Below are 72,089 nucleotides of genomic sequence, written 5' to 3' on the forward strand. Positions count from 1 at the left end.
AACATTTATCTATTTTTTTCCTCGGTTGCTTTTGCTTTTGATGTCATATCTAAGAAACTGTTGACTTATCCAATGTTACGAAGATTTATGCCTATGTTTTCTTCTATGAGTTTTATAGTTTTGGATCTTAAATTTACGGCCTTGATCCATTTTGACTTAGTTGTTATATATGGTATGAGATAGGGGACCAAATTCATTCTTTTACACTGGATATGAAGTTGTTCCATAGTTATACGTTGAAAAGACTATTCTTTCCTCATTGAACGGCATAGTGGGTTGAATGGTGACCCCTCCCCCCCCCAAAGATGTGTCCATGTCCTAAGCCCCAGAACCTGTGAATGTTACCTTATTTCCAAAAAAGATCTTTGCATATGCTTTTGAGGATTTTGAGATGAAATTATCTCGGATTATCCAGCTTGATCTTATATTCAAAGACAAGTAAGTGTCTTTATAAGAAACAGAAGAAAAGATACAGACACACAGAAAAGACAAATGTGAAGATAATGGCAGAGATTGGATGATATGGCCACAAGCCAAAGAAACCAGCAACCAGGAGAAAGTGGATGAGTCAAAGAACAGATTCTCCCTTGGAACCTCCAGAGAGAGTGAGGCCCTGCTGACAACTTGACTCCAGACTTCTGGCCTCCAGACTTCTAGCCACGAACTGTGAGAATAAATTTCTGTTGTTTGAAGCTTCCCATTTGTGCGAACTTGTTACAGCAGCCACAGGAAAGTAATACAAATGGTCTTTGTACCCTTGTCAAAAATCCATTGACCATAGGTGGCTTTATTTCTGGATTCTCAATTCTAATTCTCTGATCTATAAGTTTTTTACAATCTCAGAGTCTATTACTTTTAATTTACACAACTATCTTCATTATTAGATTAGGATATCATTGAAGGCAGAAGTAATTTTTTGTGTCCCAGTTTCAAACTCAGCCCCTGGCAGGTAAGTTCTCAGAAGCTGATTGTGAATGGAACTGAAAGACTGATATATATACAGTCTGGCATAGTCTTCGATTTTTTTTGTTTTTAGACATTTCATATTGCATTTGAAAACATTATCAGAGCTAGTGTCTTCTAGTGGTGGCATTACTAAAGGAGTATATATATGTTTTTAAATTTTTTCCCCTCAGACACCTCATATTCCTTTTTGACAACACAGCTTTCCCCAGGCAGACATTTTTTCTTCATGGCAAGATGACAAAGTAACAAAATGTAATGCAGCTTAGCTAGAATCCAAAACAATGATAAAAGGGGTTTGTAAAGAAGAAATACGACAAGAAAGTATTTTATCGATTATTTTATTACCAGAATAATCAATTAAAATGTCCATTTCCTAAGAGTTTACTTGGTAATAAATAAGTCCTGATTTTTTTTTCCTCCAGAAAGATCATGTAGGTGTCATTTGTTGCTGAGTAACTATGAAGCAAGGGAACAGTTTACTTAATTATAGGAAAGATATATTGCACATTTGTATATCACGCCTGGATGAAAAGATTTAGAGGGAACGTTATCTTCTTGCAAAATCCCTTGATAATCGCCTTAGAGTCTCATTTGAAAACTTGAAGTGTGGAAAAGTAGATGTGCTAAACCTGTTCATATTCTCTTAGTGACAAGCGAATGCTTTTTATAGCTTGTACTTGCTGTGGGCTTCATTTGGAGGTTCAACTGTTCCTGATAACCAGTTTTGAATAACAATGGAAACATCAAGCCAGATTCTGCCTGTACTGGGGGATCTGTGTAAGAGTTTGCTTGCCTCTAAGCAGGCTTCAGAGCTTGGGGATGTATGATGTGGAGTCTTCCCCATTTTATATTAATTCACATGTCATTATACTTTAAGTGTATTTACACAGCGTCATTTTGCTTTTACACATTTAATCAATTAGAGCCATGATTTCATTTAAATACTTGGATGCCTCGTAAATTCAGCTTTACTCAAACCAAAGAAAAATCTTAGAGATTGTATTGGTGTTCTAATGGAGTTAGCATCTAAGTGTTTTTATTTTTAAGTAAACACTTGGTGGCTGCTTGGCAAACATGTATATCATTATAATTCTATTGTCTGATACATATATGCATGTGTGTATGTATGGATATGGATATGTATGTGTGAATTACCAAGTCATTTCCAACCTGGTTTTTATTAGCAAATGGATTGTTCTGTGTGTGCTCATTTCTCTGGTGTCCGCCACGCCTCTTGCTGAACACCACTCCGGGTTGTCTGTAGTCATCTAACTCGATGGCGCCTGTGCTGCTGTCTAGTTGACCAGGCCCTGTCCTGGTGCTGTTTTCCATGCCTTGCTGCTCCCTTGGTAGCCCCTGCAAATGAGTACCCTTCTTATCCTCCCTGTCTTTATGAAGCTTCTGTTTCCTGTGGGATCCACTGAGTCACCAATTTCCTTGCCTTCCAGAAGAAAATTAAGTAATCCACTAAAGTATTTACATAAAACTTTAGGGATAGGTGGATCCTTGAAGTCCATCTAGACCAAGTTCCATTTTTGGGACAAGGAAGTTGAGGCCCAGGAAGTGAGAGCAGCTTCACAAGAGGACCTCAAAGTCAGGGCTACCTCACCCCAGTCTATCTCTACTTGCAGGAAGCCGCAGTTCAGGTCTTCTTTGTGTCCACAGTTTTGGGATAATGTCTACATAAACATGAACTCTCTCCTCCAATTTAGTAGAATTCACCTCACTTACAGTTTTCTAGGAACAACAGGTTAACTTCCATTAAAAACTCTAATGGTCCCTATGGCAAACTGGAAAGGCTGGTATTTTTGGAATTGATAAGGGATGTTTTCCACCCCTGAAATTGTATTAGAGGAAGGTGCCTATTTTTCTTACCCTTGATACTTTCCTACAGTTTCCCCTTAGGAAAAGCCCTCTGCTCTGTTAGGCAGCAATGTTCCCAACTACAGATTGACCTTTCCCAGTCCCTATGGGAAGACAGGGCGATGAAATGTAAGAGGAAGTCACTGGGTGGAATTTTTGGGGAAACTCTTGCACAGTCTTACTTGACTTTACGGGAATGTTCTTCTTTCCTCCATTTGTTCTAACCCCAACTGGCCATTCTGCAATCATGTTGCGACCTTGAGAATGTGCTAGAGGTAATGTAATGAAAAGATGAAAGAGCCCTGGGGCATCAATGACAATGTGGAGCCACCTGGACTACCCACCTTTGTACTTTGTGTTGTGTGAGTAAAAAATAAGGCTTCATCTTGTTGAAACCCTGTTGTCTCATATCTGATATGTGCAGCTGAAGGCAATTCTTGATACATGTTTAAGAGATATACTTATTTTTCCCTCACTCGTTTTCTCAGCGTCTTCCACCTTCTCTATTCCTGTAATCCTTAAGAATGTTCACATCTCTATCATTCAAAAAACAAAAGTAAATCCCTCTTTTATACTAAGTCTGGTTCTAGGAATCTTCTAATCCCTCATAGCTCTTCATAGCCACTTTCCTCAAAAGAAAATTGCATATTCTTGTCTGCTAAATTCTGTCCACTACCCCACCTCTCATTCATTTGTAAACATCCATCTCTTCAGCAAGTTAGCTATAAAGTAAAACAACATTTTTAATAGATAATACATATATTTGATATAAAATTCAAAAAGTAAAAAAGTGATTACAGTCAGAAAGTAGACTTTCCCCAGCCATATCTCCCCACCCAGTTTCCTTCTAGGGAGCCAACTAAATTATAAGTTATTTTCTTGAATATCTTCTTTCAGAGATATTATGTGCAAATGGAAACTTATACATATATGTAATCCTTTTAAAATACCTTTACATGCATGATAGCATACTATACAAATTGTTCCAAGTTTACATTTTTCATTTACATATCTTGGATATTGTCTCAGAATTGACTCAATTTTTTTTGACAACTGGAGAACATTGTATTATCTGAAGTTACCAGAATTTAATGAATCTCATATAGACATTTAGATTGTTTCAATTTTCTTATTACTAACAATGTTACAAAAAATATTCCCATAAAAACTTTTATAACATGCTTACGTATATCTGTGTGATAAATTCCTAAAAGTGAAAGCTTAGGGTCAAAGGGGTACACATTTTTATTTTGTTAGCTATTGTTTAAATGCCACAAAGTTTTTACCAAGATGTGAAATTAAAGTTTAAATCTTAGCTCAGGCTGCTGTAGCAAAATACCATAAACTGGCTGGCTTATCAACGATAGAAATTTATTTCTTACGGTTCTGGAGGCTGTGAGTCCAAGATCAGGGTGCCAGCATGGTCAAGTTCTAGTAAGGGCTCTCTTCCAGGTTGCATATGGCCAACTTCTCGTGATGTCCTCGCATGATGGAAAGCAGAAAGCCTGAGCAAGGTCTTGTGTCTCTTCTTGTAAGGGCACTAACCCCATTCATGAGAGTTCCACCACCATGATCCAATCACCTCCCAAAGGCCCCCCTCCTAGTATCATCACATTAGGGGTTAGGATTTCAACATATGAATTCGGGGGGCTTGGGCAGAAACATTCAGTCTATAACATAGTCTGCTTAATTCCTCACTTCTGTACAAGTTACTTATTGACTTTCTGTTTTGAGAAATGACAAAATTCTTGCCACTCCCTCCCCTTTTTATCTGCATCATTTGATTTTAGTTGGTTATATTTCTTCTTAATTTTATACCTTTAAATACACCTATATCTTTATTTGGCTTATAAACTCTTAATGACGTGCATTTGAGCTCAACTCTGAAAAATATGGACGTCTGAATGCTTTATTAACTCTTCTCTCACCTTTCTTTTACCAGCTTTTGCTGAGGTTAGCACATTTACAGTGTGTCCTGCAACCATAATCCTGACATTTATTCTAATTTTAGTCTAACACTTAAAAGGAATCAACACCGATAGCCAGTTCATTCACAAGAGGTTTTCTACTCCCTGGTTAAATAAAATTTTTCTTTTATTTTCAAGAAGAGCTCATGGGAATTATATTTTTAATGGCATTTATTCCCAAATGAGAAGAAGTTAGAATATTTATTGGATCAATTTTTTTTTTTCCACCTGAGGACTCATTGGGCATTTTTCCATTGTTTTCTGGCATAGAATATTGCTATGAAGTCTGAGGTAAGCCTCGTTTCTTTACCTTAAAGGCAGCTTGATCTTTTTGTCAAAGTGCCTACTTTCCTTGTTTTCTAATTCCTATAACTTTACTAGGATATGTCATGGTTTCGATCCCTCTGTGTCAGTCTTTTTGGGAAATTATGTCCTTTCATGTCTACTGATTCAAGCTTTTTTTTCTGCAAAGGTTTCTTGAATTATATCTATATAAATATTTTTATGATCCGTTTCAACTCTATTTTGAGATACTCACTGTGCATATATTAGATGTCCTTATATGACTTTTATGTCTGTAATTTTTTTCTACATAATTTTTAACTTTAAAAAAATTTCCTTTTCATTTTACTTGCTTTTTCCTGACCTGTACTTCATGATTTTCACAGGGTCTAGTTTCCTTTTTGGTCTATTATTGAGGTACCAATTTTTTGTTAACATAACTGACAAGGTTTTATTTTTCTCTCTGAAAGTTAATGTTGTATCTTCTGTCACAGCTTTCCTGAGCCTTTGTAGCCCTGCTTGAAACTACTGCCTCTTACCATCTGTGTGAACTTGTAGTTTTCCAGCGCCAGCAATTCTTTATCTTAGAGTTGGGATGATAATCATTCTACTTGATAGGGATATAGTGAGGATTAAATGAGTTAATTTATTTAGAGTGCTTAGAATACTGCCTTACTCATGGTAAGTACCTCATAAGTCTTGTTATTATATTTGTGGGTTTACTTTATAGAGGTTGCTCCTTCTTCTAAGTTTTTATTTTTTAAATTCATACAGATATCTGGTCCTGATTTTCATCTGCTTTGTGGCAATATTTTTCTAGTGTTTTTTGTTTTCTAATGTAACAGCTGGCTCTTTGGAAGCATACTTACTCACATGCAGTTAGGTAGATAAATCATCAAGTGGCCTAATCAAGGAAAAATGTGAGCAAAAGTTAAAATGGAATACTGGGAAATAGTCAGAAATATAAAAGAAACTGAAGGTTCATAAAAGTATATTCTGAAGAATTATATACAAACACATTTGAAAGAATCTATGGAATGGAGAATTATCTGTGAAAATATTTCTTATCTAAATGAAGGCAGGAAGAGAGGGAACACCCAAATAGATGAATAATAGTGGAAGAGATTGATAAAATCAAGCCCCAAATGATTTCACAGTAAATAATGTTTAACCCTCAAGGAGCAGGTTACTCCATTACGCTTCTACTTTTTTTATTGGCTTAGAAGAAAGGCCTCATGTCTTGTTCAAAATAGGAAGAAATCAGTATCACTTCGGTATATAAACCTGAAAATAATACATTCTCACTCACAAACACATACATCAGTTACAGTACCAACTGCATTGACCACTGCCACAAAAAATCTTTAAAACTAGAGAATAATCTTTTTTTAATTGAGATTTAATTGACGTATAACCTTGTATTAGTTTCAGTTGTACACATAATGATTTGATATGTTGTATATATGTGTATTTGTTGTGAAATGATTATCACAATAAGTTAACATCTATCATGACACATAATTCCATATCACTTTTTCTAGTGATGAGAACTTTTAACATTTACTCTCTAGCAACTTTCAAATATGCAATACAGTATTAACTACAGTCTCCAGGACGTATCATATAACTGGGAGTTTTTACCTTTGGACTACTTTCACCCATCTCCTCTCCCACTCCTTGACCCCACCTCTGGCAACCACCAATCTGTTCTCCATACCCATTAATTCATTTTTCTTTTTATTCTACGTATAAGTGCGATCACATGGTATTTGTCTTTCTCTGTCTCACTTATCTCATTTGGCATAATGCCCTCAAGGTCCATCCATGTTGTTGCAAATAGAATTTCCTTTTTTATGGCTGAATAATATTCCATCGCATATATACAACATTCTCTTTATCCACTCATCCACCAGTGGACACTTAGGTTGTTTCCATGTCTTTGCTATTGTAACTAGTGCTGCAATGAACATGGGGGTGTGGACAGCTCTTTGAGATAGTGATCTCATTTCCTTTGGGTATATACTCAGACGTAGGATTGCTGGATCTTATGGTAGTTCTATTTTTAATTTTTTAAGGAAGCTCTATTCTCTTTTCCATAGTGGCTGCACTATGAAATCTTAAGCATAAAATTCATTATACTCTAAAGGAATAAAACAACACCAAAAAATGGGGTTTATGCCAGGAGTCCAACTATGTTTTACTATTAGAAGCTATGCTGATATAATTTGCCATATTAATCAGGTAAAAATCATATAATCATGCTAACAAGCATTTGATGGAACAATTTCTATCCTGCCTAAAACTGCATATTTAGATATTTATTATTTTTTCTCTCTTACCTACTTTGATGTATGTCATGGTCATTTCTTTTAAAAGTAATGCTCCTTCTAACACTGATTTAGATTGCCTCAGTAATAAACTGAATGTATGTCTTCTTATCACTTCAATAAAGCATTAACGTTTTCTACAGCACTGAGAGTGAGGTGAGCAGAAAGGAGAACTGGACTGACTGGAAGCTGGGGCTCCAGCTTCACCTCTGAAATGTGGGCAGACAGCTTCAATGGTCCGAGGCTTTGAATTTGGCTCCTACTCTGCAACAAAGGTGTACTGACCAATTCTGCTACGTATGACAGTTCATATAGAAAGGCATTGGTCAGGAGACTCTGGAACAGTGATAGAAAATGAAAATACAGATGTACATACTTATTTTCACTTCTAAAATTTCTAAACTATTTAAAAAATTTCCTTCTCCTTGGGAGTTATCTCTATAAATAAGAGAATACTTACTCAGAAAAGTCTCTTATTTTTGTTTTGGGGATGGTTTCACTCTTTAAATTAAGCTCATATACACATGTTAAATTTTATACAAAATTTCATAATGCACTCATGTTAACTTTCTCACTAATTATGTAATAAAATTGCAGGAATAATTATCCAACTCATATTTTATTAATGCTTAGTTAAAGATATAGCTTAAGTAATTGTGGCGTATTGCAGTGCTAGTGAACCAGAAAGTTATAATAAACAATAAGCAATGACAGAAAATTACTAGGTGGTTTAGTTTTATGAGTCTTTTAGCAGAATTCATAAATGGATTACATCATTTTTGGGTGTTTTTTTGGCCTCATATTAACCTTTCTAAATGAATTTCTGCCATGGGTGTAGTATATTCATAAAGGTGGCTTTCATCAATGGCCTAAAACAGGTATCAACATGCCCTTTGGGTTTTTTCATAAATTCAATTTTTGGATCTGATGTCAATAGTGGTTTAGAAATAGAGAGAAAGATTGACAAAAAGTCATAAATTGAGTAACCACAGGGACTTCGGTTTAGGAGCCTCAAGAGGTGTTGTGACATATTGAATTATAACCTTAAGCAGAATTAAACAGTTTCTTCTTTTGTATTTTCCTGCCAGTGTGACAGGAAACACGTGACTCTGTAGTCCACACAGCAGCCCTGAGTGAAATGGTTGTCCTTGCTTCCAATATGGTTCTTCCCTGATCCTTTAAACCAACGTTGGGCCCACGCCCTGTGTGGTAACAAAAAAGTTTAAAACATTAAGCTGACTATGTAGACAATAGTGACAAAAGCTTATTGTTCCAGGTTTATCCAGGTCATTGCCTTATTTATTTTTACTACAAATTGCATAAACAAAGAATCTGAAAAGTAAATGGATCAAGTAATGAGCAGAAAAGAAAATCAAATAGTTTAAAGAATTACAATTAGGCCTTACTAAATTCTTTTTCACAAAGAAAACCATTATTTTTAAAGTTGTCACTGACCTGGAATGTCAGGGGCTAGAACAGCTTCCTTTGGGCTGCAGTTCAACATAGAAACTTCACGAAGGACCAAATCTTATCTGCCTAATTCCATTCCTGAAGTGGGAGTGTTGTCTCCTCCTGAAACCTTCCAGGAATGAGGGAGAAATGAATTCATAGAAGAGGTAGCTGACTCTGAGCTCTTTGGTGTGTGTTCTGCATTCTCCTCCAGTTGATGAGGCATGAGGAAGGCATGCAGAAGGAACAGGGAGGAGTCCCAGAATGGAAAATATTTAGAAAAATAAGGTACTTATGTGTCACTCTGCAACTCTATGCATGGATGATTTTCAGTATTAATTTTGATTTATATGAGGTATGACTTATGTACCTGCAAATAAAAGATGATGAGTGTTTTACAGTGTTAGTAGACATTGAACAAGCTGCCTATGGCTGGCTCGAGATCCACAGTATCATCTCAGTAAGGACTTATTGGCAACTCTTTCACCTAATTAGCACAGCACGCCACAGTTTTATTCATGGCTGTGAGGTTCACTGTAAACTTTCTTCATTATCCTTTCATCCCCCTGGCTTTTTTTCCTCAAGGAGTAAATTATATTTACTGAAATTCCTAGGATTTGGAAGAAGATGATACACAGTCAATAAAGCCTTGCAGTCCTCAGGAGCCAGGATTGGTCTATATGTTGAAAGTAGAAGAGCAAATACAGATGGTGAAAAGAAAACAAGTTTCTCAGAGTTGACTGGACCTTTCTAGAAATTTTTGTGAAGAGATAGCTTGAGAGGCCACCAAGACCTGAACCTAGAAGGAAGACGGGTATTTCCCGGGTATCTCAGGAACTAGTCTGACCATCTAGAGATTCTCTTAAGAGTCACAAACTGAAGTACAGGGTTACTGCTGTGTTTTATTTGGTCCTTGTGTGGTGTTTTTTGTCTTTTTTTTTTTAAATTCACACTTTTATGAAAATTATTGTAGACTTATGAGAAGTTGTAAAATATAATACAGAGATCCCATGATTGTTTTACAGGTTCTCCCCAATGGTGACGTTTTATAAAACTATAGAGTAGTATCACAACCAGGCAACTGGAGTTGATATAACCCACTGCTCTTATTCATATTCCTGCAGGTTAGCTTGTACTCGTGTGTGTATAGTGCTGTACCATTTGATCATGTGTAGATTAATGTATCCACCACCATAATCAGGATAATAAACAGTTCCATCACCGCAAGGATCCCTACACCCACCTCCCTCAAAACTCCCTCCCCCACAAACTCTTGGCAACCACTAAGCTGTTCAATCATTTCTAAAATTGTGTTGTTTTAAAAACGTTGTAGACACACCTCAGAGATATTGAGGGTTTGGTTCCAGACCTTTGAAATAAAGTGAGTATCGCAATAAAGTGAGTCACGTGCACTTTTTGGTTTCTCAGTGCATATAAAAGTTACGTTTACACCATGGTCTAGCATATTAAGTGTGCAATAGCATTATGTCTAAACAATGTACATACCTTAATTAAAAAATACTTTATTATTAGAAAATGCTAACCATTATCTGAGCCTTCAGTGCGTTGTAATCTTTTTGCTGGTGGAGGGTCTTGCCTTCATGTTAATGGCTGCTGACTGATCAGGGTGGTGGTTGCTGAAGGTTAGGGTGGCTGTGGCAATTTTAAAAAATAAGACAACAATGGCGTTTGCCACATTGATTAAGTCTTCTTTTCACGAGCAATTTCTCTGTAGCATGCGATGCTGTCTGATAGCACTTTACCCACAATAGAAGTTTTTGAAATTGAAGTCAGTCTTCTCAAACCCTGCCACTGCCTTACCAACTAAGCGTACGTCATATGCCAAATCCTTTGTTTGTCATTTCAGCATTCTTCACAGCATCTTCACCAGGAGGAGATTCCATCTCAAACCACTGTCTTTGCTCATCTATAAGAAACAAGTCCTCATCTGTTGAAGTTCTATGAGATGGCAGCAATTCAGTCACATCTTCAGGATCCACTTCTAATTCTAGTCTTCTTGCAATTTTCCACCACATCTGCAGTTACTTCTCTACTGAAGTCATGAATCCCTCAAAGTCATCCATGAGGGTTGGAATCAACTTCTTCCAAACTTCTGTTAATGTTGATATTTTGACCTCTTCCCATGAATCATGAATATTCAAAATGGCATCTAGAATGGTGAATTCTTTTCAGGAGGTTTTCAATTTACTGTGCCCAGATCCGTCAGAGGAATCAGTATCTACGGCAGCTATAGCCTTGTGAAATGAATTTCTTAAATAAGACTTGAAAGTCAAAATTACTCCTTGATACATGGACTGCAGAATGGATGTTGTACTGGTAGGCATGAAAACAACATTAATCTTGCACATCTCATCAGAGCTCTTGGGTGACTGGGTGCATTGTCAACGAGCAGCAATATTTTAAAAGGAATCTTTTTTGCTGAGCAGTAGATCTCAACATTAGGCATAAAATATTCAGTAAACCATGTTGTAAACAGATGTGCTGTCATCTAGGCTTTGTTGTTCTGTTTATAGACTCCAGGCAGAGTAGGTTCAACATCATTATTAAGGGCCCTGGGATTTTCGGAACCATAAGCATTGGCTTCAACTTAGAGTCACCAGCTGCATTAGCCCCTAACAAAAGAGTCAGCCTATCCTTTGAAGGTTTGAAGCCAGGCATTGACTTCTCTTTAGCTATGAAGGCCCTAAATGGCATCTTCTTCCAATATAAGGGTGTTTCAACTACACTGAAAATCTATTGTTTAGTGTAGCCCACTTCATTAATGATCTTAGCTAGAGCTTCTGGATAACTTGCCGCAGCTTCTACATCAGCACTTATTCCTTCATCTTGTACTTTTATGTTATGGAGATGGCTTCTTTTCTTAAACCTTATGAACCAGCCTCTGCTATCTTCAAATTTTTCTTCAACTTCCTCACCTCTCTCAGCCTTCATAGAATTGAAGAGAGTTAGGGTCTTGCTCTGGGTTAGGCTTTGGCTTCAAGGAATGTTGTGGCTGGTTTGATCTTCTATCCAGACAACTAAAACTTTCTCCATATCAGCAATAAGGCTGTTTCACTTTCTGATCATTTCTGTATTCACTGGAGTGGCACTTTTTTTTTTTTTTTTTTGCTCAGGAAGATTCACCTTGAGCTAACATCTGCTGCTAATCTTCCTCTTTGTTTTTTTTTTTTTTTTTGTATGTTTGCCACTGCACAGCATGGCCACTGAAAGACAAGTGGTGTAGTCCATGCCCAGGAAGCAAACCTGAGCCACCAAAGTGGGTCATGCCAAACTTAACCACCAGGCCACTGGGATGGCCCTGGAGTAGCACTTTTAATTTGCTCAAGAACTTTTCCTTTGTATTCACAACTTGGTTGTTTGATACAAGACACCTATCTTGGCTTTCAGCATGCCTTCCTCACTAAGCTTAATCATTTCTAGCTTTTGATTTAAAGTGAGAGATGTGCAACTCTTTCTTTGACTTGAAGACTTATAGGCCACTGTAGGGTTATTAACTGACCTGGTTTCAATATTATTTTGTCTCAGAGAATAGGGAGGCTTGAGGAGAGGGAGAGAGACAGGGGAATAGCCAGTCAGTGGAGCAGTCAGAACATTTATTGATTTATTGGTTAAGTTTGTCTTATATGGGTGTGATTCATGGCGCCCCAAAACAATTACAGCAGTAACATCAAAGATCACTATCACTGACCACAGATCATGACAACAAGTGTAATAATAATGAAAAAGTTTGAAATATTGTGAGAATTACTGAAATGTGACAGAGACATGAAGTAATCAAATGCTATTGGAAAAAATGGTGCCAAGAGACTTGCTCGATGCAGGGTTGCCACAAACATTCAATTTGTAAAACAAATAAAAAAGCAATATCTGCAAAGCACAGTAAAGAAAAGCACAATAAAATGAGGTATGCCTGTATATAAATAGAACCATACAGTATGTTCCTTTTGGAGACTGGCTTTTATTCCTCCATTCATTAGACTTCCCTGGAGATTCAACCAACTTATTGCCCTGGCCACTAATTGTTAGAAAGGCTCCGCTGGATCCTTGATGTGGGCTTGCCTTGTGTTTTCCATGGTGCTTCCAACGGGTCCAGGAGAAGAATGAGCCTTCCTGGGCTGCCTTCTGATGCTAGAATGGGGGTCAGAAGTCCCCAGTCTGGGTGGCCTTCTTCTGTTGGGAAGGGGAAATTACACCCCTGACTGCTGCGTTGTTCCTCCAATCGTGGGGTCCTAGACCAATTTGAGTTCTACTTGCCAGATTTCAGACATTTCTTTTGGTTTCCTTTTGCGTTATTTCTAGGTTTTATAGTTGCACTGTGTGGAGAGGAGCAGGGAGAAATGGGTCACATCATCTTGTCCAGAGCAGAAGTCCTCATGGTGGTTCGCATTTTCCTGTTTATCTACTCACCTCCTGCCTCCCCTGCCTTGAATACACATTCTCCGTCTTGTTTTATGAGTTCATGTATTTACCTCATGTGTTGGTAGCTTTCGAAAGAAACTTTGGATCCATCCTGGTCACTCTCAGGCCTCTATTGGAACTTGAATTCGAGGTTTAGGATGTGTTTACCTGTAAATACAGAATATGCACCTAAAATTGACTTAAACAAGAGGGAAAATACAAAAAGAATGGAGGGTAGGGGGTTACAGATTGGGCTAATTCAGTGAGACTCCAGCTCAGAACCTCAGAAATTCTGATTTTTGTTCATGGTGGCAAGATGACTGTTGCAGCCTTAAGCATTGTATCATCTATGACAACTTCCAAAGTTAGGGAGCCACTGGTCCCTGGTTTGTATCCTTGAAGGGGTCCTTTCCTTGAAGCTTCCAACAGATTCTTTTATGTCTTATTGGAGACAGATGTGTCACATGCAAGCTTGCTGCCAGTGGAAATAGAATTACTATAAATATCTAGGAGTAATTAATATTCACTTACTTTGTGGTTTGAGAAGGATTCCATAAAGCACATGGGTATCTAATTTCTGAACAATATCACAGTTTCGTTGGGAAGGAAGTGAGTAGTAGTGGCTGTGGTTAGACCATACTAGACTAATTTAGTGTGTTACTTATTTTAATCATACAGCCTGATAGATCTTTGAAATATAAACTGATAGAGATAGGATAGGAATTGGGACTAAGCAGGATGGGATGTTGAGGTAAACTGATTCAGCTACAGTGTTGGTCCCTAAGCTGTAAACTTCCGTTTGTAAGAAAGGAGTTGGGTTTTAGGCCTGATGGTCAATGTTTCAAGTCAGGTTTTCAGTCACAGGTGATAACTGAGTTGCCAGGGTACTCAGCCTAGGAAAGTGGAATCAATGACCCAGCGGTCAAATAGGAAACCAGATGTCATCCAAGTGATGTTAGGTCACAGGTGGTTAGGAGAGGCTGCTGATAGATTGCGTTCATCTAACATGGACTGGTTTGAGAACCAGACGGGTCTGAGCCTATAGTCACAGGACATCAGTGACACTTGTGGGAAGGAAAAGGCTGGGGCTCCCATTCCAAAGTCTGGTCATCAAGGATTATTTACTATCATAAACTTAGGTAACTCAGCAAAGCAGTTTTCAATTCTAGAAGATTTATGTCATTCAGAAATATTTCAAGTCTTTATTTTAGTTTTCTTAGAACACACTGATTCAATTCAATGGCAGAGAATTATTGAAAACTAGGTTCATTTAGCAAAGGACTATTTGATATTTAGAAAATAATCCAGGATTTGGATTAGGGCACTGACACTGGGATAGAAAATAAAATTAATTGGTTGAGTTATTAAATATTTATTAATGCTTGCATTAATTAAAAAAATATTATGTGCCAGATTCTATTATAAGTACTGATGGTACAAGTCTCTATTCCTGAGAGAGCATACATTCGATTGAAAATTTACTAATTAGATGCTAGGCTCTAATCAAACCTGAGGACACAAAGAAGGATAAGATATGTTCTCTAACTTCAAGCAGCTTAGTCTAGAAGCCAAAATAAGACATACTTCTTACCTATCCTGCTTATAATGGAATTCCAAGGAACCAGCAGACACCCTGGCACATAAGTGGTGATCAAAATCCTTTTTTTCGTAAATGAATATGTAAACAATTAACTACAATATTGCATGATAATGCTATACTAAAGGTGTGAAGGGAGTATTAGCCTAGTGAGGATGCTTGAAAGGTTAATTATGCTCTTTGGAAATGCTGGGCGGGTAAGAGGAAGGAACGACATTTAAACTGAAACTTGAAGGATGAGCAGGAATTTGGTAAGTGGAAAGGTGGAGAAACGGAATGCACAAAGGTGTGGACTTACATTGGAGTCTTGGGAAATGGTGAGAAATATGCATGTAACAGGAACCTACGGTGGATAAGGAGTGGATGATGGTTGGGGTGACTTTGAAAATGTAGGATGGAGTAATTTTGTGAAGACTTGAATATACCCTCTTAAGAGGTTTGCACTTTACTTTGTAGGTAATGGGAAAACGTCAGTTGCATTTAAGTATATAAACTGCATGATCAAGTATAATTCACAGAAAGGACACTCTGGCAGCGTGGTGGAGAATGGAGACACCCATGAGCCAGGGATTAAGTCAATAGGCATTTGCAGTAATTGAAATGAGAAATGCAGAGAGCCAGGGTTAGGGTACTGACCTTGGAAATGACAAGGCATTTTATGGGCATCGAGAGATGTTTTAGAAGTAGAATTAATGAGACGATGATTGATTGGGTATTCATGGTGACAAAGGAGACAGGGAATCAATTTTTACTCGGTGGTTTTGGTTTGGGGAATTGAGTGGATAGTTATCGTGGTTGGCTAATCAAAGGAAAGTGTTCTTGGGGAGAGGATTGAAGTAAGCTCTCTCAGTGGAAATACTGTGGCACAGGCAGAACAACTCTGACATATAAGACAAACGTTAATAGGGCATTAATCACTTGGGGTAAATTTTTTAAAATATATTTTTAGTGAAGTGTAACATTCACAGGTCATAAGGGCTCAGAGCAATGAATTCTTGCAAAAAGACACACCTATATAAACCATCACCCAGGTTAAGGAATCGAACACGATTAACACCTGCAAATGTTATGACAGTTTGGTCATCAACGTATTTCAGTCTTGAAATGAAGAGGTATAATCTTTACCCAAGAAAGAGAACTTTGGGTCTGTTTGTTATCTTATGACATGAAACAGCTAGATTTTTTCCCTCAATATTTGAGAGCTATGTTTGATCTGATTTGACTTAAAATGTAGACTCTATGATACACAACCTGGGAGGCAACTCGAAGAGGGAGTTAACATCCAGAGTAGCTGAATCTGAGATATTAGAGGCCCACGTGACTACGAGTAGGAAAGAATACCATATGTATCAAGTTGCTGAGGACAGAGAGAACAAATAGGATTTTCAGATAAATTAAATAGTGCTTTTCAAATAAATTGAAAGTCATTAGCACAGAAGCTCTGTATTATAGGCATCGATTTTCTGCTTCTCACTTGGGCAATAACTATAGCTAATATTTATTGACCTCTTACTATATGCTGGGGACAGTTCTATGTTCTTTATAGGTATTAAATAATTTAAACCTTGCTATTATTATCACCAGATGAGGTGCCTGAAGCAGAAAGCTGCTGTGTAATTTGCCTGAAGTCACAGCTAGGAAGTTGTGGAGCTGGGTTTTGAACACGGGCACCTGGATACAGAACCATTGCTGAGTGTTTTCTATGCTGATGCTAAACTCTCTGGAGTAAGCCATAGGGTGAGAAGCTGCAGCAACTTGTTTAATAAATAATCGGTGATGGATAATAATGCTCCCAAGCAATTGCTAATTCTTATAGCCTAAGTGGCAAGGGTTCTGAAGGAATAATTTAATCAAGAGGCAGTATAATGGTATGTAAACATATGAAGAATATTTAACCTCTATTCATTTTATATTCATTTATCCATCACTTAGTACAAGTCAGATAATGTGCTTGCTCAGAATTCTGCCTTTTAGAAGCCTTGGCAGAGCAAGCATATCAGCAAATGATTATAATGTGATAAAGGATCTTACAACAGGGTTGATGGCAGCTTGGAATAGGAAGTGTAGCTTCCTGTCTGGAAGTTGAGCAGCTCCCTACGGAGAAAATGTTTGAATTACCTCTTAAGGGGTAAGCAGACATTTGCCAGATAAGGTAGGGGAAGATGTTCTTAGAGTACATCAAAGGCACAGGGGTAAAAAAACCTGGCTGGAGGGGCAAAAGAAAAGGCTGGGAAGGCAGGCAAGAGTCAGATGAAATATGGTTTGTAAATCAAGCTAAAACTTGGTTTTCACCTTGTTCAGTCGATTTCAAACTTTTCTAACCCTGACGGTAAGAAATTCTAAACAAACTGTAATTAAACAATTGTTTAACTGTAGTTAAAACAAGTTTTCTGGACCAGGTCTTCTCCATTAATAAAGTATTGTCTTTCATTTTTCTTCTTCCTTTGTTCCCCTTCCCTTTTCTTTTTCTATCTTCTAGGCTTTTCTATACTTCATTGAAAAAATTTTGACCAAGATTCACTAAATTGTCTTATTGGCCCAGCAGGACATCACTGCCTGTAGTGAAAAAAAGAATATTTGAAATGACTATCATACCTATGATTTAGAAAAATCACTCTTGGCTTCTGAGTAAGGATTAGAGCAAGATGACCCTAGTGGACAGACTTGAGATCAAGAGCCAGTGAGGAATTATGCAAAAAATCTAGGCAGGAAATGGTGAGTATTTAGACTGAGAAATTAGACTAGAGAGAAGAATTGCCATTATAATTATAACAAGAGAAACAGTCTCAGACTCAGAGATAGTATAGATATGGGGTTTGAGAGACAGGAAGGAATCCAGAACGAGACATGGGAGATTATAATCTGTATACTAAAGTAATAAAGTTTGTGAAGACTCAATACATTCCTTTTTAGCTTCAGAGTACTCCTTCCTGAAAAATATCCAAACGACCCATCCTTTAAACCTCAGATTTTCTTCTATCTAGGATGCTGATTAAATGATCCCATTCAAAGGAATTTTCTTTACTGCTTTTATGACCTAATGACAGCCTTTTAATTTTTCCTCAAGTGCTTCAAGGTATTTCCTATCTAGTCAGTTATGTAAAAAATCCCATTGAGGAATAATTTGAAAAGAATAAAATCTTTGACCTCTATAAAATTTTACATGGAAAGAAATGAGAAAATAAGTCTCTGGCCTTAATGTACTCTAAAGCTGAAAAACTGTTTAGATGATTTAGGGAAGAAGTGGGTTTGCTCTTTAATGAGGATAGATTAAAGGATATATCACTGTTTGGGAGCAGTCACTGTTGTGGTAGTATGATGGGTTAGTCTCCATAAAATCAGATTGTATGGCACTGCTGGTCCTCACTTACTAGATTGGTGACTGCTCCAGCCAACAGGGCAGCCCCTTTGCAGGAGAGGAACAAATAGTAGAGTCCTTTCCTTCAGTGCTGTTTCATTCCCTTATCCCTTACAGCATCCCATCATCTTTAATTGTCTTTTAAGAAAAATTTCAGAGAAAACTCAAATAACATCAAATTCACATTTTTACCTATTTTAAAGTGTTCAATTCAGTGGTTTTTAGTATATTCAATGTTGTGCAACCATCACCACTAATTCCAGAATGTTTTCATCACCCCAAAAGGAAGCCCCATACCCCTGAAGCAGTCATGCCACATTCCCTGCCCCCTCCAGCCCTGACAACCAGTAATCTATTTTCTGTCTCTCTGAATTTGCCTATTTAGGACACTTCATATACATTGAATCATACAATATGTGGCCTCTTGTACTGGCTTCTTTCACTTAACAGAGTGTTTTCAAGATTTTCCCATGTTGTAGAATCTATCAATACTTCATTCCTTTTTATGGCTGAATAATCCATTGTATGGATATACCACATTTTGTTTATACTTTTATCCACTGATGGGTACTTGGGTTGTTTCTATTTTTTAACTATTATGAATAATGCTGCTTTGGACATTTCTGTGTAAGCATTTGTGTGGACATGTGTTTTTAATTCTCTTGGGTTTACACCCAGGAGTGGAACTGCTAGGATCAAATGGAAATTCTACGTTAAACTCTTTCAGGAAACTCCAAACTCTTTTCCACAGTGGCTGGCTCTTTTTCCATTCTTATCAGCTATGTATGAAGGTTTCCAATTCTCCATATCTTTGTCAACACCTACCTATAAATTTTTGAAAAATCGAAAATATTGCTTTTAGTAATTTATAATTTTCAATCCCATATTCACATTATAGTCTCTTATACTGTGATCTCACTTTTCTTCATTCATCAGAGTGAGCGAAAGAAAGAACAAGATGGAAGTTACAGTCTCTTTGAATCTAATCTTGGAAGTAACATCTCAAATCACTTTTGTTGCATTCCGTTCATAAGAAGTGAGTCACTTGGTTCAGCCCATCCTCAAGGGGAGGAGATTTTATAAGGGCATGAATACAAGGAGGTAGGGATCCTTTTGGGCCATCTCAGAGGCTGCCTATCACAATTTTTTTAGGGAAGGGACCAAGGCTTTGAGGACAAACATATTCTCTCATATTTTTACAAATGTAAGTACTTCAACATAAAAATTTTGAGTGCTTATTTAAATATCACTAAAATATTTATTAAAGAACAAGAAATATTTTCAAGCCTTTTGATCAGTTGGCAATGCAGGAAAAATTGGCAGAGACAGAAAAATAAATTTGGAGTGAATCAGGAGACCTGAGTGCTACCTCAAGGCCTAACGTTAACAGAAATTCATGATCTGCCGTGTAAAGGCTGTAAACTTTGTGCTTCAGTTTCATTATCTATAATATCAAAGAGTACTTTCCATCAGGGGCTTTCAAGGTTTTTTGACTGCAACCCACCTGCAAAATTCATTTTACATGGGGACCAGCCTGGTACACACATATACAGAACCAGGTCACAGATAATTGAAACAAAAGTTTCTAGAAATAATATTTACTCTCACTAAATATAAAGCTCTCTGGTATTTTTCTTCTATTCTATTCTATTTTATTGAAATACTTTATTATATTTAATAAAAAATTATGAGTTGACCCAGCTAAATTTTTTATTACCTTCTAATGAGTTCCAATCCTCAGTTTGAAAGCATTATGATTTCTACAGCTACTTCTAAAACTGCAAGACTAATCTAAGGTTATTTGTTATATCTGTGAAGAGGGTGAAAAGGATAGAAAGAGATGTGTATGCTTCTCCTACTCTTTAAGCACCAAGTTGCCATGTTAAGAGTTTATTGGCAAGGCTATCTGTCGCTCTGCTATCACCAACATATGCGTACATCATTTTGGTAAGGAGGTCATGAGTAGCTATTTCAGAAAGCTAATGACTGTATGGGACAAATAGCCCCTGGCTTTACCTCAGGCTATCAACTCTCCCCAAAATTCTTAATCCCCCCCCAACGACCTTCCTTCTCTAGCTTACTGGGTTCAAGGAGTTATTGATTCCGTCACATATGTGTTATGCTTTGTTCTCTGTTGCATTATCGTTTATTCACTCATCCCTGTGGATGTATTATAGTTGGTGTGGTGTTCAATGCTAAGTTCAGGAGGAATTTCCACTAAAAAAGGAATTTTACCTAGATAAGGAAATTTTATCTTTCCTACTATTGAGCATCTATTATGTGCCTGGCAATGCGCAAGGCAAACATACATTGCTTCAAAAAATTGTCACCAAAGTATACCTCGTGAGAGAGCAGCATGAAATTTGTGGCAGCTGGCTGAAAGTCAAATTTCTTTGAAGTTTTCTGTTTTAGCTTAGAAGTTCATGCGGATTTTGAACTCTATGATATGTGCTTGTTTTAATATCTAATCAATGTTTTACATTATTTATGAGGCAAATTACTTTAACTTTCCTCACTCCTCATTCTTGGAATACGATTTATGTTCCAGGAGGCTGCACCATGATTTTCCCTGGCTCAGACCAAAGTACTCGGAGGAATTTCAAGAAGCACAAGACACTTTTTTTTCATATAATCCTCATAATCACCCTATGAAATAGGTTTTATTGTCCTGATTTAACAGATGAGGCATCAGAAGATTCAGGCATTTATGTAATTGGTAAATAATAGCATTAGAACTTAAAACCAGTTTGTCTCCATAGCCCTTGTTTGTCTTACCATGTCATAATACCTTTAAGGCTTTATGAAATGAGAGAGTGCAGATAATTCTGAGGTATTCACCGCAGGTATTTCAAGAGTTCTGTACATTTCCACTGTAAGTACTTTGTATCCTGGAGGAGATGTGGTAAGTGGAAATTAAAACACATGTTCCTTCAAGAGGAATTAGTGCATCTGAAGTTCTGTTTTCTAAAGTAAGATTCAGGAGAAGTCTGGAAGACCATTATATTGATGACACATCTAGGTTCAGAGGATATTAATCATGTTTAGGAACTGGATAGAATGACGGGCTTGTTGGGAACAAGGGTGGGGTTCTGATGTTACAGCCAGGGATTCTGGATTTCTACTTTGCCAATTTTGTCTACTCAAGCTGAATTTTCCCTCATAATCTAATTGTTTGTGGAACCAGAATGCATAAGAATGCTTATAAAATAAGAGAGAGAGAAAGAGATCACATCAAAAGAAACTGTGACTTGATTTACCCTTTCAGCTGCATGCTGCCTTCTCAATGGTTATAGGGAAGTATAAGTCCACCCACTACCTGAAGAAACAAAGCTGGAAATTAAAGTGAGAAAAATAATTACTGGTCCTAGTTTCCTTATAACCAAATAATTATTTCCATCTTTGTCCTAACACTCTCATAAAGAACCAAGATATTTTATTTTCATATAAAGTTTCCCTTTCATACCCCTTTCTAAACACCTCCCTCCAAAGGAGGAGGATGCAAGTATCTCATCTTGTGTCTTCCTCCTCCACTGTCTTCAGTGTGCGACTTGTGTCGTCATGGTTGCAAGATGACTGCTGCAATGCCAGGCATCAGTTGAAACAGACTCGACTGCTGTTTTTTTTCATCATTTTGCTGCCTAGATTTTGGACGTGATGCCTGGCAAAGTAGCAGCTGTATGCTATCTTGAAGATAAAAGCCTTGCAGAGGACAGCAGAGCAGGAAGAAACAAGGAGCCTTGTCCTTGATGATGGCTTGGAGCCTCTGTGCCAGTCCTTACTGCTAACCCAAGGTTTCTTGTTGTATATGATGAGCCACTGTTAGTTATATTTTCTGTCATGTACAGATGAATACAAACTCTAACTGATATAAACTTAGTTTTCTAAATGTCTTCCAAATGACACGTTATCAAGACTTAGAAAATCTTGTATTCTTTCTCATTTATGTCTGTTTTGAGTAGGTGTTCTAATAACAGAGGTGAATGCTGCTATTACCATGGTAGAAATATATTAAGCACAACTCTATCAATACCTCAATTATTGAGTTAAAAACCACCTTTTTGTGCCCTTCACTAGTCACATTCCTCTCCCTTCTGTCTAGAGATGCTATGGACTGAATATTTGTCTTCCTCAAATTCATACATTGAAGACTAATCCCCGGTGTGATGATATTTGGAGGTGGGGACGTTGGGAAGTAATTAGGTCATGAGGGTGGAACCCTGTGAATGGAATTAGTGCCCTTAGAAGAAGGGACAGGATAGAGATGATCTCTCCTGGCCATGTGAAGGTACAGGGAGAAGGTGGTTGTCTACAAGCCAGGAAGCAGGCTTTCACCAGAAGTGATGTCTGTTGGCATCTTGGTCTAGGATTTCTCAGCTTCTAGAACTGCAAGAAGTAAATATTTGTTGTGCAAGCCACCAGTCTATGGTGTTTTTGTTATAGAAGCCTAAACTAAGACAAGAGATAACCATTATCCTGATTTGGGATAACCATTCCCATGTTTTAGACTCCATGTACATATCTTTAAAACATATATAGTTCAGTTTTGTTCTTTTGGTTTGAATTCATAAATTAGAATACTTATTTTTCTGTGACTTCCTTTTTTTTTCTCAACATTGTTTGTGACATTGATATATGTGAACAAATATAGCATTCCACATAAATATAGCATGCAGCTGGAGTTTATTTTTCAATACTGTATAGTATTCCATGAAGCACGTAGCTTTCAATTATCTCTATTTCTATACCGCATTTCCTGTAGCATGTAGCAGTAGTTTATTTGCTCACATTTCTATACAGTATTTCACATAATGTGAAAGAGTACTGTAGTTCACTTGTTTTCCTTGCTCCAGATATTCCATATGTGGGCTTTCAACAATGTTTTCTACTTTCAAGGGACATTTTGTCTGTTGGCAGTTTAGAACTGTTATGAGTGATGTTCCTAAGAACACTGTTGTATGTATTTCCTGGGGCTCAGTGTATAAGGGTTTCTCCAGGACATATACCTGGAAATGGAATTAGGTCACAGGAATACATATTCCTTTTACTAGAAAATGCCAAAGTGTTTTCCCAAGTGGCTATTGGTTTACCCTTCCACCCATTTTATATGAGAATTCACATCATCTCACATTATTTTCTTTTATTCTTCCATATTTAATTTTTTTTTACAGTGAGTATGTATTGTATTTACTGTCAGAAAAGGGTTTTATCTTATTAATTTAAAAAACATCTATTCTTACAGAGGGAATAAACATCATTATACTGTCATTTAAGTATATAGATAGAATGAGTTTTTAATCCTTTGAAACTGATGTGATTGATCTTGTTGATGGTTGACTGTGACTTTAAAATATATTTATAGCTGTTAGCAAAACAAATGGAAAACAAGTGATTTCCCCATTCCCAAGTTAAATGATCACTTTGTGTACCTGATATGATTCTCTCATGAAGTACAGAGCATTTACCAGGAAGTCTCAGACAAATAACTAAGACAAGGAGAAAGATGTGAATTCCACTATCTGATTTGGGAATAGTAAAGAAATTTACTTCCCATTTTTTTTCTGTAATAAAACTGCTATGTGGCAACTGTGGAGAATTCTTGAATTATAAGATAAATGGCTGTGATTTTTACAGAGTGTTGGTATTTAAACAGAAGCATGAACTATCACAAGGCTGGAGAAAATAAAGGTCTTGTTCTCTCCTGAGATCACTATCTCATTTTGGGAAATGATCTCTTTCTGGAATGCATACTGCTTTCCTGGTGCTCTGGAGTGCACCATGAGACCAGGGAGGTCCCGGCAACCTGTACAGCAGCAAAACCAATTTACATCAAACAGGCACGAGACAATTAGAAGGAACAATATTTTTCCTGGGAAAATATCTCCTTACCTTGTGATCTAATCCATATAACAAATACATTAATTTAGATGTGCTCACTTATAGTATGAAATAGAACTTTCCTTTAAATGTTCTCTAACTGCATTTAAAATGTGTAAAACTTGTTTTGAACACATCTATCATGTAGACCCGTCAACTACATTTTAAAAATTATATATCCTAATAGGTAAGTTTTTATAGCAAACTCTCAATAGATATGTACATATACGTATATACTCATACATTATTTATCCATGCTATTAAACTAATATAATTAAATAATGTAAAACATACATTAAAGAGAAATTTCAAAAGATGCAAAAAAGCTGAACTGAACATTAAGCTTAAAAATATTTTCTTAAAACTTTAAAATACTATTGTACCCACAAATTTACTAAAACTAGAGCAATGTAACTGAACATGCATTTTCTTTTTTTAAAATCTCCACTTAGCACTCCAGGATACAGCAAGTTAAGCTCTGGTTCTAGGTGAAGTTTACTTTGATACTAGATTTTAAGGCTATAACAACTGAAAAACTTGTTTTGCAAACGTGGATCTAAATTACCATATTTTACCAATTAACATATTTTCAATCTCTTTTTGAATTTTCCAAAGCATTTGTTGGAAATACAGTAATAAATGTCCATTTTTCCTAATATTAAATCCAGTAGGTGCTACTTTGTAATATTTTTAACTAGTAGATTAGTACTCTTTTGAGATTCTTTATTTGGAACCGCATAAAACAGATCAGAAAGGCCCATTTTCAAGTTTTTCAGTTGTGCAAATGTGAAAGTTTTTCTGAGTGGCTTATTTGTATCATTTTCAATGACAGAAATCTTATAAAAATGGAAATATTTTTAAACATCAATTTCCAAAATGCTCTTTCCCATAGCACGAATTTCTGAAAAACAGGTATTTTGTGACATTGTTAAAATATCATCTTTAGTTTAAAAGTACAGGAGAAGTATGTTTATTTTTTTTCCATAAACATTTTCAGGGTAATAATGCTGATGACTGCTTTTCAACAGATTAAAGGTCAGCAAAGTTGACACTCGTGTCTTTTGTAAAACAAAAATATACAACTCGTCCTTTAATTGGTAATCTTTTAAGTACTTTGTTGTGAGAGAGAGCCAGTGAGTCTCTAGATGCTTCAAAAGATTTATGTATGTTCACTCCCCATGCCATTCAATATTGTAAATTTTCCTGGGTGTTTTAAAAAGTCCCCTTTGGTGACGTGAAGCTGGGGCTACAACCTAAAGCAGGGGCCCCTCTGTTGCCCAGCTCTAAGGTATATATCATACATACTATATTATATGTGATTGAAGTTGTGCAATAGGAGCACTGATTGACATCTTGAGCAGCTTATTCACTTTATTTCCTTCAGGTTTCAATTCTTTGCTGTAACAGCTTGCTCTGAATGGTGTAGTGAATGAGTTTCACAACCAGGCCTATCTCTGAGTTCTTGATGCAGACGCCCTTCTCGAATCCAATCACGGGCAACTATCTTTGGTGACTCGCACCAAAGAGTAGTTCTTTGTATATTTCATTACTGAAACAGGACGTAGCAAATACCATTAGCTGAGACAGACCATAATGCATAGTTTCATCCAAAAGAACAAATCTTCCACAATGGGTGATTTGTGACTTGTTCCTCTAGTCTTTGGCAATATCTTCTACCTCCCAGCAGTATTTGCTGAAAAAGAAATAGTTTTAGGTTGTGTCTCTGTTTTCAGTGCATCATTGCAGTCCAGTTTACTGTGGTAGGAAGGAGAATTTCCTCATTGGTACATGGCACTTGGTTTTCACAATGTAGCGAAAGAACCTCAGGAGACTTTTAAACACTTACCATAAGGTTTAATAGAAAAATTTGATAAAATACTGTACTGCATATGACATGACTTAAACACTTCTTAAAATTGTCATGTTCCATTTTTATATCTTGGATGTTCATTTTTTATAAGTTGCTAATGTGATGGCTTTAAACTACCATTAACATCTTAAGGTATGGAATGCACTGAGATTAATTTATTAGCAAATATGTATATACACGCACATCTTCTAAATACTCTTCTTGATTATTTTGAATTATCAGGCCGTTATTGCCTATAAAGTGTAATGTGGTTAATGAAGATCTGGTATAAGGAGTGGGAGATGTCAGTTCTGCCACTTAATTATTTTCTTGAGCTTGGATGATTAATATTAGTTGTAATCTGCAGTTTCTTTGCAAGAATCTTTTAAAGCCACCTGTCCATTTTGTGACAGTTACCTTCCTTTAGTTTCATTAATTCATAATTATGAATCTACTTAAATGTGCCTAAGCAAACTGCAAGTAGTCATAATACAGTCAAAGAGAAGAAATGATGAAAATACTACTGTTAACCCTCTAGGTCTAAAAATTCTCTACCTTTTCTTTGTTTTGTCCTTAATGATTGTGTGTATCTAATACACAGTCTAGCATGTAATTCACTTGCAGTAGGAAAAGGAAAGTTACTCATTTACCTGGTCTGTAAATTATTTTCACAGTCTTGAAGGTGTAATATTATTCTCCTAGTAAGTTTTTTTAACTTGGGATTTTTTTCTAAAGAATTTAAAGACAAAGCACTTCTAATCTTAGAATTTTATGGTTGATTATTATTTATGGTTGTACATCTATTTCTCTATTTTTAAGGTATTTGTCCTGATTATATAGTTAATGCCTGTTCATTATAGAAAAATTTGAAGACTAAAGAAAAGTATGAAGAAAGAAACTTAAAAGGTTCATAATCTTACCACACGGAGAGAATTTCTGATGATTTTTGTGAATAAATTCTAGATCTAAAGCTATACAATACACATGTATCATTATATACTTATATATATTTATAATAACTATATAACATGTGAGAATTGTACTGTGCATATTTTTTATAACTGTATTTCCATTTCTTAAAACATTGTACACATCTAGTGATAAGATTTTCTGTAAGATATTCTTTTTCCCTATAAGTCTGTCCCACTTACATAATTTTTTTTTTCTTGCTGAGGAAGTTTCAGCCTGAGATAACATCTGCCACCCATCTTCCTCTTTTTGCTTGAGGAAGATTCCCTCTGAGCTAACATGTGTGCCAATCTTCCTCTATTTTCTATGTGGGTCACCGCCACAGCATGGCCACTGATGAGGGGTGTAGGTCTGCACCTAGGAACTGAGCCTGGGTCACCAAAGTGGAGCATACTGAACTTAACCACTAGGCCACGAGGCCAGCCCCTCACTTACATAATTTTTAAGTGACTGTCTTCAGTCTTGCTATCTTGTGTGTGTGCAAGTCAAGTCACTAGACTCCACAAGAATCTAGCTTAATTTTGTGGCCAGGCCATAACTTACAGAAAGGTACACAGAAGGCATGTCATGATGAGTTAACTAAAGTTTCTTTTATTAAGAACACAAACAGCTTATTAAGATTGGGGCTACCCATTCATGATTATGAAAAATCTTGGAACTCAGTAAAATATATATTTTTAATTTGGATAATTTGGGTGAAATTAGGTTGGTATTTTAAGGCAATCAAGCTGTGGCTTCTTCCTCACTCAACTCCCTCAGAGAGAAGTTTTGGAGTTATTTTCTAAAGTCATTGCACAGAAGAAGTCTTAGGATGACATGAGACAAAGCTCTAGATAGATGCCTAAGTAAATGACAAGAACTAGTAGGAATCTGAAGGAAAAGTGTTTACTGACGTGTAATAACAAGAAATGAACTAATTGTAATAGCCCTGGAGCAGTTATAGTGATTGATAAATTCATGTCAGCTGTCCGAAAGATTTGATTTTTAGATTGAGAAATTTACCTCCATTATACATGTAAAATATTTATTTCCAAATCCAACTCATTTCTAAAAGGATTAGAGACGTGTGGTAAACTGAGGATCAGTCTTGCTATGGAAACCGAGTTACATGAGGGTAGAATTAGGAAACAGCAGTAAAAGGAAAATCCTCTATGACTGAGGAACTTGACCTTTTTTATAATCACTTGCCTTATTAAAGTGTTTTTCTACCTGCAAATTGGAAGGTCTAATATTTCCCAATTGCAAACATAAACAAGAACTAAAAATTTAATGACTTTAGAATATCTTGTAAATACAGAGTCCCTTTAGTTGCCAATGATGTGCTTTATGTTTTGAATATGTAATTCTTGATGGAGCGGCGTGAAACAACTCTATTCTCCTCTTTATTTAAGAATAGAATTAAAGAAGAATAACAGGCCTCATTTAGCTTTTTGGAGCATTTGAATAGACTAGGTTTGCATTACCTTATAGTGTGAATCAGCATGCCAAGAAACCCATAACAATTTGGGAAAACCCAATTCTTCTCAATTTTGGTGAAATTTCCCGCTATCGTAAACTGGTCACTCAAAACCCTCCGCCCTTGAATGGTTAGCTAACATTGAGGCACTGATGGCAAAGTGTCATAAAACTGTTACTTTAAGTATTTGTTTCCAAGGTCAAATTCCTAACTCTCATAAAACATAAAAACAGTCAATGACCATTTATAGCAATAACTGCCTTTGCTTTACTGACATTGCCAGAAAGCTAGAAAAATGAAGATGTTTGAACCTGAGAAGGATGTGAAATTTGATGAGATGATGAAGGGAAAAATACTATTTTTTAAATCCTTCCCAGAGGGAAATTCTAAGTAAAACATAGCTCTTCTGCTTCCTCCTTTCATCCATTTCTTAAACTCAGAGTGAGGAATGATATCCCCATCTCCTACCCCACCAAAAGTTTGGGACCAGAGTGATGGTCCCTAATGAACTTCCCCAACCTGGAAAACCTCCCACTGACAGTGGCAGCTCTAACGCATTTCCTGAAATTCTCTTTTATAATAGCAGTAAGCCTGTCATAGCAAGAAGATGTATTCAATATTGAATTCAGAAGGGATGTTCTGACAAAGTCACCTCCTCTGCCTCTCTGTTAAATGCTTTACATGAGCAATTACCTCACAAAAGTGAGTCAAAACATTGCCCATGTTGGTGGGGTTCACGCGCTTGAAAATGCATACGTGATAAAGATACAGAACATTTCATTTACCAGATTCCTGACGGTGAGAGTCCGTATGTGACTGGAAGGAGTATTTTGATGAGCAGCTTGCACCAAGTGGATGATTAAATAATAACAGAAGGTTACTAAACTGTCTTCTTCAGGGGTAGTCACTGCTAACACTAGGTTTTCATGCAAGTTTGGGGCAATGCTTAATTGCTTGTGACAATCTTGGAAAGACTGAGCACTGGATCTGGAAAGAGCATAAAAATATACACCTGTAGATAGCAAAAGCAGGGATATCTTGGTGAAGAGTCATGTTGAGTGAAGAAATTGGGTTCTATTAGTTAAATGATGTAAAACCCACCTAGTTTTGCTCAACTTAACCTTAGGGAACTGTCTGCATTGCCCCCAACTATTTTTGGTGTTAAGTGATAATTTCTGGGGTTTCTGAAGAACTGCAAAGCCCTGTGTGTTGTTGGGCAAGGAGAAACGAAGCCGAAACAACATGTGGAGAAAAAGCCCATAGAATATAGGATGCAAGAAGTATCACAGAAATAATACTAGGGAGTCTGGGTGGGTGGGGGGAACGGGGAATGAACTTGGAACATGCAACAGTAGGAGACCCTTCTGGTTTCTTTTTCCTGGACCTCTGCAGACCATTGTACTTCTTTTCTGTCCTCCATCTGCTGACATTTTGGAAACCAAAGCCAAAAGCAGTAGATTACATCAGCAGCTCCAGGCATAAGGCTGTTTCAAACCCAAATTGATTTTCTAAAATCTTTAATCAAGTAGGAATGGCATGTTATGAATATTTCTAGGGAGTCAATTTACCAGTGCTTTAAGATTAGCTCAGGCTAGGTATTTTGTGGAAGTTTGGTTTCATTTTGATCATTGATCAAAACAAAATAAAACAGTACTGTAGGTAATTTATAACCAAAATGAAGCATAGAGCAGAGCAGACTTTCATTATAAGTTCTTTTATTAAAATTCCTAACGTTTGGTCCAGATTTGTAATCCGATCCTACATGAGGAGTTTGCCATTACATTGAAGAAAAAGTAAAAGCTTTGAAAGGCAAACAAATGAAAAAACAAGGAGGGAAAAGTAAGACGTCATGATTTTCCTTCTATAAAAAAGCTGTAGGATGATGGAACTGATTTTTGGATGAAAACTAAAAGAGGAGGTTCCTTGGATTGCTCCACGTGTCATCTTGAGTCTCAGCCTCCCCATTATGCAGAAGGTGGTAATCCCCCTAGATCCACGGCTCTCTCCTACATCACCAGTGGTGACCTCTCTTTGGGCATTTTCTAGCAGTTAATGACCAGCTAGTTTAAGGGCCCTGGGCTTTGCCTCAGGCTCTTCACCAGCATCTTGTTAACAGGCAGGAAATGTGTTTCCTTTCAGTTGCTTACTCTTATATATTCTTAATAGAACAGAAAGTACCTTGGCTGAGATAGATGACATTATATGTTCAGCGTCTCATTTGTAAATAACCCCGTTATGAGTAATAGGAAGTGATCCAGCTGGTTGTAAAAAAGACACACGTTTAATGGGCAACTCCTGGTGGACTAATGGTTTTGCTTGAAAAAACATCGCACCTGCAGGACACATTGCTCCAGTTTTTGTTCTGAACATAATGAGCTTGCATTCAAGCAGAGATGCACATGAATCTCTCTGGGAGTTATAAACCTTGAAATATACAAGAGAAAAAAATTTAAAAAACAAATCCAGCTCACTTTTCTCCCTAGAGACTAAAATTATACTATGTGAGCATCATTCTTTCCTAAGGTTCAGTAATTTCCAGGCACAAAGTACAGCCACTTTTATATGCAACGTAATGCCCCTTTAAAATTTTGCACCCGCTCCATGCTACTCATGACTAGACTGTGGGAATAGGGCCACTGTTGCCTTCGTTGGCCATTACTGCTCTGCCTTTTTTGACGCTGGAATAATATATCTAATATAGCAGTTTATTGCATTTACTTCATCAGAATTTGATTGCCATTTAACTTGGTGGCCTAATATTTTATGCTTATTTATGGGAGTCGAACAAACTTTTCTGGGGCACTCACTACAGTGCTAGGTTTATTCCATTTACATCTAATACCTGCTGAAGCCAGGTGCCATATCAGCCTTACCATTTTGTCCCTGAACATAGCTTGGGGTTTGGCTTTGGTTACTACAGCACAGTAGCTAAGGTTGCACATTATGATGTCAGAATGGCAGAATCTCCAGTTCAGTGATTTGGACAAGCTACTTAACCATTCTGTGCCTCTGTTTCCTCATTTGTAAATTTTGAAAAGTAGCAGTATCCCCCTCAAGATAGTATGAGTCTCAAATGAAATAACCCATGTTAAGTACCTCATGTATTTCCCGGCTTCTTGTTAGCATCAAAAATACATTAAGCATACCTAGGAATAAACCAAAGAGGTGAAAGATCTGTACACCGAAAACTATAAAACATTCTTGAAAGAAATCGAAGAAGACACAAAGAAATGGAAAGATATTCTGTGCTCTTGCATTGGAAGAATTAGCATCGTTAAAATGTCCATACTTCCTAAAGCAATCTATAGATTCAACGCAATCCCTATCAAAGTTCCAACAACATTTTTCATAGAAGTAGAACAAAGAATCCTAAAATTTATATGGAACAACAAAAGACCCAGAATAGCCAAAGGATTCCTGAGAATAAAGAACAAAGCTGGAGATATCACACTCCCTGATTTTAAAATATACTACAAAGCCATAGTAACCAAAACAGCATGGTACTGGCACAAAAACAGACACACAGATCAATGGAACGAAATTGAGAGCCCAGAAGTAAACCCACACGTTTATGGACAGCTAATATTCAACAAGGGAGCCAAGAGCATACGATGGAGAAAGGAGAGTCTCTTCAATAAATGGTGTTGGGAAAACTGGACAGCCACATGCAAAAGAATGAAAGTAGACCATTCCCTTACACCATGCACAAAAATCAACTCAAAATGCATTAAAGACTTGAATGTAAGACCCGAAACTATGAGTCTTCTAGAAGAAAACATAGGCAGTACACTCTATGACATTGGTCTGAGCAGCATATTTTCAAGTCCCATGTCTGACCGGGCAAGGGAAGCAAAAGAAAAAATGAACAAATGGGACTACATCAAACTGAAAATCTGCACAGCAAAGGAAACCGTCAACAAAACGAAAAGACAACTTAACAATTGAGAGAAGATATTTGCAAACCATATAGCAGATAAGGGGTTAATATCCAAAATATACAAAGAACTCATACAGCTCAACAACAAAAAAACCAACAATCCAATTAGAAAATGGGCAAAAGATCTGAACAGAGATTTCTCCAAAGAAGATAGACAGATGGCCAACAGGCATATGAAAAGATGCTCAACATCATTAGCTATCAGGGAAATGCAAATCAAAACTACAATGAGGTATCACCTCACTCTAATTAACAAGACAGGAAATGACAAATGTTGGAGAGGGTGTGGAGAGAAGGGAACCCTTGTTCACTGCTGGTGGCAGTGCAAACTGGTGCAGCCACTATGGAAAGCAGTTTGGAGTATCCTCAGAAAATTAAAGATAGATCTCCCATATGATCCAGCTATTTCACTGCTGGGTATTTATCCAAAGAACTTGAAAACACAAAGACATAAAGATACTTGCACCCCTATGTTCAATGCGGCATTATACACAATAGCCAAGACATGGAAGCAACCTAGGTGCCCATCAAGGGACGAATGGATAAAGAAGATGTGGTATTTATACATGATGGACTACTACTCAGCCATAAGAAATGACAAAATCTGGCCATGTGTGACAACCTGGATGGACCTTGAGGGTATTATGCTGAGTGAAATAAGTCAGAGGGAGAAAGTCAAATACTATATGATCTCACTCATAAGTAGAAGAGAAAAACGACAAAAAAAAAACCCAAAACACATAGCATTGGAGATTGGACTGGTGGTTACCTTTGGGGAAGGGGGGAGGGGGGAGGGCAAAAGGGGTGATTAGGCTCACATGTGAGGGGATGCACTATAATTAGTGTTCGGGTGGTGAACATGATGTAATGTATACAGAATTCAAAACATGACATACATCCTAAAAAAATAAAAAAAAACCCCAACATTAAGCACCTACTTAATGTATTAGAGTTCTACAGAGAAACAGAACAATCAGAACGTGTAGATATACAGAGAGAGATTTATTTTAAGGAATTGGCTCACCGTGATTGTGGAGGCCTGGCTGGTCCAAAATCTGATGGGGTAGGCCAACAGGCTGGAGAGTCAGAGAAGAGTTGCAGTTGGAGTCCAAAGGCAGTCAGCTGACAGAATTCCTCATTGCTTGGGGAGGTCAGTCTTTGTTCTGCTAAGGCCTTCAATTAATTGGTTGAGGCCACCCACATTATAGAGGATAATCTGCTTTCCTCAAAGTCCACCAATTTAAATGTTAATCTCATCCCCAAAAAACATGGTCATAGAAACATCCAGAGTGTTTGACTAAATATCTGGGCACTGTGGCCCAGCCACGTTGACATAAAATTAACTATCATACTCAATAAATAATCGGTTGAATGAAATTAATGAGCTCCTCAGATGGTGTCACAGGATGCCGAGCCTCCTAGGACATTTCCCTTCTCCAAGTACTGCTGGGAATATTAGAAACACGGATCTCTTTCGACTGGGTCAACACTTCTGCAAGGTTCTATGCCTCTAAATCCCAATCTTTTGACTTGCGTCCTCTCAGCTCCTGTGACTGAGGATGTGTTCTTGTTGGGCATCCCCCTTGGCCTTTGTTTCAGGCCTTTCTCTGCAGCTAGCCAGCTCTCTCAGCCTTCCCTGAGGCTCAGTTGTAGTTATTACCTCTGCCTTTTCTAGAGCCGCAGGTGGATGTGTATTCTCAGGGGGAATGCGTTAGTGTGATTGATGCTACATGTTAATCTGAAAACAGTGACGTACACACTCACCGCCCTGGTCAGGCCACTATAAACGGCTGTGAAATTGGGAAAGCTGTTCATAAGAGTACCTAGTCAAGGGGGCATTTGGGGCTGAAATACAGCTCGTGCAGCTTAGCCCTGGAAAGCTTAGTGCCCATCATGGAGGAGGGGCTGCTATTTTACTTTGCCTGAGCTCTACAGCTGCAGAGCTGTGTCTTCCCAGGGTGGGGTTAAAATCTTTCTGTTTTTCCCAAAGGTATCATAAAGACTAGCTTTAGTGGAATAGGAGGCAAAATTACATGAAATCAAGCTCATAAGTGAAGTTATTTTTTATGGACATAAGCACCTTCCTTCAACAATTTGGGTTTGTGATGGAATAATGTGACTGTCCATCTCCCTTCCTGTGTTCAGAACCCTTTCCTTTCCCATGCCTCGTCCTCTGTCACCTAACAACACTGGCCCTCGGTGAAAGGAGTCATGACTTCACCCATTAGCTTACACGTTCCTTCCTCTTTGTACACCACCGTATACGTTATCTTATTTATTCCTTTCATCTGTATTGTGAGGTCTTTCCTTTCTACAGATGTTAACACTAAAATTCATAATTATTTAAGCCTCTGACTTGACTAAATCATAGTAAGTGACAAAGACAGGCCTGGCCTTCTGACATTTTATTCCAGGGTTTCTCAACTTCAACACTATGACATCTTGGGCCAGATAATTCTTGTCTTGAGGGGGCTGTCCTGTGCATTGAAGAATATTTAGCGGCATCCTTGGCCTTTACCCACTAAATTCCGGTAGCACGCTCCCACCAAGTTGCGGCAACCAAAAATGTTTTAGATAGTACCAAATGTTTGGAAAGGAAAATCACCCCAGGTTCAGAGCTACTGTTTTATTTGGTGCTTGTTCCAATACACCATAGATGTATGTACTTGTATTACTTTGCTGCTGTAACACAGTGGCACAGACTGGTGACTTAAATGACAGAAATTTATTATTTCACAGTTCTGGAGTCTAGAAGTCCAAAATCAAGGCGTTGGCAGAGTTGGTTCCTTCTGAGGCTGTGAGGGAAAGATTTGTCGCAGGTCTTTCTCCTTAGCTTATAGATGTCTGTCTTCTCTTGATGTCTTTTCACATTGTCTTCCCTCTCTGTGTATCTCTGTGTCCAGATTTCCCTGTTTCATGAGGATACCAATCATGCTGGATTAAAGCCCATCCTAAAGATCTCATTTTAACTTGACCATCTCTGGCCAAGATCCTATCTCCAAATTAGGTCACATTTTGAGGCACTGGGGGTTAAGACTTTAACATTTGAATGGAAGGAGGCACAATTCAACCCACAACACTTCTAAAAATGTTTTTCTATTTAAAAAAATTCTTTATTAATTTACTTACCAGCTTAACCCCTATCTGCTTCCAAAGAGATACTAAGTGGCTGGAATAAGTTGGTGTCATACTTGACATGTAAAGAACTCAACAGTACATTTGAATGAATGTACAAAGCAAACAATTTCTTAAAAAATAATGAAAGTGAAATAACTAAAAGTCAAATAATATAAAGCAAGTGTATATGAGGGCCGTTAAGAATGATAAGTAGGGAGGATAATTATACTAAAAGTTTCAGGTACAATTACCTTTGAAGGAGATTATAGATATGCCCATATTCAGAGTAGTGCTAAAAGTATAATCACAATTCTATTTCTAATTCAGTTGGCCATTTTGAAATGAAATGGTAATGGGTAAACATTTCATGTGGTCATGCATTCCACAATTTTTTGTAGACTTTAAAGAACTTTTATACCTAAGCAGAAGTCACTGACGTGAAAGGTTGCCTGGAGTTTCACATCATGGAAAAGGTTGGAATTAAGCCAAAGAACATTCTACCAAGACTGGGTAGGTGTTTAGGGTGAAGTACAGAACAAAAAGGGGGTGGGTAGATGTTGCAAGAGGACTAATCAGTGATTACATGAGGCAAGAAATGGATGTCATGACTCTACTAGAGATCCCTTGAAAATCAGCTTAGGTTCTAAAGAGATAGTGTCCATATCACACGTAGTACACAAGTTTATACTGTGGTTTTACACTGTTTATATGAGCATGTTGCTTCATTGATTTATAATACCATACTGAGATTACGATGACACTGGGGGAATATCATACACACGGCTCACTTTGATTTAGCCCTGCGTTAATGGCCTCCTCGAGAAAATACACTGAACGATATGGGACTTGGGGGAGTCTTCATTTTGTTTTCTTGGAAAGATGTGGCTATTGTTTCACTTAATCATCATTCAAGGATGAATTTTCTACTCCTGGTCCCACCTTCACCCTTTTGCCAAAAATGTTTTTCTTTTTGTCTTTAAAGTGTCATTCAATTGCAAAGGCTTAGAATGACAGGTGTAACAGCAACTTTGAGCACCATAGAGCTGTAACTTAAATCTACCTGCAACTGTGCCCAAATATTTACAAAATAAAAATCTTTTCTATTTTATCAGATATAGAGCAGCATCCAAATTCCTCCATGTTTCATAGTTGTATTTAATAATCTGCTGTTGCACAATTATCCTTCTGTGGACTTTCTGGGTCTTTCCCAAATCTAACCTTGTCTGAACCCTTGGATCCCTTTGAGATTTCACTATCTCCTCTGTGGGTTTGACCAGGGTTACCTGTGAAAGGATGCTGTAGTGTACAGGTGGTATTACGACTTCCTCCAGAGCTTCCTCCATTCGTGTTGTACCTTGCTCCATCTTCGTTTTCCCATGATTAATCTCTATATCTGTGTGGTCTACATTTTTCTGTGCTTGAAACGCTGATAAGCTACCTGATTTCCTATTCTTGGCTCTGTACCCTAGAGCCTAGTTTTGCCGCCTCCTCTCTAACAAGGAATCTCTTTGGAAGTATACTCCAAGAAAGAACCCTGTTTGGTTCAGTCTGGAGTCCTGACATTTGTGTGCTGATCTCATGATCCAAGTTGCTATTAGGCCCTGCCCCTCATGAACTTGGGGCAGTCGTGGCCAAACACCGTAAATAACTTCTCCATTCCTTCCTAGCAAACAAAAGGTTCATAAAAACAAAACATTACATCATCCATCATCATCATATCCATTAATGTGAAACTGAAAATTCATTATTTCAGGGGCCAGCCCAGTGGCACAGCGGTTAAGTTCACACATTCCACTTCGGCGGCCTAGTGTTCACCAGTTCAGATCGGGGTGCGGACATGTCACTGCTTGGCACGCCATGCTGTGGTAGGCATCCATCATATAAAGTGGAGGAAGATGGGCATGGATGTTAGCTCAGGGCCAGTCTTCCTCAGCAAAAACAGAAGGATTGGCAGCAGTTAACTCACGGCTAATGTTCCTCAGAAAGAAAAAATTCATTATTGCAATAAAGATACTGAGTTTTATCAAGAGTTATTCAGTAATTTTAAGTTAAGTGTCTGTCTTAGTCAGTTTGGACTACTATGACGAAACTACCATAGACTGGATGGCTTAAAGAACAAACAATTATTCCTCACTGGAAGTCTGAGACCAAGGTGTGGACATGGTCAGGTTCTTGCTGTGGGCCTCTCCCACTGTATCCTTACCTGGCAGAGAGAGAAAGGTCTCTGGTCTCTTCCTCTTCTTATAAGGACACTAATCCCATCATGGGGGCTCCACCTTCATGACCTTATCTAACCCTAATTATCTCCTGAAAACTCCGCCTCCGCATACCATTATATTGGGGATTAGGGATTTAACTTATGAATTTTGGGGGGGACACGAACATTCAGTCTACAGCAGTATCTTTGAAAGTTGCCTTGTACCTTCAGTAAACTGGCCATGTCAGTGTGTTCAGTGCGTGCGTTTCCAGTTTGATCGATTGCCCACCTAGAGTTATCTATCCTCTGCTCTGTAGAACTCTCAAATCTGGGGGATAAACTGGCTTCCTGAAGGCTTAATCCAACCTTGCTTTATTTGGCCAGAAAATTTTGGGGAAAAAAAGGATTAATTTTCAATGTTTGAAAAATAAGAGATTGTTCATAAAAATCTAAATTTTAAGCTGCTCTTGAAAAATTAATAGTGATAGCAATGCTGGGCTACCATTCTCTTGTGCCACAATTGGCTAGAGCCTTTTATGGACTTGCTGTCCATGGCTTGTGTCAGGTCTACTCTCACTGTTTGTTTCCTTCCGGGCTACTGCTGATTCCTTCCAACAGAGGGACGATCTGGCCACTCCCGGTAGAAGTTATCACCTGGATTTAATTATAATCACATTTTTTTCATGTCCAAAGATATTAAGTATATTTTTATGCTTTCTTATGTTACCCATAGTTAAGTCATCTCTTAATTAATTATGCCTGCCTTTCCTCTCTGATCTCCTATCATTAAACCTTTTAGTATGCTTCTCTAGTTGTGCAATTGCAGTATAATATTACACTGGCCATGTCTTAAATTTTAAAAAAAGCTCTTTGCGTTCTAGTGAAATGAAAATGTTAAATTTCTTTCTATGTTTTCTTAGGCAAGTACAAAAATCTCGTCTGTTTCAAGATAGCCATTCTAATACCTTCAGAATCTCAGGTTCAGAACAATAAGGCACTGGACATTGCAAGATTTGCACTTATAATTTTAGGCCGTAATATGTGTCTTTATGCCAAATGAAAATTTTATTTACATTTAAATTACAACCTTAAATATTGCAAGGTAAACTATTTCCCTATAATACACGTATAGTAATAATAAACAAATAGCAGCGAAGTACTAGGATAGAGAAAAGATTGGTCTTTGGTAAATAACAATTGGAAATACGAAAAGGACTATAGCATCTGCTCTTCCGGTTGCTCCTGTTCAATTTGATTTAACACTGGAAAAACATGGACAAAACACATCTTCACCAGCCTTACCTGACGCAAGTTAATTGATAATGAAATCTTACCTGATATATTTTGATCAAGTCATTTTCAGAGCAAAATATGCCACATTCAGTATTCACTAGCAGCCATAATCAGACTTTCTCTTTATCTTTCTAAAGAATCCTTTAAAATTGATGGCTCCAGAAGTGATGGAAATGGGGCACAGGGGCGTGGGCCCAACAGAGAGATGGCTCGCAGTTGCAGGAGTGCAGGGGCACTGGGTAATTGGCCCACTGCCATGCACTCTTGATGTTGCCACCGCCACTGCTTGCTTCCCCAAACAAATAATTTTTTTTCCCACCGCCCACAGCAACAAACTAGAATTTCAAACAGCAGTGAACAGGATCTCTTTCATCCCTGAGGCTTTTCTGAGCCAGAAGCAGTGCTTCCACCATGATGAGGTCTCTGCTCTGATGTCCCCCACTTGCTGGATGAAACTCTGCCTTGAAATAACTGCAGAGAGAGGAGCAAGAAGTGTTAGTGCTGGAAATGTAAGAAGTTGGAGTCTCTTTATATTTCTCTTCCTGTGGAATATCTGTAAACTCGTGGAGGAGAACAATGGTGGTTTTGTGTATGTGTGTGTGTATGTATGTGTGTTCTTCATTTCCAATAGACATACTTGTCAGATGTTCTTTAAGTGCTGCTCTGTGTGGGAACACTACAGATGGATGACAGGGAAACAAAGACACAGGGCCTTTCATTTTACGTAAATCATTGTGTTAATTGGGAATCAGATGGTGTGTTTCCTGAGGTAAGCAAAGGGGAAATAGTATTTATAGAAGCTGTCCATGTACAACATACACGCTCCAGCTTTGACCCTGTGTGAAAAGAGCAGACAGCCTATTTTAAGTGATATTAGAAAATTAAGCTCTTCTTGGGCTAGCAGCTTGTCAAATCTGATGACCTCAAAAGTAAGAAAAGTAGATTTTCTTTACTGATGAACTTCCCTCACCCCAACCCATAACATTCTTCCAACTATATTGCAAACCTGGTTAAGGCTCTGGAATGTTTTTCTTGCAATTTATTTTCTGAATTAAATCATAGTATATGGCTGTTTCTACATAGTTAGCTTTTGTTTTCTTAATTGGAATAAATAGCAATCAAGCTTGTTAAACTCTATCTTCATAAATACATTTAACTCAATGTTATTTCTATATGGAACTGGCCCAATGCTTAAGTTGTGTATTTGTCCCAGAGCCTAGGATGGATGCTTTGGCCTTGGTAGTTATTGTCTACACTGTCTGAATTCGTTACATAATTACTGATATTCTGCATCATTTTGACTGTTTAGACTTGGCCTTTGAGTATTTGGCATTTTGCTCACAGGAAGGAATTTATGAACGCGTTCCTCAGCTGATAAATATAGTAGCACACGATGGTGTGAATCCTAATTAGAGAATCACACATCTCTAGCATATTAGGGTCAAGAGCTTTCAAGTATCAGAGTAGCATGTTTATCTCATTAGGGTATGCAGCTTCAGAATTGATTATTGCAATAACAGTTTTTTTAAAAAAATTAAGGTAATTAAAATTTGTAGTGTTTCCTTTTTATGTTAGATAAACGTTAGTTGTTTTTTTTTTTAACTTTAAGTAGGTTTAAAATTAGTCTTTAGGGTTTCGATTTTCTAAAATCTGTGGCTCTTCTTTGTAAATAGGCAGTTTTAAAGGAAAGGCCAGAATGCTTGACACAGATGTGACATTGTAGAAAGAGAAAAGTCAAAGCTTATGTTAAGTGGGAAATAAGCTTTCATATAAACACCTCTTTACCTCTGAGAATTGTCTTGAAGATGTCTATCTTTTTCCCTAAGTGTGCTTATATTGCCCTAGATTTTTCTAACAACATTTTTTCCCCTGAGAGCTATATGATTAGGGTAGGAAATTACCTGGCTAAAATAATTTTCATATGGCTTTACCTTGTGGTAGAAAGGCACATCTGTCTCTGTGTCTCTCTATCCTTATCCATCAACAGGTATTTGATAAACATTTACTACATTCAACGGTCTCTGCTGGATACAATGGAGGAAAACAAAGGAGTTCTGTACAGCATTGCCTGGGTTCAGGAGTTTCCAGTCTGGTGGCGGGAGAGCTGGGACTATGTGTAGGTGGGGAGGTGGGGGGGTAGGGGGCATGAGGGGGTGGGGGGATGAGCAGTAACAAACTCACCCTGGTGACTTGTTAAAAGAACTTTTGACTTTGAGCAACAAAATAAACAATGACAGTATTTGATTATAACCTACAGAATAAAGTATCCATTAGACTATATTGACTTAAATAGATGATTGGATAAATAAATAAATGGGTAGGGGGGACAAATCTTCTTTATAGAATTCCAAATAATGTATGTAAATAACCCCTCTCCAGGAGGTGGAGTTAATTCCTCTCTCCTTGAGTGTGGGCCGGACTTAGTGACTAGCTTCCAAAGAATACAGTATGGAAAGGGAAAAATAGTGACTTTACAGTACTAAAACCTGGAAGACCCCACCTTAACCAGGGAATCAAGGTTTATATCATCAGTGATAAGTCATTTTGATATCATGTACTCCTAGTATCTTATGATGAAAAGGTATCTTAGTTAGATTGACTGCTATAACAAATTACCAAAGACTGGATGGTTTAATCAATGAACACCTATTTCTCACAGTTCTGGAGGCTGGGAAGTCCAAGACCAAGGCGCCAGCAGATTCCATGTCTGATGAGGGTCCTCTTTCTGCTGTGCAGACAGTGGCCTTCTTGCTGTATCCTCACATGGCAGAGAGAGAGATTATCTCTTCTTTTTTTAGGACTTTATTTTTTAGATCAGTTTTAGGTTCACAGCAAAATTGAGAGGAAGGTACAGAGACTTCCCTTGTACTTCCTGCCCTCACACATACATAACCATCATCGTTATCAACATTCCCAAGAGTGATGCATTTGTTAACAATTGATGAACCTATATTGACACAACATTATCACCCAAAGTCCGTAGTTTACATTAGGGTTCACTCTTGGTGTTATACATTCTACGGGTTTGGACAAATGTATAATGATCTCTATCTACCATTGTAGTATCGTACAGAATAGTTTCACTGCCCTGAAAATCCTTTTTGTCTCCTCTCTTCTAAGGGCACTAATCCCATTCTTAAGGGCTCGACCCTCATGACCTAATTACCTTTCAAAGACCCCACCTCCAAATGCCATCCCACTGGGTTTAGAGCTTCAGCATAGGAATTCTGAGGGGACACAAACATTCAGTCCACAGCAGAAGGGCACCTCACCTCTGTGTTGTTTTCCCCGTACTTTCACTCTAATCACAAGTAAGCAACAGAAAATCCAAATTGAAGGACATTCTACAGAATACCTGGCCATATTCTTTAAGACTCTCAAGACTATAAAAAGTAGAAAAAACTGAGAAACTGTCACAGATTAGAGGAGACTAAGGAGACATGACTACATGCAACCTGGTAAGCTACATTAGAACCAACATAGGGAAAGAACATTAATGGAAAAAGTAGTGACATCTGAAGATAGTCTGTAGTTTTATTATTAGTTTTGTATGAATGCTAAATTTTTAGTTTTGACAAATCTACTCCTAAATATTAGGGAAACTGAGAGAAAGTATGTATGCACTTTCTGAACTATGTTTGCAAATTTTCCAAAATTCTAAAATTATTTCAAAATAAAATTTGTTAAAAAAAGAGAACATTATCATTAAACAATTGTGTGCTACTAAGACCTACTAGTTTTAAGAGGAAGGACAGATCAACACAGTAGGTAGAGATGGCTCCTAGGAGGGGCCCATGTGAACGGCCCCAAAAGTTGGATGAGATTTGAAGACCAGTCACTGATTATTCCAAAACACAAGATTTTGTACCGAATCTCTACTTTTTGACCTTTTGAATAAGACAGGATTCTCAAACATACTGCCCCAAGTAACTCTGAAACCAAAGGAAAATGACTTTTTTGTTTTTTTTTAAAGATTGGCCCTGAGCTAACATCTGTTGCCAATATTCGTCTCTTTTTTCCTCTTCTCCCCAAAGCCCCCCAGTACATAGTTGTATATTCTAGTTGTAGGTCCTTCTAGCTGTGCTATGTGGGACGCAGCCTCAGCGTGGCCTGATGAGCAGTGCTAGGTCGCACCTTGGATCTAAACTGATGAAACCCTGGGCTGCCGAAGCAGAGTGCATGAACTTTACCACTTGGCCACAGGTCTGGCCCCCAAAGCAAAGTGATTTTTGTCTTGAATTTGGAAGCCCTGAGACTAGCTAATTCCATCCAAGCCACCTTTTATCCAGAGGCCCGAGGCATTGCCTAAATTGGAGATTCCTCTGGTCACCAGGAAACGTTTTCCCCTATTTTTCTGAGGCTGTACCTCTCGTTTTTCCTCTGTCTAGGCCACTGTGCTCTCTGTAAGCCAGATTGCCCACATTCTTAGCTTGATCTCAGAATGTTCCTTTCGCCTCAAGGGTTTTACCTAAATGAAGCTTCCACCAAAAGCAAACTTATTAAAACTTCTCCAGTGTGCTCTCTTTCCCTCCATTATTAGAGAATGAATTGAACAGGCAATTAAAAGGGCTCAAAAATACTCAGGACCATATAGATTTTAGATAGTTCTTTCATGATTTTAAAGGATTAGGTAAGTCTTATACAGTTTAATGAAATACAAAATCATGGGAAAATGAGAGGGTGCTTACCCTCTTGATGAGATTAGATTAACTCAAATATCAAAACCTATAATGAATGATAACAATAACAGCAGCAAAAAAGCTGTGTAGAATAATCTCACTTATGAATAAGACACAAAGATGCAAAATAAAATATTAGCAAATGGATGCAGCAGTTTATCAAAAGAACAAAGTCATAGCCATAAATGCGGACATGGCTCCTTTTTAAAATTGAGGTATAATTGACAAATAACATTATTAGTTTCAGGTATACAACATAATGATTCAGTGTTTGTATATATTGCAAAATGATCACCACCATAAATCCAGGTAACATCCATTTCCATATGTAGTTACAAAAATGTTTTCTTGTGATGAGAACTTTTAAGATTTTTTCTCTTAGCAACCTTCAGATATGCAATACGTTACTAACTATATTTGCCATACATGTACATTACATCATCATGGCTTATTTATTGTATAACTGGAAGTTTGTACCTTTTGACCCCCTTTACCCATTTCACCCACTTCCCCACCCTTACCACTTCTGGGAACCACCATACATTTATATGTGTGTGCGTGTGTATATATGTGTGTGTATATATATATATATATATATATATAATTTGCATTTTCTTATTCCATTCATCCATCAGCGGAGACTTAGGTTGTTTCCATGTCTTGATATTGTAAATAATGCTGTAATAATGCTGTAAATAATGCTGCAATGAACATGGGGGTTCATATATCTTTTAGAGTTAGTGTTTTTATTTTCTTTGGATAAATACCCAGAAGTGGAATTGCTGGCTCATAAGGTAGTTCTATTTTTAACTTTTGGAGGAACCTCCATACTGTTTTCCACAGTGGGTGTACCAATTTACATTCCCATCAATAGTGTACAAGGGTTTCCTTCTCTCCATATTCTTGTCAGCATCTGTTATTTCTTGTCTTTTTGATAATAGCCATTCTAACAGGTGTGAGATGGTAGCTCATTGTGGTTTTGATTTGCATTTCCCTGATGATTAGTAATGTTGAGCATCTTTTCATGTACCTGTTGGAAAGGCTCATTTTTAATGACATACTTCATTGTGTCCATGTACCATAATTTATTTAATCCTCTCCCAATTGGTGACTATTTGGATATTCTCTTTATTTTGACTATTACAAGTAATGTAATAGTAAGCATTTTTTGTATGTATATCCTAATGCACATATTTCTGTAGGAATGATATTGAGGCATGAAATTAGTGGCCAAAAATAGATGTAAATAAAAATGCATGTAAATAAAAATACAATATCCACTTGATAAATCTCTCAATAAGCTGGGAATGGAAGAAAGGCTCTTAATTTGTTAGAGTATATTAATTAGTAAATAAGCATCATACTTAAACTATATAAACTATGCAAAAACACTTTGTAAAAAAAATAAAAACTATATAAAATATGGAAAGAAATAGTACTGTGTATTGTGAACATGCAACAAATAGAAAATCTTTAGCAATTTGGGTTGTATCCTTTTGCACCTGTTACTCATTGAAGCATGAATATATAGGTGGATGGGTATATGGTAGGTATATATGCATATTTTAAAAATAGTATTATATGAGACTATTGTTCTGAAAATTGATTTTTAAATTTTTATCAACAGTGTATTAAGTTCCTTCTATATTAGTACATACAGATTTACCTCATTCATTTTTTAATAGTTGCATACCCTGTACAACACCAGAATTTATTTTACTCTCCATCTATTTAGAATATTTTGGTTTTTCTCCAAACTTCCTTATTTCAGTAATGTTGTTTTGAACATTTGGACGTCTATCCTAGTGTTATATTCCTGTAGGATGGACATCAACCAATAGATAGGTCAACAGGAACTGAGGAAGCAGAGACGAGCTCGTGCATAACTTTGAGGAGCCTACCTGAGCAGAGAAGGAAAAAGAAAAGGCATTATCTAAAAGTGTTGAAAAAGGTGTTGTATATTTCTGAAAATGAAAAATAATATATGCATAACACAACAGCACAAAGTACTGAAGAGCTCACAAAGAATGGCTACAGCCTTGAGCACCCCTTCTCAACCCACTCTAATTAGCATTCTGGCTCTCCACTGCCCTGAAAATTTCTCTGGCCATGGTCACCAAGGACCCTTCACGCCATGGGACATTTTTCCTCCATGATGGTTAGTTTTGTTTTTTTTTTTTTTTAACAGTTTTGTTTTGTTTTGTTTTGTTTTTAAGATTTTATTTTTTCCTTTTTCTCCCCAAAGCCCCCCGGTACATAGTTGTGTATTCTTCGTTGTGGGTTCTTCTAGTTGTGGCATGTGGGACGCTGCCTCAGCGTGGTCTGATGAGCAGTGCCATGTCCACGCCCAGGATTCGAACTAACGAAACACTGGGCCGCCTGCAGTGGAGCGCGCGAACTTAACCACTCGGCCACGGGGCCAGCCCCTCCATGATGGTTAGTTTTGTTGGCCACCTTCCCTTTCTTGAAACTTGGGCTAGCTTGGATTCCATGCAACAATTTTCCCTGGAGCTGCTTTTAGTCTTCTGACCCCTCCGCTCTGCTGTTTCTTTTCAGGCTCCCTTAACTTTCCCCACATTATGACTATTGCAGGTCCCTAGGGTTTGTCCTTCACTCTCTTCTCACTTATCTTCTCCCTTGGCTTTAATTTGAACCTAGACTTGAAAATTTACAGCCTAGTACAAATCTCTTCCCTGAGTTCTAGAACCGCCTATATTTATCTGTTGACTACACACATGGGACACATCCCACGGGAGTTTCAAACTCAACAGGTCCAAAACTAAATTCATAAGCATTGCTCCCATTCCCAAATATTTTCCTCCTCTTCAATGATCAATTATTGGTATTAGTTAATTGTCAATTAAAAAATACCACTTTTACCAAATCCTATATCTAAGTGCATCAGTCAGGAGCCTCAATATCAGAGACTCAAAATAATGGCATTTTAAACAACCTCTTCTATATTGAGGTTATCTTTCTATTTAAATTATTTTGTGATTCTAAAATGTGTAGTTTATTGACCATGATCTGACTACTTACATACAGGAAACCTATCATTTTAACTGTATTATAAAATTTATGTCAAAATAGACTTGACTTTATATTTAACTATTTGAAACAGACAAGGATTTTATTCTATCTGGACAAAAGGGCAGTTATTCAAATATGAGGTGTTAATTCTAACCTCCTTTTCCCATATTAGTTATAGGTGGGCATTTACTGTGGAAATACTGGGGAAAAAGAATGCACACCTACAGATTATTCAACAGGAAAATCTGATTCAAATCCTCTTTTCTTTAAGGATCCTGTTTATTTGCATCTAATGATGATAAATGATGCCATAAATGAGGACTGCTTCTGTTAATTCTTGATTGACCTTGGGTTTTGGGGTGGTGATGAGAAAAAAAAAGGAAATACATTACAACTTACAAAAGCTCATGTTTTCCTATAAAAAAGTAAAATATCAGTGAAAATCTACAAGTGATACAGTTTTAGTTCAAGTTAAAACAGATGGAAAGTTACTTGTGATCATTAAAATAAAAATATTAGATAATCCCTGGGGTACAGTACTGAACATAGGCCTAAAATGCAGGGATCTTAACCTTGGAAGAGATCTTAGAAACGACATAGTTTAAAGGTCACGAGCTGGTGCCTATTGGCTGAATATCACCTGCTGACGGTACATGTGTATTCAGAATGCTTCAAGAATGAATGTGAAAACTATCAGCTGGGGGCTGGGGGAGAGGGCATCATTCTCTGGCATGTACATGCTCCATCCCTCCATTTTAACTCTTTGGTCTGCTTTCCTTCAGTACCTGCCTGGGCCTTTGAAGACATCTGAGTTTGTAACTCCAGCCAGTTCGACTAATCTTCCAATTAAGCACGTCTGCCAGGTGGTGCTCCAATCTCTGCTTGAACAATCTCAGGGATGGGGAACAGAGAGCTTATTAAAATTTCAGGCAGCCTCTCTTGTTAGAAAGTTCACTTAGATTGAGCAGCAACTTGATTCCCAATAACTTTCACCTAATGGTGGAGCTACACAGAACAAGCCTAATGCCTCTTCCACATGACAAAACTTCAGATAATTGATGGGATCTATCACATCTCTCCTTTTCATTCCAGGGCTTTTCTTCTCAAGGTTAAACACCCTCAATTTCTTTAATGCCCCTCATTTGGCATTCACCATCCTGATAATCCTCCTTTGAATGAATGTAATTCCATTTGTCAATGACCCTTATAAAATGTTTTTCTGAGAATGAACACAGTGATCTACATGTGGTCTGCCTAGCCCAGGGTAAAGAGGGGCTATTAACACCTGTGTTCTGCGTATTATGCTTCCATTAATGAAATCAAAGGCTGCATTAGCTGTTGTTTCACAGTTAGCAATAGAGAGAGATGAAAATAATGGTTAAATGCAGCTTGACCAGGTTCAAAGAAAGGAAGGTACAGTTTAGAAGTTAGTGAATAACTAAGAGAGATATGTTTTAACACTGAGGAAGATTCCCCTCATTTCAAAGGACACGGGATTATATAAGCAGAGCTATAGATTTTTAAAACCTGAGAAGAATTAAGAAAAACAAAATGGATGTATCTGGTTTGATAATGATTACTCTTTTTTTCTTCCTGTAATGTAGTTGTTACATATGTTTTCCAATTAAAAAATTAAAAAAATATTGTCAGTCTGTGCACATTACTACTCTATTCTGGTATATGGTATTTTTTCCCTCGCATTTCTATATACTTATTTACATGTAAATAATGCTCAAATATGCATACATGTTCATATACCTGTTTTCTGATATCAAAGTCATCTTCAGAAATTTGGCAAGGGAAATCAGTCTTTTCATTTCACTTTTGCAAATAAGAGATTCCTATGTAAATTTCTTGCTTCACTTCTCCCAATTCCGTCATTTCCATATTGTCATGGCCAGCCTCTATGACCAGCAGTCAGAGGTAAGGTGCACTGTGATTCTCAGGCCATTCAGACAGGGCAGAAAATACTTAAGTATTTTGCCTTCAGTACTTTAGCATAAAAACTGGTGAGTGCTTCAGGGGCAACGACAATGTTCTCACTTTATCCCTTTGAAGCCAATTTCCCCTTCCCCTCACCTGCCCTCAGAGGTGAGCATACTATAAAGCTAGCGGAGTTCAAGCTACAGAACCCTACTTGCATGGACATCTTCTTAAGTTTCTGAGAGGAGTCCTAACTCTATGTATTCATAATTTTGTATTCTTTTTCTTAAAAAGGACATCAAAATTATATAAACTTCAGGCCCCACAACATCTGGATTTACCTTGCTTATTCTTCTCCCCAAACTTCCTTGCACACCCGGCATCTTTTTCATTTACCCATGCATTGGCTTGATTTGGGGAGTGTGGGATTCTGCCTTGGTTCTTGATCTGAAGTCCTATCCCATCATTCAGCAGCAGAGCATTCCCTTGTTTCAGCTTAATGCCTGGGGATGTGTCTCTCCTACTTGTTCTTACCCGTCTCCTTGCCCAGGAAGCCTTTCCCCTTATTCTTAGCATAATTGGCATCTGAGACTGGGATGCTCAGGAATGGATAATGCCTGCCTGCTGATACTCATATTTCTGGGCACGTTCACCCTAATTCTCTACTGCTATGTTCCACTCACTGTTCTACGATTCTCAGAAGAGTGGCTTTGGTCATTACCTCTCTTGAGCGCTGTGCCTGACCCTTCTGCTATACTTCAGCATCCCAACATAGGATCTAAGTTGTTTTCTCCAGTCTAGGTTAGCCCGAAAGTGTGTCTGAAAAAGGCTCTGGCTCATTCTTCCTACCCACCTGCTTTGAGTCACCATAAAGAATTCTCAAAAGCCCTATACCAAGGAAGTGATATACATTATTCTGCATATATATTCTGCATATAACTGTGTGACGACAGTTTCAATGAAAAAAAGGGAAAATGCTAAGGACATGAGCAAAGGTGAGGTCACTGTCCATTCCTGGCTTCTCTAAGATTTTAGTACCTGACTCCATATTCTTTTTGCTCTAATTCCTGGCAACAGTCCCAGTGACTTCAGAGTCATTGTGGGTAACCCTTCCAGCACTGTGGCTTCTCTTAGTTTATAAGCTCAACTTCAGTGATCTTTACTTTCCACTCTGCTTTAGAGTTGCAGGTATAGATATCGTGTTTACTTGATCCTTGATGGCAGGAATACAGAATGGCATCGCCATCTTATACCTCCAATCAGGACTAGCACAGTGCTTTAAATATATATTAGGAGTACAATAAACATATGTTGATTAAATGAATCTGTAAGTATTTGGAAAGTATAGCTATAAAATCAAGAATGACAAATGAAGCTCAAGTAAGATCAGCATCTTGGAAATAACTGGAAGTTATGATCGGGAAGACATTTTATTAAACTCTCATTCAAGTTCAAATAGTATTCTCCCTTTTGATGTATTCTAAATATGAATAACACAAGGTTTAGGAATTACACTTGTTTCTCTCTAATCACAAGATAGACTTTTTAATTGAAATTATTCTCAGTGTATTTTAAAACTATACAATATCATTTAACATTTAAGTAATACCTCATCCCTTGAAAAGGTGGTGAGTTTCACAAAGTAATTGAGAACATAATTAGAATCTCATTTTGACAATTAGATAATGATTTATTTACTTGGTATTTAAATTAGTTATTAGACATTTATCCAAAGCTATTCCAATAGACTCGATACATTATATATGTAATAAATTATATATGTATATATGTAATGAGACAAGGCTACATAATAATATAATGATATGTTATATATATAATGACATATTGTATATATAGTGACACAAGGCCAGAGAGAGTTTTCTTGGAGTTTTTGTTAGTATTTGAGGATGTGGAATGACTTGAATGTGTCCATATTATTTTTGAAGGATTGCTAACAACCTGGCATCATGTTCTGTTCTGTCCTTTGAGTGTCATGAGTACAAACATTGTCAAAGAACTCACTGGAGATTTTGTCCATAAAAATGACTCTGTTGTGGCTTGACGTGCAACTTTTATGACTCTTCGATTTGTTTCCCAAAGGTCAAGTTCCATCCTGGTGATTTGCTGCAGGAATGTTTTAATTTTTATTCAGTAATCCCTTCTTCCTCCAGCTGCCTTGCACATCCCATCACCAGCAAACAAAAATCCAAGCAGTAAAGTTGGTTAGCTGGGCACACTCCGTAAAACATGATGATTTATTCTTTCAGGGACCTTAATGATAGTTTTAGTGTAGTAAATTTTTTATTATAGTAAATTATTTATTACAGGAGAAGCATGTGAGTCAACAAGGAATGTGGAAGTAAGTGGAGAAATTTATATTGTTTTTCTGAAGAGTCTTCCCTGCCCCTTCATACTTCTAAAAAAGCCATTCTGTTATACAAAGTAAATGCTCAAAATAACGGGGTAGGTTGGATTTGTAAAGAGAGGAGACTACACATTCCATTTCCAGGGGTTCCCTGAGAGGGGCTCTTCTCATTCTTCACACTTGTTCTCGAGCCAACTAGCTCACTAGCTTCCTGTCAGACGAGCTTTTCAGTTGCTGTGGTCGGGTGAGGATCAAAGTTCTAGCATTTTCCAGGTTTTTGATATTCTTACGAGAGACATAAAGGCCTTCAATGCATTATCAAGACTGTGTCTAACCAGGGGACAGTGGGGCAGAGAGCTCGCGGAGATCAAACATTCCCTCCCCTCACTCCTGGCCTAATCGTTCAGAAGACAGAATATGGCAAGCGAGTTGTCACTTGAAATTAAATGTGTATGTAGAGTAGACTATCAGTTACTTAAAATTCTAGAAACAGGCATTGTTGACCTATATTGCACAATGAAAGCATACGCTTATAGTTAGAACTCTGAGGTACTCTAGGATCTAGAAGTCTTCTATGAATCTTAAAATGAAGGTGACAGATGACTTTACAATTGAACTATTTTATTTCTTTACCTACTTATTTACTCAATTATTTAATAACTGCTTCCTCCCATTTAGTATAAGTGGTAAGTAACCAGGAAATTTCTATTAACCATAGTATTAAATTAGTCAGAACAGGTCTGTCAGTGACTGTGGTGAATAAAACAGTTGACCATAAAACATTTTGAAAGTAACTAAATTCCTATCTTTTAAATGAGAAGCATTTGGGGGTAAAGGGATGTGCTCATTATGTTGATTGTATTGATGGTTTTCATGGGTATACTCATATGTCCAAACTTATCAAATTGTATGCTTTAAATAAATACAGTTTATTGCGTGTCAAGTGTGTCTCAAACTGTTAAAAAAGTGAAATAATAGTTTAAAAATCTTCATAAAAATTTTGAAACATTACATCCATATGGCTTTTATTCATGAGACTTGATGAAGGCCTGACACACAAGGAGTAAAATTTTTTCTTTTAAAAATATCACTGAGATGTTAGCCAGCGTATCTAATAGCTAAGAGTGTGAGAGAAAAAAAGACATAATTAACTCACAGAAGAAAGAAAAGGCGAGGAAAATATGGTTCTAATTCCAGAGATTCCTGGAAAGTAGCTCCAGAGAAACCTGGCCAGGAGTTGAGAAAAGCTTCAGGGCAGCTCTGCCAGGAAAAAGTTACAAATGACTGAAGGAGTATGGCATTTGTGATGAGAAAAGAAATTAATCTGTCTCTTAGCTTATACTTCAAGTTTTTCCAATTAGAAATGTCTACTCTAAAAAGCAAAAGAAGTGATTAAGGAGTAAAATTTTGTCTTTAACTCTTTTGTACAAGTAATATGCTCTGAATACTTAGTTAAAATGTTTGAATTTTGGAAATGACCATTTTTAAAGCAAAAGTAGAATCTTATTAAACTTGAAATAGACTCAATGTTTTCTTAAAATTTGCTTTAAGAAAATTGAGTTCAAGGTTATAATCAGTTATAGCTGAGGTTGAAGAAATCATTTTGTCTTTCTTATGAACTTCCCAGAATATTGGGAAAAGTACAATAATGGGGCAGGAGAGCTGGTTCTCCTCCTTATGTGGAAAAATAAAACCATCTCCGGGTCTGTAGCTAACTCATGTAACTTCTATGGGTCTCAAATTCACCCTCTAATATACCAAGTAGTTTAATTCAACTCTCTTAACTCCACTCCATTTGTATAATTTATGATTCTGTATACTCAGATTAAGGGATATAAGCACTTTCAGACCATTTCTTAAGTTCTTAAAGATAGACCAGAAAAGGAATTATATAGGTGATTTAAATAAAGGAAAGGAATTGATGCTATGCTACCACAAAATTAATTTATGAGCCATATAACTATAATAATAGTATTCTCTTTATCAGTTATTTCCTAAAATTCACCTGTGTTTTTAATGAACACCATCCACAAATTATGGTGAGTGCCATTCCAAGGTAAAATGTGCCTAAATAGTGTGCAAATAAATCATTCTCTTAACCGCAGACCCCTACAGTGCTTAAGTGTTGGTTTGGTTCAAATTTGCAGTTGTAAGTACTTCTTCCCATCAATTTCACTCTAAGAAGGACATATACATTCACATGGGACTTGCTTGGGTTGGTAAAGCTCCAATAGAATACTAGAAGTAAAGGAATTGCAAAGAAATATGACAACATAGGTTGTTGTAAATTTTAGGAAAGAATATTTGGAAAATCATACAGATCTACCAGCATAATTCGAGAGATAGACATGACTTCTTGCATTATAGCAGTTTCTCCTGTGAAATTGCAAATCACACAATTACCATTAAAACTCAAAGAACCTATCAACCAACAAAGCTATCAGAGAAACAAGCCAAAAAAGGAAATAAAAGAAATATGAGAAGGGGTGCAAATATCGTTCACTAATTCTATTTGTGAGAAATTGGCTCTATAAAGTGATATGTGTGGGCAGGCAAATGGAGGAGGGCAAAGGGAAGAGAGTAAACCTAGTGTAGTTCATAGGGATTTTGTCATCTTGGATGGAAGAAGTGAATGTATTCCCCCTGGGTTTATACGTAATTTGGGAAAAATGGCTCTGTGGAGATAGCCTAGTCTTGGTCTAAGACATAAGATAGTCACCCAGCTTGGCATCTGTAGACCAGAAAATGACTTGGGTAAGTGGCACATGCCAAGAAGACACATTCACCATGGAGGGTTTGTTTTCCAGATATTTGCACCAGGTTGAGTTGCTGGTTGGTCTATGCTGGAGGTACCTCTGGGAGCACCAAGACACTACTAACCAATCACATTGAGAGCAACTGGAACCTCTCTCCAGGCATGAGAAAACCCTAAGAAAGGTAGAAATGGTGGAGATAGTAAATAATAATAGATAATGCTGCAATGAACATAGGGGTGCAGATATCTCTTCAAGATAGTGATTTCATTTCCCTCGTATGTATACCCAGAAGCGGATTTACTGAATTATGTGGAAGTTGTATTTTTAATATTTTGAGGAACTTCCATACTGTTTTCCACAGTGGCTGCACCAATTTACATTCCCACCAACAGTGTATCAGTGTTCCCTTTTCTCCACATCCTCTAAAAAAACAAAACTCAAGGAAACAACATAGATTGGTGGTTGTCCAGGGAGAGGAGAGGATGAGTGAAGGTGGTCAAAGGGAAACTTTTAGTCACAAGATGAAAAAATTCTGGAGATGTAATGTACGGCATAGTGACTATTGTCAACAACACTGCATTGTATATTTGAAAGTTTCTAGGGCAGTAAATCTCAAAAGCCCTTAACACACACACACACACACACACACACACACACAATTGTAACTATGTGAGGTGGTGGATGTGTCAACCACCCTATTGTGATAATCACTTTGCAGTACATACATACATCAAAACGTCATGCTTTATACCTCAAGCCTACGTAATGTAATTTGTCAACTATATCTCAATAAAGCTGGGGAAGAAAAATAAAGAGAAATATGTGTACTTTAGTAAAATATACACTGTTATATAATGATATTATGTATGTCATATGAAGATGATGTCAAAATCTATTTTTGAAATTTGTCAACCAAAAAAGTTTAAAGACAGTTTTTTTTTAAACCTGGTATAAAAGGAAATAAAACACTTTAACATATTCTTGCTAGGAAAATATTTATTAATGAAGTCAATATCCAGTTATTTTTCTGTGTTTCATAATGCTGTTTATGGTTTGTGTTGCCTTGGCTAATTCTCAAAATGTCAGCTACTGTTTGACTATTTCAATCTATTGTACATTTTATATTTTCAACTGACTCTTGGTTTTGGATGAATTCCAGGAGAGCTAAGGCATTACTAGTTGATTGACCTAAGTCTGATTTAGCAATGCCTTTTTGCTTTAATCTTAGTAATTTCCAAGGCAAACTCCAATGTCTTTGTGGATGACTCTATACAAGGCAATTCTTTGACTTCAGTTCTAATGATCTTTACCTCTACATTAATTCAGTATCTGACACATATAGCCACATCTTGAAATATATCCAAACTTCACACTATACCGCATGTGAAATATTAAACTTCAATTCATCACTGTATCTTTAACTATAACAACCTATCTTTCCAACTGTGTAACACTAATACACCTATTCTTTGTAGGAAGTCTCCAGGCCCTGGACTACTCCATTTCCTTTTAATCTGTCTGCTGCTTTCTAGATACACTTTCTTTCTTTTCTAACCTAGATTCCAAAGTCTGTGTTCAATGACACAGTCCCTATTACTCTGCCTCTTGCTCCTTGCCCTTCTGTTGAAATCCTGTGTAAAATCATAACTTTGGATTGATTCAACAGTTTTACTTCTTTGCTTTTTCACAAGTGGACTATTGGGAAAAAATGCAACACAAAGCTTCTCCCATCTTTAAAATATCTTCTTTTGACTTCACACCCCCTTTTAGTTATATCCAAATTCTGAACATCTTGTGAAAATCAAGCTGCTTTATCGGGGAATAAACATTTGCTGCTATCACTTCAGAAAAAATTCAGTCCTTGTGTTTTCCAAGATGAACAATGACCTATAAAATAGACACTTTTTATCTTCACCTTGTCATTGTTGACCATTTTCTCCTTTAAGAAAGAAATACTTCCTTAGCTTCTGTGACTTAATTTTCTCCTTGATTCCATCCTACTTCTCTAGACTTTACCTCCTAGTTTCCTTTGTGGGATCCTGTTTTTCTGCCCGTTCCTTAAATTTCACATTCTCCAAGTCTGCTTCATTGGCTCTGTATTCTTTTTACTAGTCTCAATCTAAGGTTACTTAAACCACATCCATGGTTTCAATTACCACTTATATGTTATATTTTTAGCCCTAAATTCTGCCCTGAACTCAAGACAGCTGGTTCTTGGTAATCTCACTTATATATGTCTTACAGGAATTTTGAGCTCTACGTGTTCTAAAAATAACTTTGTAACTTTCACCCAAAATCTTTCTCAACTGTATTCTCTCTCTAAATGAGTGGCATGAAAATTCCCACATTCATGCAAGCTAGAAATGTAGGAGTCATCCCTGACTCCTGCCTCTCACTCAGTTTCCACATCCAACCATTCCTAGGGTCCTGCTGATACAATGACTTTACTTCCATCATGTGTATTTCTGCTGATAGTCATCTATTGCAATGCTAGTAAATGATAATTTTTGGAGGCATCATTCTTTCTTTTCAGAAGCATTTGTAAATAAATAGGTCCTCAAAAAGACCATATGGTGACCAGGAGTTGAAAAGACATAGCAGATGACTCTGCTCCTTCCCTCTGTACGTTGCTGCTAAGGTATCAGCAGCCTCGACAGTATCCTTCCCCCAAATGGAGTACCTAATGAAACATTATCATAACACTTTACAAAAGAGGGATTTATTTCCATGGACAGTGTGTGCGACTAAGATGTCATTGAGTGGGACTTGAAGTCAAGAAGAGACCTTAGGAAAGTCACTAAACATCCTTTTTCCTCACTTCTAATAGAAGAAAATATTTATTTCATAGAGTTATGTGGAGATAAGCAAGATAATAAAGATGGAGAGGCATACGTGCTAAATGTTCATTTTTTTCATCCCCTTTATTTTTGTTTTTAATACTTCCCTGAGTATTTTCTATGTGTCAATCTTGGACTGACCACTCTGAGTCCTGTTTGGAGGGAGAGAGCTTCTAAAGCATTGACTGCGTACACACATGGAGGTACCATGTTAATGCTGTATACATTCTCATTGCAAGGCACCACCCATGGCTAGAAACGTGAACATATTAGAAGATCCCATACAAGCAACCTCAAAAAAAGTAAGTTGAAATAAAAAAAAAACCTTAGTAAATTGAAATCAACATATATTTCATCAAATGGCAGAAGCCTAGCTTTTCTTGGAATTGTAACAGGGAACACTGGCGAGAAGATTAGTAGACAACTACACAGGAAAGAATGACATTAATAAGAAATAATTAAAAGGATTTGTTGCTTGTCATCCATAAAAAAGCATTACTTCCAGTATAGTTAAAGATGCAATCAATCAACACTAGCCAGGGCATTCTCCTGAAGAGACTGGGCAGCTTTTGTGAGCTACGTGCTAACTGATCTAGGGAAAACAGAACCATTGACTGAGCTTTGAAACCCAATTCACAGCATATTTGTATATCACCAACAATGGTTACATTTGCATTCTCAGAGGGCCATGTTCATAGGTGATCTGTACAGACGGTCTTTGTATACATTGTAGAGCCTCTAAGTGAAATTTCTTCTGTCTTACTGTAAAAGCTTGAGAATTAAAGAAAAAAGTCCTGACTTACTCCTATGTGAATGGACACATAAGATAAACCTTTAAAAGAGCATTAGAATAAGGATTATTTGCATAATTCAAGAAAATTAATTTAATTTTTAAAGCAACAGTGATGCCAAGTTCACGAGCATGTTGTAATGTAACTTAAGATAAAAATTTTTCATGAAAAGCATGGTTCTCCAAATATCAGAATTTTCAGGGAGGAATTAAAGATCATCTAAGTTTAAGTAAAGCATAGTTTAACATCAAAACCATAAAGATCTGTTTAATATTTACAAGTTTGGCAATTTGACTGAATCGGGAAATCATGAGTAAAATCAGTTAATTTATTAAAGATTAAAACAACTACAACAATTTATTTGTTGGATTGCATAATTATTTGATATGTCATCTTTTGTATCATTCTTCTTGTAAATGTGGTGATTTATAAGTGGTAAATATGCCTTCAGAGAAAAGGAAATGCTCTAGAGAGAAAAAAAGCAAATAAATCCATTTTAGTTATTTTTTAGTACAAGAGGAAGAGTAAATCATGCTGTAAGTTTCCAAAACTATAATTTTGGAAAATGTTTGCTTAGACAATTCAAATGTTAAGATTCCAGAAGTTCAAACACTTCTGGTAATGTTTTAATTATAGTGGTGTAATTAGCCCCCTTTGGACTAAAGCTGTTCCTTTTGATTATGCAACGAAGGTAATAAGTTTATGGCAGCTTCATCACTTTCCTTTAAACTTTTAATTATCAATAATTAATCAAAGAAGAATAAGTTCCCACTGCTCATTCAGCGTTTTTAGGATGATACTTTTATTTGACTCCCTGCAGGTCCCAGGAGGGCCATGCTGGGCTTCAGTGTCTGCCTTGACTAGCTGATGCTTCACGGAACTTTACCACTCTCCAAGCCACATCTAAGAAGAGCCTTCTACACACCAAGCTTACTGAACGAGGTAAGACTCTCACAGGGCCATAGGGCCCTCCCTTCAGACCATAAGTTAAACCAGCACCTGGATATCTTTTGCACTCTAGTCTTTGCCTATACTGTGATAGTATCTGCGTATAACTACTTGTTTTCAGAATGGTTGTTTCTTTTTTTGTCTTAGTCTTGATATTTTACATTTCAAAATTACTATACAGCTACTTCTAAATATGCTTTTTTGTATTTAATTAATAAGTAGGCTGAGCTGTCTAATAATAGACAACGTTATTGTTTCACCAAGGATTAGAAAAGCAAATATGCTGTCGTTCTAACAAGCTATCTTGAAATCAACCTCTGACTCATTACTTGACTTGGTTCTTTTTTGGGTATCAGAGAGAGTTACTTGGAATTCCTCTTCCTCAGCTTCAAATCCCAGATCAATAATCTGATAGTTATTAAATTCATAGGTTGTTAGAAAAGCCTTGCACAAATTGCATGTGTTTGCTTCCTGTATCCCTTCCCAAATAACAGTTCTTAGAGGTTTTTTATACTCTGTATTTACTTAAATATGAATCCCTATTCATATTTACAAAGTTGGATGCCAAGATCTTAAAATAATTGCAACTGGAAAAATGCCATTTGAGAGATGGTAAATAGATTCTAAGTTTCAGAGCAGAAGAGGGAACTTAGGCTGAGAATTAAACCTCCTTTGGTATGGGTGGGACCAGTTTTAACCAACTAGATATAAAGCAAATATCTAATTCATAATACTCAGGATACCCAGAAGTAGAGAAGTAATTAAATACAGATGCCCCAGACTGAAATGTTGAATTGAATACTTGTTAAGCATATGCCCTAGAAGAACCCAATATATTTTCTCCTAAATAAGGCTTTTGGCTAGACTCTCCCTGAAAATGAATGACTGTCATTGACAGATGGGTTCTCTTTCTCCCCTTTCTCTTTCTTTCCTCCATATATTTGTTCACTGATGGCTGGAAGACTGGAAGGATATGCAAACATAATCTCCGCCTTCTAATATAGAAAAGATTGTTAAGAGGAACTGGTTGTGACACTTTCCAAACTTTGGAGAATGTTCCCCTGACTGTTGTGATAGTTTTTTATAAATGCCTCTACCCTTGACTACCATTTGGGCAGGCAGGGGGCAGGTGTTGGACTAAGGTTTTAGACTGAGGCAGGTAGGGGGATGCTACTTACCTTTTTATGGCTGGGAACATGTGCATGTGGATTCTCAATTGGAAGGACAAGGTCTTAACTTCAGTTGAGAAGAGCTAGGCAACTCCTATAATGTTGGCAGGTAAAATGCTGAGAACGATTTGAGGGGCTAATAAAAACCAAGCGACTGCTTGTGAAGGGACTAATGGGGAGTTATGTTTTCTTTTCCTGCATTACAATTGTCTTCCATTTAGGTATGGCTTCCACTTGGTCTTAGCTATGCTTTGGGAATCTGAGGGCAGGCTATGTACATACTCAAACAGAGGCAACCCAGAAAGTGTAATGGTGTCGCATGCATGCATTCCTGGGTGAGTCCTCAGTGTTTGCATATCCTTCCAGTCTTCCAGCCATCAGTGGTAGGGGAAACTGTGGAACAAAGGATGGTGTTAAACTGCTGTTATTTAGGTAAAAAGGAAGAGTGACTCTTGAAGGCTAGAGAAAATGGGACCATCTGGATGACTAAGATTTGAAGAATGTGTAACCATTATTGTTATCACCATTGTCTTCACTAATAATAATGCCTGAAATTTGTACTTTTTTGAAACTGCTTCACCCTCATATCATCTTACTTGCTTTTTATCTGAGGTGTTGAGTATACAGTACCATTAGGAAATATCTGTTTCACAAGAAACTAGCCTAATGATAAAATAAGACACACTGATTTAATCACTCGGGGAAATTTCAGTGTCCCAAATCTGTATATAATAATAATAGTGTACATTTAGTGAGTTTTCACTATGGGCAATTACATTTTTTTACACTTAGTTTTTCTTTATATTAGTTTTCTCATACATTTATTCATATGTACAAAATGCACAAATATACATACATAAAATACACATGTAGCTATGAAAATACACACATGCAGAATACACTGCATTTACTTTTTCATTTAATCCTCCCTATGACAGTATGAGATAGGAACTCTAATAACTTTCACTGCACAGATATGGTAAGAAAGGTAAAGAGATTAAATACCTTCAAGATGTGGAAGGTGGTGTGAATCTAGACCTTTGAATTGCAGGGACTTCTTTCTTAGTCTCTGCCCCAGAGGACATCAGTATTCATGCTCTTAAGGCAGTTTCCTAAAGAGTTCCTATGTATTAAGAGTTGGTTGAAAAATATGGAGATAATCTCTGATTTAAGTTGTGTTGCAAAGGAAAACACTTTTCACTTTTTTATATTCATTATATTTGTAATGACTAAACATTTATAATATTTGTAAGTGGGGATACATTTAAATGCAATGTCATATACTCTGAAAGTGTAGTATATTTTTGTTACTTGGTTTAAAATTCATCATAGAAGTCATTTTTCTCCCAAGAAATGTCTGAGTCTATTAGCTTAAAAGATCATATTGGTGATCTGACAGTATGCATATTTTTAAAAAAAGTTCAACTGTACTTAACATGCATTAGTGACAAATAGCTGTATATTTGTGGTCTCTATAAAGAGCTAAGCTTATTTGTCATTTTCTTCCTAACCAGTTAACCATTCCTTCTTTGCAAACATCAGTAACCTGACTTGAAACAGAAAAAAAGGCTATTTTATAAATTAATGTTTCCAATATGTAAGCACTGTCCTATAAGTGAAAATAGAATTTACCTTTATTGGGCACAGACCTTTCATTTCGAGTGAGATATTTGACTGAAGAGGAGGAAACATATTACAATTTATGGTACTGCTCTGCCTTGATTACATAATGATTACATGACCCGAGTCATGATTGACAAGTTCCTGAATATTAACAGACATCATTTTAGTCTTCAGCTGTTAACAGCAAACACTGTTATAAGCTTTGTGTAGCTGTAGGGCTGACTTGGAAAGGATCTGTAAATGCACCAGGAGTTTATGCAGGTTTGGTAATTAGAGGAGCATGTATGGAAAAACTGCAGAAAGGGTGAAAAAGGGCAGGAGAAAGAGAAGCTGAGTATGAAGCATTACGTGAGCATACATTAAAATTAAATACAATGGAGCTTTCCTAATTTAAATTTATTCAGGAAGTCAGAAATAACTGCTAGTTATGTGACATAATTGACCATGAAAATGTAGGTACTGAAAGCTGCTTATCCATTAAGAATGCAATAAATGATGTCTGCGACCCAGGTGCATGGGTGCAGGAGAAGCCCAGAAATAAATGGAAAAAATGAGTCAACAGTACTTATGGAACTGCCTGCTACTCTAAGGAAAGAGAACCCATGGTTGTAGGAAGTATTTTGTTAAGCAGTGAGTGTACATCTCCTATGAAAGAGTAGCTAAATCTTCCGTATGTCAATACTCAGTAGCCATCAAATGAGTAAAACTAGAACTAAATAGGTTTAATGTGACAATCACAAGGAACCTTTGGAAGCAGACTCTTGAGAAGTAGACCTTTTACAGGAGAAAGGAGAAGGAGCTTGAGGAGTGACGTTCTAGGTTCTTATAAAGGTGAAAGTAGTCTCTGTCAACGTGTAGTTGGAAGAGCATCTATATTAGAATCAACAGCAGCCACAGTGTCTGTTAAAAATGCTGACTCCCTAAGACATTCCATGCACATGGATTGGAAGAATAAACATAGTTAAAATGTCCACACCATCTAAGGCAATCTACAGATTCAATGCAATCCCAATCAGAATCCCAATGAAATTCTTTGCAGAAATAGAACAAAGAATCCTAAAATTTATACGGGTCAAGAAAAGACCCTGAATTGCTAAAGCAATCCTGAGAAAAAAGAACAAAGCTGGAAGCATCACAATCCCTGACTTAAAAACATGCTACAAAGCTACAGTAATCAAAACAGCATGGTACTAGTACAAAAACAGGTACACAGATCAATGGAACAGAATTGAAAGCCCAGAAATAAAACCACATATCTATGGACAGCTAATATTTGACAAAGGAGCTGAGAACATACAATGGAGAAAAGAAAGTCTTTTCAACACATGGTGGTGAGAAAACTGGACAGCCACATGTAAAAGAATCGAAATAGACCATTCTTTTATACCATTCACAAAAATAAACTCAAAATGGATCAAAGACCTAAAGATAAGACCTGAAACCATAAGGCTTCTAGAAGAATATATAGGCAGTTCACTCTTGACATCAGTTTTAAAAGGATCTTTTTGGACACCATGTCTTCTCAGACAAGGGAAACAATAGAAAGAATAAACAAATGGGACTTCATCAGGCTAAAAAGCTTCTTCAAGGAAAGGGAAAACAGGGTTGAAACAAAAAAACAACCCAGCGATTGGGAAAAAATATTTGCAATCATATATCCAACAAGGGGCTAATCTCCATAATAAATAAAGAAGTCACACAACTCAACAACAAAAAATCAAATGATCTTACCAAAAAATGGGCAGGGGACATGAACAGACATTTCTCCAAAGAAGATATACAGATGGCCAATAAGCACATGAAAAGATGCTCATCATCACTGATCATTAGGGAAATGCAAATCAAAACTACACTAAGATACCACCTTACACCCGTTAGAATGGCTAAAATAACCAAAACAAAAAGTAACAAATCTTGGAGAGGTTGTGGAGAAAAAGGAACCCTCATACACTGCTGGTGGGAATGCAAACTGGTACAGCCACTATGGAAAAATAGTATGGAGATTTCTCAAGAAATTAAAAATAGAAATACCATATGACCCAGACATCCAACTACTGGGTATCTATCCAAAGAACTTGTAATCAGCAGTTCCAAAAGAACCATGCAACCCTATATTCATTGTAGCATATTTACAATAGCCAAGATGTGGAAGCAACCTAAGTGCCCATCAACTGATGACTGGATGAAGAAGATATGGTATATATATATACAATGGAATACTACTCAGCCATATGAAAGGATAAAATCATCCCATTCACAACAACGTGGATGGACCTGGAGGGTATTATGTTAAGTGAAATAAGCCAGATAGAGAAAGACAATCTCTGTATGACTCCATTCGTATGTGGAAATTAAACACGTAGACTAAGAGAACAGATTAGTGGTTACCAGGGGAAATGTGGGGTGGGGGGTGGGCCCAAAGGGTGAAGTGGCACACCTACAACACGACTGACAAACAATAATGTAAAACTGAAATTTCACAAGGTTGTAAACTATCATAATCTCAATAAAAAGTTAAAAAAAAATGCTGACTCCCTGTACCCAACCTAGACTGGCTGAAACGGAATTTCCAGGGGATGGGCCCAGGAATCTGCATGCATTAACAAATCCTTCCAAGTGATTCTTACACCCATCAAGTGAGAATCAGCTTATTACAGAGTTTTTGAATGGAGAAATCTTTAGAGAATAGAATTTTGAGTGTGGTAGTAAATCTTTTGTAAGAGACAAACAAGTGGAAGATTCAGAGAAGAAAGCATGTAGGACATTTTAAAGCCCTAGGAAATTTTAAAGAAGGAGGGGATTTTTGAATCAATGGTAACTCAGATCATCTTGAAAAGGATTCATCATTACCCAGCCAGAGGAGGAGTCAGGCAGGAAGGCCCTGGAACTGCAGGTGGAAGACGGCCTGTAGACCCTACAAGGCCAAGGGGATTGGCAACAACTTTGCACCAAGAGGTCACAAAGGTGTTAGGTGGCAGCTCTGTGTACTGCTGCTGCACTGCCTACGTTCCTGGACTTGTATTTCAAAAAATGTGAACCGGTTTTTGGCAGATTGCTTACATTTGCTAAGGACTATTCATTTCTGCTAAAGTAAGTGGGAATGCAGTACACATCAAGATAAAAAATCTCTGATACAACTCTAGATATTTAACATTCTGAAAGAAAATTTCAAGATTGGCTTGGTATGGGGGAGGGGGAGGACAGGGACTTTTTCTTTTCTTCTGGTTGGTGATTGTGATACTGGAAGAGAATAAAACTATGAGAAGTAAACAGCAAGGGCATGTGGATGGTACTGAGTGAAATAAAGAGTTTCTGGTAAGGGTTTCGCAAGCACTTCATGAAAACCATGAAAAGTATATTTGGAAGAACGATGAGACCTCATCTTTGGGTTTTAATCTGAATTTTAATGGATGGGAAGAAAAACTCCTAATAAAACTGACATAAAAGATTGCAAGTAGGAGACAGAAAATGAGAGCCAGATGAAAAATGACCATGGCAGGAAAAAATTTCCATGATTTTTAGGTGGATATAACAGGGAGTAATATTTCTGCTTCCAGGTATCTGTTGTTGAAAACACACAGTATAAATGATTACCAAAGTAAACTTCAAATTTTAATACAGGAATACAAAATGTTATTGTATTATTATAATGTATTGTATGATACAAAATGTATCATAGGCATAGCCGAGAATTCACTTGGGACTCAGCTAATGTGGCATTAGAAAAGAGTAATTTGATCAAAGATCTGAAATCTAATTAAAACAAAGAAGGAGCAGTTTTGTAGGATATGGATAAATGACTCCTGATACAGGTCACAAAATTCTCATGCAGCTAAGGTACAACCAGAAAATTCAGCTAACTTAACAAATCCTGTGAACACTATCGCCTTAAAGTAGAGCACTGTCTTTAAAACAAAGTTTCTATTTTTCTCTCATATATTTGTTAACATTTTGTTGCATTTTATTCCAAGATTTTTCTTACACTTTTTACATTGTGATTTAATGGTAGCTATGAGTTTTAGACCACATGTTCTATTAATATCATATAACAAGTATGTTTCTATATCATTAGTTTTTAATAAATGGTATTTTAATGATTGCATAATGTTATGGATGACCCACTAATGAACTTAATTAATCTGTTGTTACAGATTTATGTTCTTTTGAGTATTTTTCCTATTGTAAGGCTGTGGTGAAAAGTTTTCATTAGAATAGAATTCTGGAAAAGTAGTTGTAGTCAAAGGATATAAACAGTTTTTCATTTCTGGACATAATTTGCACAATTATTTTCCAGGAATGTTATTCCAATAGATAGTCTCACCAGGAGTTTGTGAATGTTTCCATCTCAAGGGACCTTCTCAGGTACCATATGTTATAATAATAGTTATGTTTTCACTAATTTGAGAAGGAAAATTGTATATGACTATAGTCTTAATATACTTAATGATTTGTGCTGAAGTTGGATTTGTATGTTTATTAGTCATTTTACTTCTTCGTTTATATATATGTTTGTATGTGTGTGTGAAATTAGTTTTTATACCTACTTAACCATAAAGGACTTAGTTCTTTTTTTTCCCCTCCATTTATATGCAGTCATTACTACATAGCTGATTCTCAGTCTACAGTTTGTCTCCCAATTTGGTTGGTAGTGTTCTTTGGAATCTCTAGGCTTTTGGTGTGTGTGTAACACAGCTTGGTTTTCTGTGCTATTGTAGGTTTCCCACTTTTTGGATATGTTGGCCATTTTATGATAATTTTGGGGAGGGCATGGGGAGCTAGACACTCGTGCGCACAGTTACTCATCCAGTAGTGGGTGTTTAACATATTCTTGCGTTTTTCTGTGTGGACCTCCAGGAATAGGGTTTTCTTCATTAAAGAAATCTTGCATCCTGAAAAATAGAGGAGTCTCATCTGATTCTGGCTCCTTGAGGATGTTAGCAAGATTTCCTTAGCATCCTAAAGCACCTCTACCCTGGAACATCTCATGTCCTATTTGTACCTTCTGAAAACAAAGCCTGAACCTTTACTATGGAGAGCTTTCAGCAAAGGATTCTTGTAGCCATCATTAGAAAGTACTGGATAGTTGTTTGGATGTTTTGTTGTTGTTTTTACCAGTACCCAATAATTCTTCAAATTCACACTCTGATTTGATAGTTAAACCCATCTCCTTATTCATTCTGCCTGAATTAACCAGCAGCTCCTAAGAATAGACTCTTTTCAGCTTATATCTGGTACATATCAGGATTCTTTTTTTTTTAACAAGGCAAATTTTGTTGGTTATGTATACAACCAAGGTTCTGATCCATTATACATGCTTTGAATAAGCTTATAAAGAAGACCCAAAGTAAGTAATCCTAAGAACTGCTTTCTCTCTTATTTTGTATGATGAATAATAAGGTCCTCCCTGCCTCCCTCTCTCTGCTTTCTTCCTTGCTTCCTCCCTCCCTCCTTTCTTCCTTCCACCTTTCTTCTTAATAACGATGTCTATGTAATATTCTTGGGGAACAGCTTTTGTCATCTTTTATAGTTTTTGATATCAAATAATCATTTTTTGTTTCTTCCTAGGTAGTTATTAATTTCCCTTTGATTTCTTTTTTGATCTCAATGTTAGCTCAGAATATATTTCAGTTTCCAAGTAATTTTCTTGCCACATTTTTACTATTAATTTCCATATTTATTGGATTATGATCAGAAAATGTGATCTCTGCTATTTAAATTTGTTAAAGTTTTCTTTGTAGATGAGTTCATAGATTTTCATAAATGTTCCACATATACGCAAAATTTTTATATTTGTAAAGATGTGAGTATGCATGTTTTATTTTTTCTTGTTTGTATTATTAAAGTTCGCCATGGGCTTTTTATTTTTAGTTTACTAGAGTTGTTTAATCCTGAATGAGGCGTATTGAAGACTCCAACTATGTTTTTATTAGTCCTCCTGGAATTTCTTGAATATTTGCATTTTCTAGTTAGCTGTTATGCAGTATGTTCTAAACAGATTTATGACTGTTATGCTGTCTTTAAAATGTTGCTTTACGAAGCGGGGTTAATGTCGGATAAGCACAGACCCCAGATTTTGCCAAAGGCACACAGCCCTCTAGTTCCCTCGCCACCCTCAGCTGAGGCTGAGTTAGGAAAGAGTGGCAGAGGCTTTTAAAAGCACAAGAAGACAGAAGCCTGTAAGCTCTGACCTCCCCTTCATCCTGAGAGGTCAGTGGTTTGTCCCCTGGGGGCAGACCCACCAGATCCCTGCCCACCTGTTTTTCCTCCACTGTACATAGCAGATAGGGGAGGAGGCAAGACTCTTTGATAACCTGGGTTTTGAGGGTGGGGAGCCCCTGACGGGTTTGTCTGTGTTTGCACCCTGTCATGTGTCTGAGGTGCTGTGGCTGTCCCCTCCTCCTGCCCTGGGCCATTTGTATCTCCTGGCTTTGTAATAAATGCTGCATGCTCTCCGAAAATAAATAAATAAATAAATAAAATGTTGCTTTTATCATTAGAACCTTTTTCTAAATATGTTGTTTCAAGAGCTTGAATCACATATTTCTGAATGGTCTGTCATCGTCTGTTTGGATTATCTATATAAATTGTAAAAGTCATTGCTCATCACCATTTTAGCCCTTATTTATTTTCCCCTATTGTGAGTCTTGGTTCTGTTTCATTTGTGTTAGATGAAGCAGTTAGTCATGTGTTTCCCTGAGATCTGTTATGTGGGTCATCCCCTCTCAGACTACTTGTACATTCTCAAACATCTATTTGTACTATGACAGATGACTGATATGTTGGCTGGATATAGGATTACTGAGTTAAGTTCTTTTTTCTTAGTAGTGATTCAACCATTCTCTAGCTTTTAGAGTGGCATAAGAGATACCATAAGTGTCAGTATACTACTTCTTTATTTGAAGTTGACTTCTTCTTGGCCTAATACTTGTAGGTCTTTCCCTTAATTTACTAATTTCATGAATTTTACATGCCATGCTGACTCTGTCTTTTGTCGTCAATCAGGATTGAGACCTTCAGACTCAGTCTCAATCCTGATTGAGTTTCAATGTTTTCAATGCAAGATTTTTTTTTTTCTGTTGTTTATAACCTATCCTCTATTTGTTACTTTATTTGTTTCTGGAACTATCATAGCCATATTTCGGGTTTCTTGGATATTTCCTTTAAGTCTTCTAAATTGTCTAAGATTTCCTTACTATACGTTTTGAGATATTTCTTTCACTTTTTTGTTTTGGTTCTATTTCTGGGCTCAATTGTGGATATACATAATCTATTAGATTGTATAGTAGAGAAATCATGTTTCTTATTTTATGCAAGAGAAACTCCTTAGTATTATTATTATTCTGTTCAAATTGTTGTCTTTCTCCTTGTAGTAGGCAGAATTCTAAGATGGCCTCCAGAATTCTCTCCTCCTGATGTGCACACTTGGTGTACCCCTTGCCTTGAGTATGGGTGAAATCCCTGAGTTTGAGGGGATAGTTACCCATTTGATTAACTTATGGTATATGGCACATGAGAAATAACTTATGGTATATGGTGTATGATGGGATAGTGACTCCCATGATTACATTATGTTATTCTCCTGCTGACCTTGAAGAAACAAGATGCCATGTTACGAGAGGGCTCAGGAGCATCTAGGAGCTGAGAGTGACTCCCAGCCAACAGCCAGCAAGGAATGAGGACCTCAGTCATACAATTACAAGGAATAGAATTCTGCTAACATCCAAGTCAGCTTGGTAAAAACCCTGAGATTCAGATGAGATTGGATCCCTGGCTGTCACCTTGATTTCAGCCTCAGGAGACACTGAGCCGCTAAGCCATGCCCAGGCTCCTGCCAAATTAATAAATTAGTGTTTTTAAGCTGCTGATTTTGTAGTAATTTGTTATGCAGCAAAAGAAAATGAATACATCTCTCTAGCAGTTAAGCAGATTGTCTTTTTTTCCCCTTATTATTTTCTTGCTGATAATTCCCCTTAGATGGGATGTGAGTTTCCCTCATCTCTGATCTCTGATCTGGTTGTTGGAGAGGCTCAGGTAAAGAATGAATGGCTCGGTGCAGAAGCAGGCAGGATTCCTGTCTCCACCAAAACCCCCAGAGGGTACTTTGTTTCCCAGGATTCTCTCACACTTTCTTAGCCTCTGGAAGAAGAAGGTTCCATTCACCAATTTTATGACTTCTTGGCCTCATGGGGTCCAGAGGGAGTAGTCAGATACACATAAGGTTGGTGTTCACTATCTTTCAGAGAGTCTACAGAACTCTAAAGGCCAACATCTTTTTAAAATCTAAAGCATCCGATCACTCTATAACTTTTTGATTCTAGTGTCTAGGCTCTCACCAGCTCGTGAAGGAGAAAGCACCACACTATTTCTCTCCCACAGAGACCAAAATCTTGCTTGCGCCCATTTTTTCTTTGTCCCAACAACTTTTGTCTTAGGAAGGCAGACTAAGTTTTGGAGTGGAGGAGCAGCAAGCTTTATTCATGTTGTCATCTTCCCCAAATTCTCTGCCAGGAGTCTCTTTGCTGTGGTCTCAAATGAGAAACTCATTTTTCAGATGAAACACTGCTATTAGTAAGAGAGAGGGGGACCGAGAGAAGGAGAATATATGTATATTTACAAATTTATACATCAGTTACATGGGCTCTTGTAATATAGACAAAATGTTAGTGAGGTGGGTAGCAGAGTACTTAAGATCATGGACTGTGGGTTTGGATTGCCTAATTCCTCCATTTACTGAGCATATGACTTTGGTAACTTACATTATCTTTTAATACGTTGGTTGATATATTGATTCAGTGGAGGTAATGATAGAATCTACTTTACAGGTTGGTGTGAAGATTAAAGGAATTAACATATGTAAAATACTTAGAGTCAGAACTAGTGCATGGGCTTAATAAATATTGTAATTATAAAAATACTCTAAAGATATTACAAAAAGATGAATTAAGCATCAATCATTAATTCGATTTTATTTGTTAATATACCAAAACATTGTGTGCAATAACTCTTAGAGTATCAAATTTTAGGGAAAGCAATATATTGAATATGTTAGGATTATCACTATTGTTTATTTCTTCATAATGTGGCTAGTAAAGAACTAGTATTTGTAATAGAATGTCAGTTTTTTCATTTTCTCGCTGTTTGCTCGTGTTATTAGTGTTACTTCAATCCTCAGTGTCCTCACATCAATCTTCCTAGCTACTTATCTATTTTGTGAGGGCTAGTTTGGTTCAAACTAAATAATCTATCTGTACGTATACCAAACTGGGCACAAGTAAACTGCTGTATGTTGCAGACCTGAAAGCAAAGCTACCTCTAAGGATGCTACTCTAAACCCTCCATGTTGTAGAGCTTCCATTATTTCCTCATAGACCCAGAGTGGGCACCGCAGTTATCTGTGTCTGTTAAGTGTTAGTAAACTTTTGTTTTTTGGATTATAGATAGAAGTATATATACATTCATGCTGTGATATTTGCTGCTTACCAATCCTGGAATAACACCTCTTACTTTTGAGGTCATTGATCTAAAAGACTTCTAAAATAATATTTGATGATGATCAAATACTTTATTAAGCACCTGTTTGTGCTAGAGGATGCACTCACGCTGTAAGGAGCATCTCGCAACATAGGTGCAGAAACTGAAAACTTAATAAAGGAGTTATTTGTATTCATGTGCAGTGAAAAACAACTTAAAATAGTTTTCTCTAGTTTAGTATTTAAACAGTATACTTGTCCTTTTTGGTTGGTACAGAATTAGCACAGGTAATTTTACTTTCTCGAGCACTTATATGCAAAGCACATAGAGATGTTTCAAATGCTGTCTCATTTAATTCTATTGGTAATTTGGTAGTTGTTTTGATAGTTGTTTGTGGTAGCTGTTTTTACCTGTGTTAAATATCAAGGAAACTGAGGAGCAGAAATATGTTGAAGCTAACAGGTCTAGTAAGTGGCAGAGGTGAGATTCAAAACCACAGCCTTCTGGGCTCAGATTCTTTCCTTTTAGGCTCTACATTATATCAGATGATTTCCATAATTTTAATAGCAAGTGGAAATGATTAGGACTATGTGTTAAGTATCTTTATATCTCTACAGCCTGGTACAGTGATTGTCTTATAATAAATCCTTCTAAAATGACACCAGTGGTAAAAAAAAAAAAAAAGAAGAAGAACACAAGAGACTAAACATTGAGAAGGTGTTGGGTGGAAAGTTACCAGGGATCTTGACAGGGCATAGAAATTAGTAATTTGGATAATCAGGTGATAGTAATGTTGGTAACAATCAGCCTCCAACTGAAATCCCAAGGTTGCTAGCTATGTTGTTTAAACTTGAGGCCGTTTTTTCCTTTATAATAATTTGGCTTCTCAGTCCTTCCCCAAACCTTCTCAAATCATTTATGTGACTAATACATAGAGTTTGTTACAATATCTTTTTCACTTATAAAAGGCTTTATATGTTTCAAAGAACTTTTGCTTTTATTTTTTAATGACTTTTGAGATTATTTAGACAGCTGCAAGAAGCAGATCATACAAGGGATGGGAACAAAAATGAACATTTCCACCTTAGAAATGGGGCATGGGGGCAGAGGTAGTATATAAGCTCCAGGGAACACAGCTATGGAACAAGTAATTGGACGTGTTATGGAAGGTGCACATTTACCAGGAGGGTCAGGAAAAACTACTATGAAGATGGGGTAGAAGAACATTCCAGGTGAGCAATAAAAGTATGTACAATGATGAGAAAGAACACTGCATGATCCAGAAGCTCAAAGAAGGCCAAATGTAAAGAGCACAGGGGAGAATGGCGAGAGATGATGCTGGAGTTGTAACCAGGAGGCTGACCATCTAGGGCCTTATAGGGTCTGTTAAGTCATTTGAACTTTATCCCAAGGAAAACAGAAGAACACTGAATAGTTGGTTTAAAGTTGAGGAATGACATGATCAGATTTATATCTCTTGGACTGCAAAGTAGAAGATGGATTACAGAAAATAAGAATGGAAGGGGTAAGTCAACTAGGAAACACTTGCCATGTACCTGGCAAGAGATAAGATTGGC

The 72,089-nt window shown here is 37.1% G+C and overlaps 1 pseudogene; it reads right to left on the minus strand.

The window, feature by feature from the left end:
- Window positions 1-10,408: 10,408 nt before the first annotated feature.
- Window positions 10,409-36,794, minus strand: LOC124241196 (tigger transposable element-derived protein 1-like; annotated as a pseudogene).
- Window positions 36,795-72,089: the final 35,295 nt, after the last annotated feature.

This window comes from Equus quagga, chromosome 6 (genome assembly GCF_021613505.1).
Source record: "Equus quagga isolate Etosha38 chromosome 6, UCLA_HA_Equagga_1.0, whole genome shotgun sequence".
Lineage (NCBI taxonomy): Eukaryota > Metazoa > Chordata > Mammalia > Perissodactyla > Equidae > Equus > Equus quagga.